Source organism: Vigna unguiculata, chromosome 2 (genome assembly GCF_004118075.2).
Source record: "Vigna unguiculata cultivar IT97K-499-35 chromosome 2, ASM411807v1, whole genome shotgun sequence".
NCBI classification, from domain to species: domain Eukaryota; kingdom Viridiplantae; phylum Streptophyta; class Magnoliopsida; order Fabales; family Fabaceae; genus Vigna; species Vigna unguiculata.
The window spans coordinates 465194-537282 of record NC_040280.1 but is presented as its reverse complement, the minus strand read 5'-3'; the positions used below and the strand labels follow the sequence as shown (position 1 = coordinate 537282).

Genomic DNA, 72089 nt, shown 5'->3' with positions numbered 1-72089 from the left:
AATAGGTGGGTCATACTAATGAACTGTCGAGTGCCATACTCCTAATATAAACAGGATATTTAGCGATATGTATGAAAAAGAAATAAGCCAAAGGATTCTTTACTTTGAAGTTTGCAGCGGCAAAAACCACCAGAAAGCAATAAAGGGAAAACAAAATCCTCATTTTCATCTGAACTTTCAGAAAACCTTACTAGTTTCTTCTGTCACCATGGATTATGAGTTGCCTAAGATATTAGCCCTTACCATACCCTTTATTCTGTTCATGATTTTGGCACTCAAAATAGGGACCAATCTCAAGAAAACTGAGTCATCTCAAAAAATACCACCAGGACCATGGAAGCTACCTGTCATAGGAAACATACACAATCTTCTTTCATCTGCACCACACAGAAAATTAAGAGACTTGGCCAAAATATATGGTCCCTTGATGCATCTTCTGTTAAATTATATATTAATTTAATATTTGGTTCATGTAATTTAAAGAATAATTTTAATGTAAAGATTCTAATGTGATGATTATTAGAATATAAATTATTAAAGTTATGGGGATTATTTTAGATTTATTAAATTAATTCCCTCACTTCTCACTTCATAGGGGTATTATAGTATTTTATTAAAGTTTTAAAATACTAAAAGAATAAAATGACAGTTGCTCCTAAAAAAAGCGGTAGAGTTTTACGTTTCAAGAGAACATAAGGAAAGGTGACTTTGACAGGAGAAGACTTCGTACTTGGTAATTCTATATCATCAAGAAGCCATTAAAGAGAAGTAAGAGAAGGGAAAACATTGATCAAGAGAACTTTGCAATGGATCCAGGTAAGTTCTTAAACTCTTCTAATAACATAATTGTGAGAATCATAATTTCTAAACGTTCCTCATGTATGATAGAGTAGTTTCTTATACTGATTAGAAAATGGAAACTATATAGATTAAATTTTACATTGGTATTAGAGCCAGGTTTAGGAATTTATGATTCTCCATAAAAGTATTTCCCAAATCATAAAACCCTAATTTGAAATTATGGAATTTAGGGTTTTTTGTTTAATTGGTTTTCATTGCACCATTTAGATTGCAATATGCATTATTTAATAGTATATAAGGATGTCATGAAATATTGGAAGCCGCGAATTTATGTTTGGTTGTTGAAATGCAAATGTGAAATTGAAATGCTTTCACTGTTACGAGCATACACATTGGTTTCTTATTGCAAAATTTTTAAGTATGCGTCACTGTTATGGAATGGAATATTACTAGTTATTGCTTTGGATGAAGTGAAAGCTATATTAATTGGTAAGTTGCAATTTTAATAGAAATTTATTTGGAAGTTGAATTACAAATTAAAGTTTTGAATTATGATTAAAAATGTTGACTGTTACGTAATTGTGACATGATATTTAATTTAGGAATTAATTGTATGGTAAATTTGTAATCACCAAAGTGATCAAATTTTACGTTTTAATTAATTCTAAAGTAAAGTTGAATTATGGAATCACTCATGAAATGAAGGATACCAAATTATGGATATATTAATTGGTTTATGGATTTATTGAAAGTCATTGTTATAAGGCATATATGGATTACCCAAAGGTGAACCATTGCTTATAATGATATTAAAGTGAGACATACATTTCATATACTTAGTAAATATGTTTGCATATCCAAAGATAGCATACATGTAGACTTGAGTATGATTGATTGTATATTAAAGTACATCTATTTTATTTTTATTTTTTATTTTTATCATCTTAATTGTATGATATATGTCAGTTTAAGCATCACCCAAAGGTGAACTTAAATGAATGACTCGTATGGTATTTATCAGTTTAAGCGTCACCCAAAGGTGAACTTAAATGCATGACTAGTGTAGTTATTTGTCTGAATCCATTAAATTTATCAAAGCATTAATGTGTGTGAGTTTATATATATTTCTTTTTCTACAGCTTCCATGAATATGTGTGGTCTGGGCAGTGGTGTGATCAAGTTCAATGGCTTGAACTATGCTGATTGGTACGAACAAATCCAGTTTCAATTGGGTGTGTTCGATTTAGATTTGGCCATAGTTATGGATGAGATGCCCCCAGCCATTAATGAGACCAGTACAGCAGATGAAAAGACTCTTTATGAGGCTTGGCAAAGGTCTAATCGGCTGTCTTTGAACTTGATGCGCATGACCATGGCAGAGAATGTGAAGCCATCTATGCCCAAGACCGAAAATGCAAAGGAATTTATAAGGATGATCAAGGAGTATTCACAGTCGGACATTACTGATAAGTCCATTGTGGGAACTCTCATGAGTGAGTTGACAACAAAAAAGTTTGATTGGTCACAGCCCATTCATGATCATGTAACAGGGATGGCAAACATAGCTGCAAAGTTGAAGTCAATGGGAATGGAGGTGAATGAATCCTTTCTGGTACAGTTTATTATGAACTCTCTTCCTCCTGAATTTGGCCAGTTCCAAGTGAATTATAACACTATTAAAGATAAATGGAACTTTCAAGAAATAAAGGCCATGTTAGTTCAAGAGGAAGGAAGGCTTAAGAAACTGAAGGATCATTCAATTCATCTCATGACTCATGATGGTTCTACCTCCAGCAAAGCTAATCCAGGAAAGAAGAACAAGAAGGACAAAGCCCCAATGAAAGTTAATGAGGGTAGAATCAAGAAGGACCTTAAATGCTTCTTTTGCAAGAAGATGGGTCACTTCAAGAAAGATTGTCCGAAAAGGAAATCCTGGTTTGAAAAGAAAGGTACATTTTATGTTTCTGTAAATTTTGAAACAAATATTGTTGAAGTGCCTAATAATACTTGGTGGTTAGATTCTGGAGCTACCACTCATGTTTCTAATATTATGCAGGGATTTCTTTCAATCCAGCCCATAAAAGGAACTGAAAAGTATTTATACATGGGAAACAAAATGAAGGCACGAATAGAAGGAATAGGGACTTACATATTGATTCTAGACACTGGTTATTGTCTAGATCTTGAAAAGTGTCTCTATGTTCCTGGTTGTGCTAGAAACTTGATTTCTGTTGCAAAGTTGGATTGTTTAGGTTTTAATTTTAAGATTGAAAATGGTGTTTTTCATTTGTATAGACATACGTACTATTATGGTTCTAGTACTTTATGTGATGGATTATATCGTTTGAATCTTAACTTTAATTTTACTAATTCCCTGTTTAATGTTGAACATGTTTCTAGTAGTCAGTGCAATGTACAGAATGAAAATTCTGCTTTCTTATGGCATCAAAGATTGGGTCATATATCCAAAGAAAGGATTATGAGGTTGGTGAAAAATGAAATCTTACCTCAATTGGATTTTGGTGACTGGGATGTATGTGTTGATTGTATTAAAGGTAAACAAACTAAACACATATCAAAGAATTCTGCCACAAGAAGTAATGAACTTCTTGAATTAATACACACAGATATTTGTGGTCCATTTGACATTCCATCTTGGAGTGGTGAAAAGTATTTTATCACCTTTATAGATGATTTTTCACGTTATTGTTATTTATATCTTTTGCATGAAAAGTCTCAATCAGTGGACATCCTAAAGGTGTTTATTGATGAGGTAGAAAGGCAATTAGATAGAAAAGTAAAGGTTGTGAGATCTGATAGAGGTGGTGAATTTTATGGAAAATCCACTGAAAGTGGACAATGCCCAGGTCCATTTGCAAAGTTTCTCAAAAGTCAGGGTATTTGTGCACAATACACAATGCCCGGTACACCACAACAAAATGGTGTAGCAGAAAGGCGAAATCGTACTCTCATGGATATGGTTAGGAGTATGTTGAGTCATAACAATGTTCCTAAATCTTTGTGGATGTATTCATTAAAGACTGTTGTCTATCTTCTTAACAGGGTTCCTAGTAAAGCAGTTCCTAAGACTCCTTTTGAACTATGGACTGGAAGGAAACCTAGTTTAAGACATCTTCATGTTTGGGGATGTCCGGCAGAAGTAAGGATATATAATCCACATGAAAAGAAGCTTGATGCAAGAACCATTAGTGGTTACTTCATCGGCTATCCTGAAAAGTCAAAAGGATATAGGTTCTATTGTCCTAACCATAGTACAAGAATAGTTGAGTCTGGTAATGCTAGGTTCATTGAGAATGGCCAGTTCAGTGGGAGTGATAAATCACGTATAGTGGACATTCAAGAGACTAACAGTAATGTTTCTACACATGTCTCTTCTCAAGTTGTTATCCCTCTTGTTGTATCACAGTCACACAACATGCAGAGACAACAAGTTGATGTTCCAATACCACAAAATGAACATATAGATAATGAACCAAGTGACAATGTACAAGTCATTAATGAGGAAATGGTAGAGGAACCACAAGAAGAAATATTAAGAAGGTCTGTAAGGCAAAAGAGACCAGCTATTTCAGATGACTATGTGGTTTACTCTATTGAACATGAATGTGACTTAAGCATTGATGAGGATCCAATCTCAGTTAAACAAGCCATGGAAAATGATAATTCTGAAAAGTGGTTCAATGCAATGAAAGAAGAGTTAAAGTCAATGGATGACAATCAAGTTTGGGATCTAGTAGAATTCCCTGAAAGTTATAAACAAGTGGGTTGTAAATGGGTCTTTAAGACCAAACGTGACTCAAAAGGCAATATTGAAAGATATAAGGCCAGACTTGTTGCCAAAGGTTTTACTCAAAAGGATGGCATTGATTACAAAGAGACCTTCTCTCCTGTTTCTAAAAAGGACTCTTTGAGAATTATTTTGGCTTTGGTGGCTCATTATGATTTAGAGCTTCACCAGATGGATGTAAAGACCGCCTTTCTAAATGGTGACTTAGAGGAAGAAATATATATGGATCAACCTGAAGGTTTTGTCTCCGCAGGAAAGGAAAATATGGTGTGTAAATTAAAGAAGTCAATATATGGACTAAAACAAGCTTCTAGACAATGGTATCTCAAGTTTAATGATACCATCACATCATATGGTTTTGTAGAAAACACTGTTTATCGGTGTATCTACATGAAGGTTAGTGGGAGCATGTTTGTAATTTTAGTCCTATATGTTGATGATATTCTGCTTGCTACTAATAATGTTGCCATGTTACATGATGTAAAGAAGTTTCTCTCTAATAACTTTGAAATGAAAGATATGGGTGAGGCATCCTATGTGATAGGAATAGAAATATTTCGTGATAAATCACAAGGATTGTTGGGATTGTCTCAAAAATCATATATTAACGTATTAGAGAGATTCAGAATGGATAAATGCTCTGCTGGAATAGTTCCAATTCAGAAAGGGGATAAATTTAGTCAAATGCAATGTCCTAAGAATGATTTGGAACGAAAGGCCATGGAGTCAATTCCTTACGCATCAGTGGTTGGGAGTTTGATGTATGCTCAAACTTGTACTCGACCGGATATCAGTTTTGCTGTTGGTATGTTGGGTCGATATCAAAGTAATCCCGGTATGGACCACTGGAAGGCTGCAAAGAAAGTTCTTAGGTACTTACAAGGCACCAAGAACTATATGCTCACCTACAAGAAGTCAGATAATCTTGAAGTGATTGGTTACTCGGATTCAGACTATGCAGGATGTGTGGATTCAAGAAAATCCACATTTGGATATGTTTATCTATTGGCTGGAGGAGCAATTTCTTGGAAAAGTGCAAAGCAATCAGTTATTGCTACTTCCACCATGGAGGCTGAATTTGTAGCATGCTTTGAGGCTACTGTTCATGCTTTGTGGTTGCGGAATTTTGTCTCAAGGCTTGGCATTGTTGACAGTATTGCTAGACCATTAAGGATTTATTGTGACAATTCTGCAGCTGTTTTCTTCTCTAAGAATGATAAGTACTCGAAAGGTGCAAAACATATGGATTTGAAGTACTTAGCGGTCAAAGAAGAAGTGCAGAAACGTAGAGTGTTAATTGAGCATATTGGTACAGATTTAATGATAGCGGATCCATTAACTAAAGGCTTACCACCCAAAACATTTATTGGTCATGTTGAAAGGATGGGTGTTATGAACAAGTCCTTGTTATGAATGTAATCTGGTATATATACATTATTGCAATAATGCTCTCTTTGTTTAACACTTGTGAATTCAATTATAGTTATGTTTCTGTTCATTTATTTGTCATTCACAATTAAAAGTATACATTATTGTTTAGTTTATGGAATGACAGGATGTATCTTTGAAAAGGAAAATAAAGATACATGTTATAGTATAATTAAAGTGAAATTGAGTTAGATGATTTGTGATACATGGAAGGAACCATGTTGTTGAATAGCTTGCAACCGCCATGATCCATCATTGAATTCAATTATTAAAGAAAGTTGACTTGATAATTCCAATGAATGGTGCGCACTTAAAGTTTAATATTGGATCTTCAAGTCATCACATGAACCAAGTGGGAGAATGTTAAATTATATATTAATTTAATATTTGGTTCATGTAATTTAAAGAATAACTTTAATGTAAAGATTCTAATGTGATGATTATTAGAATATAAGTTATTAAAGTTATGGGGATTATTTTAGACTTATTAAATTAATTCCCTCACTTCTCACTTCATAGGGGTATTATAGTATTTTATTAAAGTTTTAAAATACTAAAAGAATAAAATGACAGTTGCTCCTAAAAAAAGCGGTAGAGTTTTACGTTTCAAGAGAACGTAAGGAAAGGTGACTTTGACAAGAGAAGACTTCGTACTTGGTAATTCTATATCATCAAGAAGCCATTAAAGAGAAGTAAGAGAAGGGAAAACATTGATCAAGAGAACTTTGCAATGGATCCAGGTAAGTTCTTAAACTCTTCTAATAACATAATTGTGAGAATCATAATTTCTAAACGTTCCTCCTGTATGATAGAGTAGTTTCTTATTCTGATTAGAAAATGGAAACTATATAGATTAAATTTTACATCTTCAACTTGGGGAGGTCTTCACATTTGGTTTGGTAAATGTTGAAGTGGCACTTGCATATTTGTTGTATCACTTTGATTGGAAGCTTCCAAATGAAATGAAAAGTAAGGAGTTGGACATGACTGAGGAATTTGGAGTGACTGTTAGAAGAAAAAATGACCTATGCTTGATACCAGTCACTTATAGCTATGTAATAAAGTTATGATCAACTTTAGCTTCATCATTACCCTATTGCTTCAGAAAGAAACATTGTAGATTTTATTAGATCTCATAGTTTTGTAATGCATCCAAAATCTGCGACAATTATGTTAAGAAGCAGCATTCATAAATTTCTTGCTATCTTCCACTCAACTAAAATGGGGAGCCAACTAGTTCGTGATATTTATTATATCAGTTTAAAGAAGACATATACTAGTATTCATTTTATTCTTTTATATCTGCATAATTGACTGGTTTAGTTTCTCTAATGAAAATCTTACAAAATGACATAATTACACTAAAAAAAATATAAATAATAATCATTTTTAATAATAAAAAATAATTAAATACTACAAAAATTATTTAAGTACTAATTTATAAATTAAAAATTATTAATAACTATAATAATTTTTATTATAAAAAATTATTATAATTAATTTTGATAATTAAAATAATTTTTATTATAACTTAATTTTAAATTAACCATTAACATTAACTTATATTAATTTTTAAATTAATAACATTTTATTTATAATAAAAATTATTTTAATTATAATAACTTTTAGTTTATAAATTAATATTTAGTTATTATAATAAGGCTTAAATATACATTTGGTTTCTATTTTTGTTTTTTTATTCAATTTGGTCCCCATTTTCGTTGTGTTCAATTAGGTCCTCATTTTTGTCAAATTTTAGCAATTTGGTCATTTTCAGTAATGCTATTTAAATAGTTAACATTTTTGAACAGTACATCTCACGTGTCAGCTCCTGATTTTTTTAATTTTTTTAATTTTTTTTATTTTTTTTATTTTTTCAATTTCAAAAAAATTGTCCACGTGTCAATGCTACTGCCACATGTCTGTTTGTGGTAGTATTTTTTTGTTCAATTTAGTCCCTATATTCGTTATTTTTGTTCAATTTAGTCCCAATTTTTGTTTAAATAAATCAATTTTGTCCATTCCAAATTGACACTAAATTTAATATCTTTTATACAAATTATATTAATATTTTTTCTAAATTTGACATTTGAATTTATAATTTTTTAAATTCAATTATAAATTATTAAATTTAATTATAAATTGAATAAAATTCATATTTAATTGCTAAATAGAATATAATTATTTAACATATAAGAATATAATTATTAAATGTTTTTTCTAATATTTATATTCAAAAATATTTTTAAAATTGATATTTAAAAATATTTTAAATATTCAAAATATTTTAGAAAAGTAAACTAATATATGTAAAATTAACATTTAAATATAAAATATTTTAGATTTTAATATCTAAAATGCAATAAAAATATTAAATATTTTAGATTTAAATGTCAATTTTACGAATGTTAATATATATTTTTAAAATTTTAATAATTATATTTTAATAATATTTAAATAATTATACTCTATTTAACAATTGAATCTAAGAATTATATTCAATTTATAATTAAGTATAATAATTCATAATTGAATTTCAAAAATAACTAATAATAATGTCAATTTTAAAAATTAAATTGTTCCATTTTAACAAAATTTGGGACTAAATTAAAAAAAAAAACGTATATAGGAACTGAATTGAACAAAAATAACAAATATCGAGACTAAATTGAACAAAAAGAAATAATACAACCAATAACTGACACGTGACACTAGCATTGACATGTGACACAATTGTGACTTGACACGTGAACAATTTTTTTTAAATTAAAAAATTTTTAAAAAGTTTAAAATTTTTTAAAACAATTAAAAAAACCAAGAGTTGACACTTGGCATGCACTATTCAAAAACGTTAACTATTTAAATATGGTTTGTGAAAAGGACCAAATTCACCAAAATTTGACGAAAATGAGGACCTAATTGAACACAAATTGAAAATGAGCACCAAATTGAATAAAAACAACAAAAATAGGGACCAAATATATATTTAAGCCTTATAATAATCAATTTTTTTTGTCTTAAATTTTGTTTTGTTAGTGATAACTTTAATATTGAGCTGTTAGAAGACGTATTTTGTTAGGACAGTCAGAGGACATGATACCAATGTAATATGCATGTGTCATGTCATCATTTAAAAATATGATCTGAACTAAAACAATAATATTTTATAGCATAAAGATTAAGAGAAACAATGCTTAAGAATGATCAAGACCAGTTCCAAATGATTATACAAACATGCTCAATGCTGCAGATGCTATGAAAACATGCAAGAACATGAAAAAGATTATTAAAGCACAAGTTCTTGAAACTTTAAAATGAAAATGCAAGAGAAAGGTTAAAGAAGAGAGGACACCACGAGATTTTATATTGGTTCACTCAAACCTAAGCTACATCCAGTTTGTCAAGGCAACCTTAGCTTGACTTTGCACTATTTCAAAAGTTTTACAAAGTATCCACCCTTACACTTCCAAAATATGCAAGAACACCACAAAAGACTCTTGAATCACATAAGAATCACACCAGCACAGCAAGAACCCTCTTGCAGACCTGGAAAACCACCAGGCACACACACAAAGCTTGAGAAAGATCAAACCTTAGTGGTAGCACAACCTTGCCTACCACAAACCACTTTCTCCAAGCTTCAAACTAAGGCAAAAGCTCCAAGAATTGATCCAAGATCAATCTTCAACAGCTGCAACACCAATGATCATGAAGGAGAGAGTTTCCACAAGTTTCCAAAACCAAATCGTGCTCTAAAATGATCAACTTACCTCTTTCGAAAATCACAGCTTAAATAGTCAAACTGTTACAAAATTCAACAGGTTGATTTTCAAATCAATCGGTTGATTTCACTTGACTTAAGTGAAATCAGTCGATTAAAAACTAAATCAACTGATTGAATTTGTTGCAGTTTAAGACTATTGCAGCCAACCTTTTAACCTGTTGAAAAACCATTCAATAGACTAAAAGAGACATTTTAACCTGTTGAAAAACCATTCAACAGATTAAAAAATTAATAAAGACCAAACTACATCTAATTAATGCTTTAAGGTCTACAACATGAATTACAAGCTACAAATATACTTTCTTAATGATGTAACAACATGGAGAGCACACATTCCAGCCTTGATCACCATGGATATCATCAAATCTCCTTTCCTTCATCAATGTAGCCTTCATTCCAATGGTAATGGCTTCAAGATAGTTCAAAAGAGCTTTATTCAATCTTCATCAAATCTTCAAGAGGCAAACCACCTTGGCTTCTCATGTCAACAATCTCCCCCTGATTTGATGAAGCCAACCTCTATTCCATCTATCTTCTTCTATCTTCCATTGCAAAATGCTTCCATTTGTTGGATACCAATTGATGAAGTAAAACCTTAGCTTGAAGCTTGTGAACCTGAAAAACATTTTATAGCAGCAATACACACAAGCTAACAAGTATACAAATGTGATCATGCTCCCCCTATCAATAATATGAGTTCAAATTCAGATTTGATTATTGATTACAATTTTAATGCTTAGTTTAATGTGATCAATTATCCATTTTCCAATTTTTCCAAATTTTCTCCCCCTTTGGATTCATCAAACAAAACAAATGCATAAAGATAACAAGCATTACATATCATTTGATTAATACTGGAAGGGAATACAGCCAACAGAAATTGAAAACAGAAAACAGATGCATAAAGCAGATAGAATCAACCGACTGAAATGAAAAACAACCAACTGAAACAAACAGAACTCAAACTGAAAAATCACAAACACAAGGATGCAATGCATGATCCTAAACAACCACCACACTCAGTCATCCTGAGGATCATTTCTGGTCTAGAATGAGTGGAGCATATCATGGATATCATGGATTTGGCCATCCAATGCATTGAACCTCTCATTACAATAGTTGTGATGTTCATGTTGAGACACATTGAGCTCATGCAGCTGGTTCAGCACCATCCTCTCAAAATGTGAGTACACAGGGCCTTTATCCTGTGGAGGGTTGTAGGGAATCAAGTTCATAGGTCCAGCAGTTGGTTCTTCCTCTTGATTTGCACCACTTGGACCAGCTTCATGGTCATGTGCACCACCAACAACAGCTCCAGTAGTTGTCCATCCATTTCCCACCTTGATAAAGCCTTTTTTGTGCAGATTTTGGTTGGAGGTATGGTTCAATAGTCTAGTTGACTCCTCTAGCTCATCCTATACATCAATACCAAAGTATTCAATGAATTTAGACACCAAAACCACATATGGAAGCCTAAAATCCGTGAGCCTCTCGGCCTTGAGCATGTGATCACGAAACACATATATCCAATCCACTTGAATGTTGTGTTGAATGCAGTAAATGAGTATCAAATCTCCCTCATTCAATGTTGAATGGTTGCTACCACGTGGAACAAGGACTTTTGTGACAATCATACCAAGTAACCTTTGATCCACCTTGAGACCACCAACATGGAAGTGTTTGATTTCAGCAATAGGATTTCTCAAGCATTGGCCATAGTATTGCATCTTGTTGAATTCTGGAACAGCCCCAGTTTCACCTTTTCTCACTTGCACACCCCTTGGTTTGAGTCCAACCACATCTTTCCAAGCTCTTTTGTTGATCTCCATTTGAACACCCTAGATGCTGGACAGTAGGACATCATTTTTGAACTCCTAGTGAAAAACACCTTCACCAAGTCTGGATAGATTTTCCCTGAAAGTTCAAGGAAGGATTTCAACTTTTGATGCTTTAGATGTTGGAATAGGCTCTTAAAGCCTTTAGCCCTTAGCCATGAGAACCTCAGCACCTTAGGAATGGCTGTTGGTATGGCTGTTTCTAAGAGATGTATGATGCAAATGTAGCAATACAAGTGCAGTATTTATAATTCAACAAACTGATTTTCAGAAACAGTTGATTAAATGGTGCAAATTTTTCTAATTAATTCATTTTATGTTACGCAAATCAATTTAATGCAGTCCAAAATAGTATCTTGTGCATTCATAATGTTTTCAATGTGTTTTTATGAGAGAATCAATCAGTTCAGATCATGTGAGCTGCATGCACATTGGAATTGTACACTAGAATGCTTTTTGGTCAAACAAATCAATAAAAGTAACACATGGCTGATGAAATGAGCAGTTAAAAGCAGATAGTACCTGACAAAAAGATGCTTTCTTTGACTGAGTCAGCTTAACAATTCAATTCGTGAGTAAAAGCACTTTTTAAGTAAAATCAACACGTTGAAAAACAGAATCAGTCGACTAAAATAGCATCAGAGCATTAGAGATTAAAAACAGCTGACTGATTTTGAAAATCAATCGATTGAAAATCGTGGAATTGAACTTCATTTTTCCAGATTTAGTTTTAATGAAATCAACATACTGAATTATGAAACCAGCAAATTAAGAATCATAGCAGATCAATTTTTCATCATCTAGTTGCAGTTTAAGTGAAATAAACATGTTGAAATACAGAAACAACATGTTGACAGATCATGAATTATGCAAACAGAGGCAGATTTAAGTGAAATCAACACGTTGAAATGAAAAATCAGCAGGTTTACTATGACAATTTTTAACTTTTGCATACAACAGCAGATTTTTATGAAACCAATGCATGAGTACATAAAATTAACATGCCACAAACACATCAGACCACATTCTTGATGTCTAAAATGCCTAGTTCAGTTCTTAGCTTGTTAAACCTATCTCTAGCCAATGGTTTTGTAAACAAATCCGCCAATTGATTTTCAGTTTTAACAAATTTGATTTCACAATCTCCCTTTTGAACATGATCACGAATGAAATGATGCCTAGTCTCTATATGCTTGGTTTTAGAATGTTGTATTGGATTCTTGGTTAAGTTGATTGCACTAGTATTATCACAATACAAAGGTACCTTGCTTAGCCTTACACCATAGTCCAAAAGTTGATGTTTCAACCATATGATATGTGCACAACCATGTCCAGCAGCAATATATTCAGCTTCAGCTGAGGAAAGTGCCACACAAGCTTGCTTTTTGCTATTCCATGAGATTAGACTTGATCCAAGCAAATGGCAAGTACCACTTGTGCTTTTCCTATCCAATTTGCACCCTGCATAGTTTGAATCTGAAAATAGACTAAGAGATATGTTAGAATCACATGGATACCATAAACCAACATTTGTTGTTCCTTTGAGGTATTTTAGAATCCTTTTTGCAGCCTTAAAGTGTGATTCCTTTGGATTTTCTTGAAATCTAGCACATAAGCATACTCCAAACTGAATATTTGGCCTACTTGCTGTAAGATAGAGCAAAGACCCAATGAACCCTCTATATTTGGTTGAATCCACTAGTTTCCAGCCTCATCTGCATCCATAAGACAATTTGTTGCAATTGGAGTGGCAGCTTCCTTGCAATCCTCCATTTTGAACTTTTTCAACAAGTCAAAACAGTATTTTGATTGATTTAAAAATGTTCCATGCTTGAGTTGCTTGACTTACAGCCCTAGAAAGTAGGCAAGCTCACCCATCATGGACATCTCAAATTCCCCCTGCATAGTTGCAACAAACTCTTCACACAATGTGTTATTATTTGAACCAGAGATGATATCATCAACATACACTTGAACAAGTATAACATCATTATCATGTTTTCTAATGAAAAGTGTTTTATCCACTGCACCTCTAGCATAACCTTTTGATAAGAGAAAATTGCTTAGCCTTTCTGATGTGACCCCAACAAGCCCAAGCTCAAGTGCATCAACAAGCCCAAGCCCATATCAAGGCCCAATCACTAGAAGCATGATGAGAAAGATTCACATGGGCCTCTCACAAGATGATCAAGTCAATCATGGGCTTTTTACATTATTTACATGGGCTAAAGAAATCTCTAAAATATGAGATGATGCATGAAGGAAGTAGTCTAGATTTAAATTGGGCCATTGTTTAGGCTTTGCTTTCAATAAAAGCTAGAACACTTGTTGGGATCATTTGGGCCGAGCCCAATGTGCCACCTTTGGCCAAGAGTTACTAGAGTGGCTCTCCTTTTGGATGCAAGCAAAGCATGAACTAAGCAAGGAGCATGTGATGGAAGCATGGTGTGTGTGACTTGGGCAAGGAGAGTATGATACGCCACTTGGCACCATCTAGACTCATCTACTACATCACATGGTCTACAATCAAGCTTCTTCTCCAAGCTACATTTGCATTTCATCTTTGTTGCATTTTCTCTTTATTTGGCCGGCCATGTGCCTATAAATAGAGCCACTCAAATATTGTAATGGTTACTCTTGAATTGCTAATAGATGCTAGTGTTTGAGATCACTCCACACTTCTATTAATTTGAGAGCACACATGGCTAACCTTCTCCTTCATCTCCTCTAGCCACCTTCCATACCATAGCTCCACTTCTACTCTTCATCTTCACCAAATTCTCCATTTCCGAGAGCAACCTTTCTCTAATTCTCCAAATTCCGCTGCACTTCATCTTCTCCTCAACATTCTCCATGGATTTCCTCCCTCTCCTACTCCAAGGACGTCCATCAATTGGTATCTAGAGCCATCCAAGCCTTTGGTGCATCCATCCTCTTGGTTTGGGTAAGGTTCTTGGTCCATACTTGTCTCCTCTTTCATTTTCCGTTTTGTCTCTCTTCTCCACTGTTTTCTTCACTTTTGCTGCTGTTTTTTTCATGTTTTTAATGTTCTCCACCGTTTGACATTGAGGCTACATGAATCTCCATTGATTCCCCTTGTAGTACTCCTTGCTTCATTGGTGCAAATCTGTTTTTAGGTTCCATTTTCGTTTTTCCAGCACTTGTTCTTTGGTTCTTGAGTTTTCTGCATTTTTATTCGGTGAATTCAGTCCTTCTTTGCATTTTATCATTTCAGTTATGTTTAAGTCATGTTCTATGCTTTGTTTGTGCTTTAATTCATCTTTTCCACCGTTTAATTGCATTGCTTACTGAATTGATTGAGTTTCCGCGCCACATCTCACAGCCAAAACACTATGATCCTTCAAGGAAGTGTGTGGATGTTTAAGGCCTGAATCCTCACTGTTTTTCATCCATTTCACCGATTGGATTGTGCTTTTGTGTGTCTAAGATGTTCTTCTATGATTCATGCTTGATTTCAATTCATAATCAAGTTCTTTAGCTATGCTTTCCATAGAACATCTCCTACAATTTCAGAGAGCAAATCTGCTCCAGTTTTCTTCTATTTTCTACCAAATCACTGCACGCACAGTCTCTGTTTTTAATTTTTTGTGAGTAACTCAGTGCACCAAAATTCAATCTGATTTTTGCCTCATTTATTTAACATCCAGACGAAAAATACAAAAAAAGAATCATTCAAAAATGTTGAGTACAAAAAAAATGAAAAATCACACAAGTTGAGGCTTATATTTCCGTTTTCTGGCACTGCAGTTTCCGAAAACTCACTGTTTCATTGCTGTTTTGTGCGTGTTTGTGTGTTTTTAGTGCTCGTTTTCACATGAATTTTGGCTTGAGTTTGTACTCTATATTGCTTCATTATTGATTTGCTTTGGAAGTCAATTCATCACTTCATTTGCTACTGCTTTGCAATGAGTACTTCAGCCATATGATTGAGCACTATTGTCTTGCTGTTTTTGCTGTTTTCATCTATTATAGTGCATTTCTAGGTTCCTTTTGTGGTGCTTGCTTTTATTTTCCAGCCTTTAATTTCTTGCTTGTCACTTATTGAACCTCCTTCTAGTCATGTTTCATTTCAATTCTCTTTTGGTTTAACATTTCTAATTAGCTTTTCTTGCTTTCTCCTTTGTTTGGGTTCATCTACTTGTCTCTCGGTTTTGGTTGATTAATGATGCTATGGAGTTTAGAATGGTTTATATGATATGGTAGCATCTTAGGTGGTGGATATTGAAGTAGAATTTTAGCTTGTGTGTTTTCTATATGCTTGCCTTCTCCTCACCTTTGAGAGTTTGAGAGTTTTGAGCCTATTCATTTGAGAGAGTGTGTGCTAACTAGTTTGCTTGCCATAGTTTGTTTTGTTTCTTTCTTTCACTCTTTTGCAGATTTGGTTGCTGTTTTTGGATGCTGTAGTAGTGTGGTGCTGTCAAGGACACTTTTCCACATTTTGGTGCTTGAATTTGGTCATATACAAAGGCTCCCAAAGCCTCTTTTGCTCTCGGGATTTTTCAACGGCTGTGATCTTGGAGAGTTTGTTTTGGTGCTATTTTGGAGTCTTTGGCTGCACATTTTGGACCTCATTTTAGCAACACCTTTTAGTTCTTTAATTGTGTATAATTTGGACACCTCTTTTTGGTACAATTGAAGCATTCTAAGGCATTTTATTGGTTCTCCAAAAAGCCTTAAAATCTTGTTTTCTAGCATCCAATTTGCTCTCGGTTTGCTTCACTTTGTACCAAAACTTGTGCATCAATTTCTTTTGCTTTGAACATTCCATTGTATCCATGGCCTAATTAGGTGTCTTGGGGAACCAAAGGTGTTCAATCCCATCTCCTAAGTAGAACCTTTTTCATATTCTAGTGCAACGTTTTAGTAAGTGAGTGTGTTGAAAGTTCTAAGTGCTTTCTCACCTTGCTTTTAGGCCGCATAGTTAGACGCTTAGTGGTTTAAATTTGTGAGACCAAAGTCTCTAAAATTTTTGCCATTTAGGGGTCCGTTTTTAGTGTTAGTCTTTTCTTTTCTTTGAGTCTTGTTTGTGTTTGTTAGTGCTTAGTGTCTCAAGTGATTCTATTTACTTAGCCTTAAACAATTGTGTGATCTTTGAAACCTTTTGCAAAGTACATCTTGGCAAGGATTGGCCTTGGTACTTAAGAAGTCTTTTAGACTCACCTCACCTAACCTGGAGGTCTACTTGTGCTTGGTTTCTTCTTTCACTATTTTGTTAAAGTTCTAAGTTCTTTCAATCACCATGAGCACTAGAAGGGCTACTCGTGCTAGTACCCAACATCAATAACATGATGAAAACAACCTCCACACAAGTGGTGATGAGGAGGTTGAGGTTGATCCTAGAGTCCTAAATAATCTCTCTCAAGAGGTTAGGGACCTTAAAATTCAAATGGCTTCCATACAAGCCAATCTTCAATTAATTGCCAATCAACTTACCCCTCCCAACCACAATACCCGTGCCTCTCTTAGGCCTTCTCGTGCCCCTTCAAGGCATGAGTATGATTTTGAAGAGGAGGAAGATGAGCGCATTAACCTTAGACAATCGCCTCGTGTAAGAAGGCAAAGGCGCATACCTCCTCACCCAAAGGAAGTCAAAATTGATTTGCCTCATTTCTATGGGAAGGATAATGTTGAGGTTTTTCTTGATTGGGTTGCCAAAGTAGAACAATTGTTTGAGAGTCATGTTGTGGAGGAAGAGAGGCGTGTGTCTCTAGCTACTCTTAGCTTTCAAGGGCATGCTCTTAATTGGTGGACTTCCTTAGTCCTCCAAAGAAGGCGAAAAGGGCTACATGATATTGAGTATTGGAATGATCTTAAGGAAGCCCTTCATGCCCGCCATGTTCCCTCCTACTACAAAAGAGAGCTCTTGGACAAGCTCCAAAGGCTCCAACAAAGATCTATGTCTATAGAAGAGTATAGACAAAAGATGGAGCTCTACATCATGAGAGCTGGAATTGAAGAAGAAGAGGAACTTACCATTGCTAGGTTCTTAAGTGGACTCAATTACAACATAAGAGATAAAGTTGAGTTGCTCCCCTACCGCAATTTTAATGATCTTGTTCAAATGAACATCAAGGTGGAGCAACAACTTTTGAGACGTCCTTCTCGCAAGGATTCTCCCTCTTTTTCTAAAAGTGATTTTCCAAAGAAAGATTTTTCAAAAGAAAAAGAGTCCACTCTTAAGAGCCTTACAAAGGTAAGTGACAAGGGTTAATCCTCCACCAACAAAAGAGGTAGTGACATCAAATGTTTCAAGTGTCTAGGTAGAGGTCATGTGGCCGCTCAATGCCCTACCAAATGCACCATTGTGCTTAAGGGCAAAGACCTCTACACTAGCCAAGAGGAGTCATCTTCAAGTGACTCCGACACTTCTCATTCTAGTGATTCTCAAGAACATTCATATCCAAATGAAGGGAAACTTTTGATGATTAGGAGGCTTCTCAATAACCAACCTAGCATTCCTCTCAATGATCAAAGAGAAAATATTTTCCACACAAGATGTGAGGTTTTGAAAAACACTTGTTCTTTGATCATTGATAGTGGATCTTGTTGCAATTGTTGTAGCACAAGATTGGTTGAGAAGTTGAATTTGACTTTGTTACCCCATCCCAAACCTTACAAACTTCATTGGCTTAATGAAGATGGGGATTTCAAAGTTGAACATCAAGTGAAAGTCAAGTTCTCCATTGGGAAATTTAAAGATAAAGTTTTATGTGATGTAATTCCAATGGAAGCTTGCCATATTCTCTTGGGGAGGCCTTGACAATTTGATCATAAAACTTTACACAATGGCCACACCAATGAGATCACCCTCCAACATCATTCAAAAACTTTTGTGTTGCATCCCCTCACTCCTAGCCAAGTTGCTAGTGATCAAGTTCAAATGCAAGCTAGGAGAGAGGAAGAGAGTTCCAAGAACTCTAATGCTTCTAAAGATTCTATGGACAAGACAAAAGTAGAGGAAGTTTCTTCTTCTAAGGATGTTGCTCATGAAGTTCTTTTAACTCGTAAAACTCTTTTGCACACTCTTCATAATGAGCAACCTCCCTTCCTCTTACTTTGTCAAGCAATCCTTACTTGTCTTGAACATCCTTCTCTTAAGGATCTACCTCCTTCCATTCGTGCTCTCCTTCATGAATTTCAAGATATTTTTCCAAAGGATGGCCCTCATGGTCTCCCACCTTTTAGAGGGATTGAGCACCAAATTGATTTTGTCCCAGGGGCAAGTCTTCCTAATAGACCTGCCTATAGGACAAACCCAATTGAGACCAAGGAGATAGAAACTCAAGTGAATGAGTTGCTAGACAAGGGATGGGTTCAAAAAAGTTTAAGTCTTTGTGTTGTGCCTGTGTTGTTGGTACCCAAGAAAGATGGAAAGTGGCGTATGTGCTGTGATTGTAGGGCTATCAACAACATCACCATAAAATATATGATGAGGCCATTGGTGCCGTTGATTGGCGGAAAATAGACTCCGTTCAATAGAGTCGGCCTCCGGCAGCCGTTCGTTCGGTGGAAACGACTGGAAAACGCAGCGGAAGATCGGATTGGAAGTTAACGCTCGATTCTCTCAAGCTTCTCACTAGAATGGTATACCCGATGAGGTGAAACCTAATCTAGGGTTTAGGGTTTGAGCAGAGATGAAAGGTGGGAGTACTCTCAACCAATATTCTCATTCATCAAAGCTACTTTACAAAGAAATGGTCTGACCTTTTATAGAATCAAAGGCAACCGGAAAGAAAGTAACAGAAGTCTAACGGCAAAGCTGCCGTGAACATCATGAACAAGTGAGCAAGGGAGCTAACAGAAACTAGGATGGGTAAGGATGGCCATCTAACAAATCATAACGACAAAGGGTTGTTGAAGAAACGTGAAACCCTAACAGCGTACTCCTCGCGTGAGTGAATCAGAAGTGGAAAACTTAATTGAAATGTTGGCTGCAGATAGGGCACGAGAAGGTGGAGAGAAGCTGGTTGGAGGAATTGGGCTGGAAGAAGGTTGGGCGAACAAGAACCCTAGCCGCACCTATCTTCACTCTGGATGCACATTGGAGAATTGAATGGAAGCGGTGAGTGTTTGATCCGTTGATGCAGATTGGGCTTAAGCCCAATATCATTGATTCATGAGCAACGGCTAGTGTGATAAAGGAAGCCCATCAACGCTGATTGAAGACGACACATGAAGGTGTGAACCCAAATAAAGGATTTGTTCTGCTGACGCGTGGAGGTGTGAAGATGAAGAAGCAAGCCGCGCTTGAAGGTTTTAAGGATGCATGCTGTTTGAAAGAATTGAGCTCGGGCCCAATTAAGTTGATGGTTCTTGGATCGATTGCTATTTGCAAACCCAAACAATTGTACATGGAGAAAATGTAGTATTTGATGTAGACGAGAGTTGGGCCGCAGGCCCAATGCCAATTCTTCAATTGGCAGCATAGAAAATAGGCTGCATTTAGCAAACAAACCCAAATTAGACACATTTATTAATTAAAATAAAAGAAAATTAAAAAAATTAAAATGAATAGGCCTGGGCGTTGGCCCAATGCTATAAGCCTTATTGGGATCACATCATCCCCTCCCCCTTGAAGAGGATCTGTCCTCAGATCTAGAGGGTTATTAAAGGCTCACAGCAACGAAAATAATGGTACCACCAGGATCAAAAACAAATCTGTAATAGTCATCAAATAAAATAGAATTAAAATCATAAAGACCATGCAGTAAAATTGGATGGAAAATTTGTGAAAATGGGCCTTTGAAGATTGAAAAAGATGGTATTAAGCCCACTTCACAGAAGAAATGTTTCACACTTTGACTAAGATGATTTTTGAAAAGAATTTTAATATCAAAGTGTGTTTTGGCAAAACAAGTTGAGGAGGATGAAATAAAGAAATGAGATGGAGAACAAAATTTTTGAAAAGAAAACAAAACAAAAGATTTAATGGAAAAGTGAGTAGATGTTAAAGATGGGAAAACGCCCTTTGAAAATGGGATCTTCATGTAAGGAATTGGTGAAGAATTGATCACCAAATCCCTAACACAGAGTTCTGTTCGCTCTTTTGAAATACACTTTAACTCTACCACTTGTGATTGTTTTGCAAGATTGCTCTCTTGTTTTATTTTCTCTCTTTCCGCTAATTCTTTTCTCTTATTCTCTTCTTTTGCTTTTCTTAGACTCTCCTCTTTAGTCTTTTTTTCTTCCTCTCTTTTTTTCTTCTCATTTATCTCTCTTTTCTCTTGTTCTCTTTTAGCACAAAGCTTCTCGAGCGCTTCTTTTTCTCTCTTCTTTTCAAATTCTCGAAGCTTTTGATGTTTAGCTTGCTCTCTCTTGTATTTTTCTCTCTTTCTTTGTTCACTCAAGAGCAAGTCTAAATTGTGCTTGAAATATTTTTCTAGTCTAGAAAACTTATCAATGTTTTGGATGAATGCATCCCCAATGTCAATAAAGTCTTCTATCCTAGCTTGTTGTGCTTTAGTGATCTTAAATGAAGGGGGTATGAAATGTTTCCACATGCATGTTTTTAATTCATAAAATGTATTGATGCATGATGTTCTCCCCTTTTTCACTAGATATTGCCTCTCTTGCCACCAATCAAATGCACGTTCTACAAATCTAGATGTAACATGCCTAAGAATGTCTATATGACTATATTTACTAAACATTGGTTGCACCAACTTCTCAGTATCCCACATCCAATCTTTAAATGATATTGGTCCTATATCTTCCCCAAAGAAAGGAATGTCACTATGAATGGTTTCATGCAACTCATGACTACCATTATGCCTACCTAATTGCACACTACTATGCCTACCTAAATGCACACGGCTAGAAGAAGAAAAACTCATTTTGAAACACTTTTGACGAAAACAATTTTTCACAATATTGATGAATTTCTAAAGAGAAAGTAGTGGAAAAGAGTTCTAAAGATACTCCCAGGAAAGGGAGGTGAGTCACATGGACAAGCTTAGGAACCAAGCCTTTCCTAGCCAGAGATCTCTAAAATGCTTTCACAAAATTTCTCAATAAAAATTACAAATGAAACAGATTGTATGAAAAACAAATTGACAAAGTGTGTGAAAAGAGTGAAAACTTAAAAGACCAAAAGAAGGTCAACTAGGTGTTAAACACATTGCACCTAGATATCACGGTGACCTAAAACATAAATGGCAAACACACAAAGCACACAAAACCTGGACATTAAAAGCATAAAACAGAAAACATAAAGGCGAAAAACATAAACTAGACGAAAATCCTAAGTGAAAATTCAAGTGGCCTTTGGAACCCCTTGAACCTCACACTAAACGCTTAAACTATTACAAACTTGCTAAGGATGGGATTACTCTAAAGCATTTTCCCACCTAAGCCAAATGAAAGGAAAACACTGAAAACTGAAAAAAATTTACACAAAATCCCATGACATCAAAACAGAAATGACAAAATAAAAGAAAGCTATGCTATGTCTCTCTCTTGGCCAGCCTCTAAATAAGTCTCCCTCAAATGTGTGTACTCCTCCTTGAAGGTCCCAACTCACACCTTTTTCCTCTCGGTGGCCACTCAAACTGTTTGTCCTTACCACAACTGCACTTTGCAGAAAAGGCATCACCTACAAGGCTACCAAAAACAGTGAGTGCAAGCCAAATGAACCAAGAACAAATGAGTAGTCAGCCACGTTTGAGAGTAAAAGCAGAAAACAATAAAAGTTCAAATAAGAGATAAGGACAACATCAAGTGATGGATATAATAGACAAACTCAAAGAATAGGCAATAAAGACAACCAAGAAAAAAAACAAGCTATTAAAGAAAGAAGGCACACAAAAGGAACCTAAAGAATAGGTCTAGAACATGAGTAACAAAACTAAAATCAAGAAGACACAAAACAAGTTGAATCAAGAATGATAACATATGCAAACATAGTTGAAAGGACAGTACAAATATGTTGTGGTGACTAGGCCACTTTTACTCAAACACTCACTGCAGTCCATAACATGTCATGGCAGATTCTTTGTTTTTTTTTTTCAGTGGTTCTGTTCGTTTCTTTCAACTCTCAAATTGGGTTTGACGAATTAATTTTTGAAGCCACAACTCACAGCAAATTCAATATTCCCATTCCAATTCAACTAGCAAGTGCATATATCAGAGTAGAAGCAATTAATTCAACTCAAAACAATTTGAAAGAAACACACAAGAAGAACAACGAAACAGGTCATGGCAATGCAGTAATCAACAAAACTGTTTAACACAAGCAAAACTGATGTGGTGAAGCACACAAAGGACACAGAGAGCGTGAATCAGGATTGAAACTGCAGTGCATTGATACAGATATGACCAAATCCAATGTTTCAAAGTGAATCAAATGTTCACTCCACAAGGACTAAAGCAAGGGATACTAAACCAGTACTGGAAAGGAAGAAACATAGAAGTACTGGTATTCAAAACAAATACACATGAATGCAGTTAGGAAATCAGACTCCAATGGCCAGAGACCAATCAATATGTTCAAAATTTGAATATGAGTTTCTCAAAGCAAATCTGAAAGGCAGAAAAAAAAATGAAACTCGTGAATGCGCAAATAGACTGATGCAGCTATCAAACTCAACAAATAGAGTAGGTCATCAAGAGCACCCAAAAAAAATATTATCAAGCAAGAACATGGACTCAATCAAAGAAGACAAAACTGCACCAGACAGATGCGAACACAACCTATGCAATCCTATGTCAAAGCATGAGTTTCCACTTATATATGCTGATACAAATCAGAGAACACAGTGGAGGCTTTACTCAATAGGTGCTTCGATCAGGAGCAATCCTTGGCCAGCAGATTCAAAGTGCAGTAGAATAACACAAATCAAAAGCACAGATAGCCAGTGATCATCAAAAATTATTGCGAAATCAACAAGCAATGAAAACTTGGACAAATACAAACTCAGCATGAGTGAAACACGAAACAGTGAAAACTGAAACACTACAGAATATTACTATTGATCTAGTAGCAATATGTGAACTCCACAATACACTAGAATAGAAACGAAGCATGTGATAGACCAAACAAGGACTGAAACCGAGATAAAACAGGGACAATACGCAAATTAGGCAATATCTATGGAATCAGCAACAGAAAAAAAACTACACAAAACCTAAGACAAAACTAAGATTTGAAAACAGTAAAGCTAGGTAAAAAAAATTGAAATAAGACTAACTGTGACATACATCGAATGGCAGAATCAGAGAGCTTATGACAGTGCATTAATCAGTATTGATCCAAGGCAATCAGAACAAGTATTTTGAATCAATTTCAGCATGAAAAAATTTTAGCACAGATTTCACACAGTGAATCAAAGACGCAACCAGTACATGAACAAGACGGGAATCAAACATAGAAGAAGAAATAACAGAGATAAGGTACGAATACTTATCTTGCGATACTCCGAGAAACGAGTGGCTCTGAATACCACTTGATGAGGCCATTAGTGCCATTGATTGGCAGAAAATAGACTCCGTTCAATAGAGTCGGCCTCCGGCAGCCGTTCGTTCGGTGGAAACGACTGGAAAATGTAGCGGAAGATCGGATTGGAAGTTAACGCTCGATTCTCTCAAGCTTCTCACTGGAATGGTATACCCGATGAGGTGAAACCTAATCTAGGGTTTAGGGTTTGAGCAGAGATGAAAGGTGGGAGTACTCTCAACCAATATTCTCATTCATCAAAGCTACTTTACAAAGAAATGGTCTGCCCTTTTATAGAATCAAAGGCAACCGGAAAGAAAGTAACAGAAGTCTAACGGCAAAGCTGTCGTGAACATCATGAACAAGTGAGCAAGGGAGCTAACAGAAACTAGGATGGGTAAGGATGGCCATCTAACAAATCATAACGACAAAGGGTTGTTGAAGAAACGTGAAACCCTAACAGCGTACTCCCCGCGTGAGTGAATCAGAAGTGGAAAACTTAATTGAAATGTTGGTTGCAGATAGGGCACGAGAAGGTGGAGAGAAGCTGGTTGGAGGAATTGGGCTGGAAGAAGGTTGGGCGAACAAGAACCCTAGCCGCACCTATCTTCACTCTGGATGCACATTGGAGAATTGAATAGAAGCGGTGAGTGTTTGATCCATTGATGCAGATTGGGCTTAAGCCCAATATCATTGATTCATGAGCAACGGCTAGTGTGATAAAGGAAGCCCATCAACGCTGATTGAAGACGACACATGAAGGTGCGAACCCAAATAGAGGATTTGTTTTGCTGACGCGTGGAGGTGTGAAGATGAAGAAGCAAGCCGCGCTTGAAGGTTTTAAGGACGCAGGCTGTTTGAAAGAATTGAGCTCGGGCCCAATTAAGTTGATGGTTCTTGGATCGATTGCTATTTGCAAACCCAAACATGGAGAAAATGTAGTATTTGATGTAGACGAGAGTTGGGCCGCAGGCCCAATGCCAATTCTTCAATTGGCAGCATAGAAAATAGGCTGCATTTAGCAAACAAACCCAAATTAGACACATTTATTAATTAAAATAAAAGAAAATTAAAAAAATTAAAATGAATAGGCCTGGGCGTTGGCCCAATGCTATAAGCCTTATTGGGATCACATCAATATAGGCATCCAATCCCAAGACTAGATGATATGTTGGATGAGTTACACGGAGCACAAATATTTTCAAAAATAGACCTCAAAAGTGGTTATCACCAAATTCGTATTCAAAAAGGTGATGAGTGGAAAACTGCTTTCAAAACAAAATTTGGTCTATATGAATGGTTAGTCATGCCCTTTGGTCTAACCAATGCTCCTAGTACATTCATGCGCCTAATGAATCATGTCTTGCGAGATTGTATAGGCAAGTTTGTTGTTGTCTATTTTGATGATATCTTGGTGTATAGTACAAGCTCTAAACTTCAGGTGGGTCATCTTAGAGTTGTGTTATCTCTTCTCCGAGACCACCAACTCTATGCTAACATTGACAAGTGCACTTTCTGTGTAGAGAGTGTCATTTTTTTGGGATTTGTGGTCAATAAGAGTGGGGTGCATGTTGACCCTGCAAAAATCAAGGCCATCCAAGAATGGCCTGTGCCAAAGAATGTTGGGGACATTAGAAGTTTTCATGGATTAGCAAGTTTTTATAGAAGATTTGTCCCCAACTTCTCCACCATTGCTTCACCCCTCAATGAACTTGTTAAGAAAGACATATCTTTTGAGTGGGGTGAAAGACAACAAAAGGCTTTTGATGATATCAAGACTAGGCTCACCCAAGCTCCCATTCTTGCTCTTCCAAATTTTGAGAAAACTTTTGAGCTAGAATGGGATGCTTCTGGGGTGGGAATAGGTGCGGTTTTGTTACAAGAAGGCCATCCAATTGCCTATTTTAGTGAAAAACTAAATGGTCCTTCTCGTAACTATCCCACCTATGACAAAGAGCTATATGCTCTTGTGCGAGCTCTTCATACTTGGGAACATTATCTTGTAACAAAAGAGTTTATTATCCATAGTGATCATGAAACTCTCAAGTATTTGAAGAGCCAACACAAATTGAATAAAAGGCATGCAAAGTGGGTTGAGTACTTAGAACAATTCCCTTATGTTATCAAGTATAAGAAAGGGAAAGCTAATGTTGTGGCTGATGCACTATCAAGGAGATATACTCTCTTAGCCAAGCTTGGATCCCAAATTCTTGGATTTGACAACATATGTGAATTGTATATTCATGATCCCTTCTTTGCTACCATTTATCATGATTGTCTCACTAAGTCCCAAGGCGGCTTTTATCTCTCAAGTGGATATCTTTTCAAAGAAGGCCGCCTATGTATTCCTCTAGGTTCTCATAGAAAACTTTTGATCAAAGAAATGCATGAGGGGGGACTTATGGGTCACTTTGGGGTCGCCAAAACTTTGGCCATGCTTAAAGAGAAATTCTTTTGGCCCCATATGAAAAGGGAAATACAAAACTATTGCGCTAGTTGTTTGAATTGTTTGCATGCTAAGTCTAGCGCAATGCCTGCAGGGATGTATACTCCTTTGCCTGTTGCTTCCACCCCTTGGGAGGATATAAGTATGGATTTTGTCCTAGGGCTTCCAAGGACTTCTAGGGGTGTTGACTCTATATTTGTGGTAGTGGACCGTTTTTCTAAAATGGCACATTTTATACCATGCCACAAAGTAGATGATGCTAGCAACATAGCAAAGTTGTTCTTTAGAGAAGTGGTTCGCCTTCATGGATTACCCAAAACAATTGTGTCTGATAGGGATGCTAAATTCCTAAGCCATTTTTGGAGGACCTTGTGGTCTAGGCTAGGAACAAAACTTTCTTTCTCTACCTCTTGTCACCCACAAATTGATGGGCAAACTGAGGTAGTCAATAGATCCCTTTCCACATTGCTTAGGGTTTTGCTTAAGGGGAATCATAAATCTTGGGATGAGTATCTTCCCCACATTGAATTTGCTTACAATAGAGTGGTCCATAACACCACCAAACTCTCACCCTTTGAGGTAGTTTATGGTTTTAACCCTCTCACACCATTGGACTTATTACCTCTTCCAACTTCTTTTGATTTTGTTCATAAAGAAGGGGTTTCTAAGTCCAAGTTCATAAAAGAATTTCATGAGAAGGTTAAACACCAAATTCAAGCCCATGTTGAAAAGATTGCTCATTCTAAAAACAAGGGAAAGAGAGTTCGGTCTTTTAATGAAGGAGATTTAGTTTGGTTGCACTTAAGGAAGGAAAGATTTCCTAATATAAGAAAATCCAAACTTAGTCCCCGAGGTGATGGTCCATTCCAAATCATCAAGAAGATCAATAATAATGCTTATCAATTGGATCTTCCTCCGGACTATGGTGTGCATCCTACTTTCAACATTACTGATTTGGTTCCTTTTGTAGGTATTTTTGATGAAGAGGGTGACCACCAAGATTTGAGGGCAAATCCTCTTCAAGGGGGAGGGGATGATGTGACCCCAACAAGCCCAAGCTCAAGTGCATCAACAAGCCCAAGCCCATATCAAGGCCCAATCACTAGAAGCATGATGAGAAAGATTCACATGGGCCTCTCACAAGATGATCAAGTCAATCATGGGCTTTTTACATTATTTACATGGGCTAAAGAAATCTCTAAAATATGAGATGATGCATGAAGGAAGTAGTCTAGATTTAAATTGGGCCATTGTTTAGGCTTTGCTTTCAATAAAAGCTAGAACACTTGTTGGGATCATTTGGGCCGAGCCCAATGTGCCACCTTTGGCCAAGAGTTACTAGAGTGGCTCTCCTTTTGGATGCAAGCAAAGCATGAACTAAGCAAGGAGCATGTGATGGAAGCATGGTGTGTGTGACTTGGGCAAGGAGAGTATGATACGCCACTTGGCACCATCTAGACTCATCTACTACATCACATGGTCTACAATCAAGCTTCTTCTCCAAGCTACATTTGCATTTCATATTTGTTGCATTTTCTCTTTATTTGGCCGGCCATGTGCCTATAAATAGAGCCACTCAAATATTGTAATGGTTACTCTTGAATTGCTAATAGATGCTAGTGTTTGAGATCACTCCACACTTCTATTAATTTGAGAGCACACATGGCTAACCTTCTCCTTCATCTCCTCTAGCCACCTTCCATACCATAGCTCCACTTCTACTCTTCATCTTCACCAAATTCTCCATTTCCGAGAGCATTCTCCATGGATTTCCTCCCTCTCCTACTCCAAGGACGTCCATCACTTTCATACCATTACCTTGGTGCTTGTTTCAAACCATATAAGGCCTTTTTCAATTTGAAAACATGGTTAGGATAGAGATGATCCTCAAATCCAAGAGGTTGTGATACATACACTTCTTCATTTAGAAAACCATTCAAGAATGCACTTTTCACATCCATTTGATGCAATTTAAAGTTACACATGCAAGCATATGCTAAGAGTAATCTCACAGCTTCTAGCTAGCTACAGGTGCATAAGTTTCATCAAAATCAATGCCTTTTTCTTGATTATAACCTTTAGCAACTAGTCTAGCTTTGTTTCTTACAATATTACCATCTTCATCCATTTTGTTTCTAAAAACCCATTTGGTTCCAATTATATCCATATCATTAGTTTTAGGCACTAGAAACCACACATCATTTCTTGTGAATTGATTGAGTTCTTCTTGCATAGCCACAATCCAATTACTATCATTCAAAGCATCATTCACATTCTTAGGTTCAATTTGAGATACAAATGCAACATGTTCACAAAATACAATCCTACGTCTAGTAGATACTCCCTGTTTGATATCACCTATGATGTTGTCCTTTGATAAACCTCTAGGCTGGATCCAATCCTTGGGCAATTTGTTGTCTGCAACTTTTTCAGTCGACTGTTTTTCCTTTTCAGCCAACTGATTTCCTGCAGCAGTGGACTTTTCTGCAGCAGAAATCTGCTCCTGCAGTAGATCTTCCTCATCTGCATTCTTTGACACTTGATCTTGCAATTTTGGGTTAGTTTCATCAAATACAACATGTATAGACTCTTCAACAATCATCAATCTCTTATTATAGACTCTATATGCATGACTTTGTGTAGCATAGCCTAGAAAAACACCTTCATCCGCTTTTGCTTCAAATTTGCCAAGACTTTCTTTGCCATTATTTAAGATGAAGCACTTACATCCAAATACTTTTAGGTGACTTAAAACAGGCCTCCTCCCTTTGAAAAGCTCATAAAGGGTTTTCTTCAAAATTGGCTTAATCAACACTCTATTTAAAACATAGCAAGCAGTGTTGACTGCATCAGCCCAAAAGTACTTAGGTAGTGAGTTTTCATTTAACATAGTTCTAGCTAGTTCCTTAAGTGACCTGTTTTTCCTTTCAACAACACCATTTTGTTTTCCTTTTTGACATGCTTCACACACTCTATCCTTCTCAAACTTGAGTTTTGGTAGTTCTTCAACCAGCTGTTTTCTATTCAGCCGATTGAAATGTTGCATGTGTATGTGACAAAGTCTTCTATGCCATAACCAAATATAATCCTCTTTTGTAAGCAAACAATGGATGTTAAATGATGCATGATGCAGGTCAAGTAGATATATATTATTGACTCTTTTGCCTATCAAAACAATACTACCATTTGCATCATATATCAAACAACTATTTGGTTCAAACATGACTTTAAAGCCTTTATCACATAGTTGACTTATACTTATCAATATTGTATTTTAGGAATTCAAGTATAAATGAAGTAAATAAATTGTAATATATAAATATATAAATTTTGTTTTTTATTTCATAGGCAATAATCCTACTTGCATATAGAAAATGATGGATATTTCTAAGGTGATAGACCGAAAAGGAGATTTACTTAATAATGAGATGAGTTAAATTTACATAGGTTAAAAATCACTTTCAAATTAAAGACAACTTTTAAGTTTTTTTTCCAACCTCAATTTCTCAATTTTTTCATTTCTACACGTAGTAAAACATTAAATCACATATGGACTCCCAGTAGAAAAGAAATTCACCTTTCCTACAAGGAGGACTCCGATGACACACAAGACACAAAAGAAATATATATCAAACGACAACCAAATAATTATATGTTAAAAATATTAGGTGTTGAGTTGGAAGTCCTAAAAATAAGTAGATGAACAATATTTAACTAAAATGATCTATAAATTTTATTATCAAATTTTAGACTCAAATGGGTTATCTGGTCTATAAATTTTTCTGTGGTTTATAGTAGTATTAACTCAAATGAGTATAATATAAAGTAGACTGAGAATATAAAGTTTAAAGTTCCCTTGTAAGCATAACAAATTTATTCTAAAGTGTTTCCATAGAAAAAAAAAGTCCTAGAACATAAGAGTGGACATATAGGATTAGGAGGTGCGAGAATCATAAGTAGAGTTGTCAAAATGGGTTATCTGGTCCTATCCATCCCAGCTCACCACCGGTTGGCCATTTAGTGAGCCAACCCAACCCGCCTCACTTATTAGCAAGCCAAAAAAAAATTGAATCTGATTCGGTCTACCACGAGTTGGTGGGCTAAACGGATTGGCTCACTAACTACTTAATTAAGAAAAATATAATTTTTTTGTCCCAAAAAAAACTAAATTTTAATTATGATTAAAGTTTATATAAACTTCGATACAATCCAAAATAATGTTCAACCCCGAATATAAACCAAAATCACAAAATATTATGTTTGTATTTGCAAACCCAATATGTTGGCTAAAAAAAACCCCAGCCCAACCCAATCCAAATACAAAAAAATTGTGTGATCATTTATCTGTAGGTGGGTTTGTGAGCCAATCTGACTCACTACGGGATCAACCCGAGTGAGCCGAATTCTTGGTGGGTCAGGTTGGCCCACGGGTTTTGACCCATCACAACTCTAATCACAAGGCTCTAGAGATGTCAAAATGGGTTCTAACTTGTAATCTAACCCGGCTCACCACAAGTTCAAGCTGGGTTGGGTTGAAGAAACTTCATTATTTTCAAAAGTGGTTTGAACTGAATTCGGTTGACTTAGAGTCGGGTTAAAGGTGAGTTAACCCACTTAACCACTAACATTTTTTTACAACGTTTTTAAAATTATTTTGTTACAATTATTTATTACTTCTAATTATTAAGGTTCACAATTTCATATTTTTAAATGTTAGAGTGTTGCTCAATAATATTTGAATAGTTTGAATATTTAATTAATTTTTTTGTTAAGTTTATATACATCGATACTTTAATCTTTAATTGTTATCTTTATAATAATATTTCAAAAATTAGGTGAACACTTTGATTTCACTATTATACAAAATAAATTTAGTCAATTCACTCTCACTATAATACAATAAATATATAAAATAAATTAAAAAAATAATATTCGTAAGTGAGTCAATCCACTGATCCACCAATCCCTAGTAAATTAGACTGGATCGTAAAAAAAATTTTAAATTACTTTTTTGGTCCTTTTATTTGTCAAGTAATATTAGTTTGGTCATCAAGTTTTTTTTTGTCTCAATTTGGTCCTCATTTTCTTAAAAATGATTCAATTTAGTTCTTACCGTTAGTTTGACCATACGTTGTTAAAGCCAACGTACGTGTTAATTTCTAGTTTTTTTCAATTTTTTTAATTTTTTTAATTTTTTAACTTTTTTTTAATTTTTTATATTTTTACACGTGTCACTTCACAGTTGTTCCACGTGTCAAAATGATTCAATTTGATTCCTATATTTGTTTTTAGTTTCAATTTAGTCCTAATTTTTGTTAAAATGAAGCAATATTGTCCCTCCTTAAATTAATACTCAATTTACTTTTCTATAAATCTTATGGTGATATTTTTACTAAAATTAACGTTTTTATTAAATATTTATAGAAATATTTTAAATTAACTATAAATTTTATACAAAACATTAAACTTTAGTTTTGTTTTAAACTTGAAATTTAGTTTCTAAACTTATGTGTGACAAGTTATTTGATTTTTAATCTTCACTAAATTTGTATAATATGATACACTTGATGTCTTTATATATGATGACAAAATTGTTAATTGTTGAAATTAAGTTTGGGGTTTAACTTTGTTTAATAATAAAACTAAAAAAAAAGCTTGTTTAAAAATATTTCTACAAATATTTAATAAAAATGTCAATTTTAGTAAAAATATCGTCATAAGATTTATACAAAAACTAAATTTAGTGTCAATTTAAGGAGGGACAATATTGCTTTGATTTTACAAAAATTAGGACTAAATTGAAACTAAAAACAAATATAGGGACCAAATTGAATCATTTTGACACGTGGCACAACTGTGGAGTGACACGTGTAAAAAAAATTCAAAAATTCAAAAAATACAAGAAATTGACACGTGTCATTAACTTTAACATTATTTGGTCAAAATTAACGGCAAGTACGAAATAGAATATTTTTAAGAAAATAAGAATTAAATTGAGACAAAATTTTTTTAATTTAACCTAACAGATATTACTTAATAAATAGAATGACTAAAAAAATAATTTAACCTAAAATTTTTTACTCACACAAAATAAACAAAATAAAACTAACCTTTTTTTAGCTCCATATATAGTAAGCAAACCCGTATGCCAACCGGCTTGACACCCGTACATAAGGCACTACAATGTTTTAGACGTGTTAGCGGAACATAAGCGTTCAGAAGAAAACGACAAAAAGCATTTGGAGATTGCACGGAAACTTTAAATGAAACAACACTATTTCTCAAGCACGGTACCATATTTTAGAAGTTGTGGTCATCGTGAAGATGTATTTACAACGAAATTTTCAGCAGTTCTAGAAAGCAGACACAACAAGAGACAAAGTCAACCAAATCCTCATCTTATTATCAAGTCTCTCAGTTCCCTCACCACTCTCTTCTGTCACCATGGAGTCTCAACCACTTCACATGTTTGGTCTTGCAATATCCTTTTTCCTCTTCATTATTTTGGCACTCAAAATAGGGACCAATCTCAAGAAAACTGAGTCATCTCAAAAAATACCACCAGGACCATGGAAGCTACCTGTCATAGGAAACATACACAATCTTCTTTCATCTGCACCACACAGAAAATTAAGAGACTTGGCCAAAATATATGGTCCCTTGATGCATCTTCAACTTGGGGAGGTCTTCACAATCATTGTTTCCTCACCAGAATATGCCAAGGAGATCATGAAAACCCATGATCTCATCTTTGCATCAAGGCCTACAATTCTAGCTTCTGATATACTAACTTATGAGTCCACTGATATAATTTTTGCACCCTATGGAAACTATTGGAGACAGCTACGAAAAATCTGCACAGTGGAGCTTTTCACCCAAAAACGTGTGAGCTCATTCCAGCCAATAAGAGAAGAGGAACTCACCCATCTTGTCAAAATCATCGATTCACATAAAGGGTCTCTCTTCAACCTCACTGAAGCAGTGCTTTCATCGGTGTATAACATCATGTCAAGAGCTGCGTTTGGCATGAAATGCAAAGACCAAGAGGAATTCATATCAGTGGTGAAAGAAGCCGTGGTAAGTGGATCAGGTTTCAACATAGGAGATCTGTTTCCTTCAGCTGAGTGGCTTCAAACAGTTACTGGTTTGAGGCCTAAGCTCGAGAGACTGCACCGACAAACAGATAGGATATTAGGAGACATCATCAGTGAACACAAAGCAGCAAAGTCCAAAGGTGAAGCAGAGGAAGATTTGGTAGATGTTCTTCTGAAATTCCTTGATGGTAATGAAAGTAACCAGGATATTTGCTTAACTATTGACAATATCAAGGCTATAATCCTGGTGAGGATAATCTTAATCTTCAATCCTTGATACACTTTAACAACTTCATGGTTTGTTTGACAGGTTTACCTAGTTTATCACAATCTAAGCTACTTAAAACTACACCTTTAACATTGAAAAAGGTCAAATCCATGATAATTATACTTTGCAGGATGTGTTTGCTTCTGGAGGAGAGACATCAGCAACTACCATTATTTGGGCAATGGCAGAGATGATGAAGGATCCAAGAGTAATGAAGAAAGTACAAGTTGAGGTGAGAGAGGTATTCAATATGAAAGGAAGAGTTGATAAAGTTTGCATGGATGAACTCAAATATTTGAAGTTAGTTGTGAAAGAGACCCTAAGGTTACATCCACCAGCTCCTCTTTTACTTCCAAGAGAAAGTAGAGAAGCATGTGAGATTAGTGGGTATCATATTCCAGTCAAAAGCAAGGTGATTGTGAATGCTTGGGCAATTGGAAGAGATTCTAATCATTGGAGTGAAGCAGAAAGGTTTTATCCAGAGAGATTCATTGATAGCTCTGTTGACTACAAAGGAAACAATTTTGAGTACATTCCTTTTGGTGGTGGAAGAAGAATATGCCCAGGAAGCACATTTGGTCTGATCAGTGTTGAGCTCACACTTGCATTTTTGTTGTATCACTTTGATTGGAAGCTTCCCATGGGAATGAAAAATGAGGATTTGGACATGACCGAGCAGTTTGGAGTCACTGTTAGAAGAAAAGATGACGTATACTTGATACCTGTCACTTCTCCATCTTTTCTGGTAAGATAAACCATACCAGAAAGATATAATAAATAACTCTATAAATACATGTGGACCCCAGCCATTAAGAGGTACGCTTTCATTAATTCCCTAATTTGAGATTTGACTTTGGAAGAGCCTTTTTGTTGACTTGATTGTCGGAGCCCTCTCCGTAGGTAACCCCTAAGGATCCAGACCGCCTACGTTAGAAGATAACATGTACAAGTCAAGAAGGAACTAGCTCGACAGGTCAAGGATTGAGGTAAGGTACTATTTGTATTCTCTAATATCTCTTATTTGTTCTCCGTAGAAATATATATATATATATATATATATATATATATTCGCTTTTTTCTGTATTTTTTTTCAAATTTATTCTTTAATTAACCTTTATTTTAAATCAAAATAATTATATTTTCATTTTTATCCTTTAAATGACCATATCTAAATTTAATAATATTATAAATTAAAATAATTATTTTATCATGGACACAGGTGTGTTCTATCGGTAAGTATAAATAAACTTTAGGGGTTTTCTTCCTACACCCCCAATATTTCTTCTACACCTCTAAATCATTCTTAAAATTTAAAATTGCCCTTTGATCATTTTAAAATTTTAAATCAATCATTTCTCTCATTTCTCTCTTTTATTTAATGAAAATTACTTTTCACTCTTTTTTAACCTAAACCTAGTCGTCGTCCTCACCTCACCCCCCAAATTCTTTGCATCACTCTCCTCACTCTCTTCTAAGGTCGCCACTCAAGCCACACCCCTCTCTGTTTTTTTCTCTGGTCTTCCTCTTCCCTTCACCATTCCTCTACATTAATAGGTAATCATATCCCTCTTCTTAATCTATTAAATTTTATTTCCGAATGTCCACTTCTGTAATTGCGAAAAATTAACTTTTTTAAAGATCGGAAGTCCACTTCTGTAAGACTAAAAAAAAACTTCACTTTCGTACCGGAAGTCCACTTCCGTTTTACACATACACTTTCGGATGTCCACTTTCGGAAATTGGAATTTTTTCATTGTGTTCCAGAAGTCGACTTCCGTATATGGAAAAGAATAACTTCACTTCCATAAAGGAAGTCCACTTCTGTTTTACACAAGACACTTCCGGATGTCCACTTCAAGAAGTAGGATTTTTTTATTGTCTTCTAGAAGTCGACTTTCGTATATGGCTAATGGATGAAAAATGACTTCTGTAACATGCGTAGAACATTAAAAACCCAGCTCAGTTTTTTTTTTTTTTTCACCTAACATTTACCTCAAACATAAACTTATCAAATATAAACTTATCTTGTAATGCGTACCTTTTTTCTGAGAAGAAATGAAGCAAAGTGGTGAAATACCAGTGGACCCTGAACTGCAAAATTCACACTTCAGCCAACAACGAAAGTTATTTTACTGCAAGTGAAAGTGAAAGTGAAAGAAGAGGGGGTGTAGCGATACATGTACAAACACTACTGTCAATTAATTCAGGCAGCCAACTACCTCAGCCAACTACCTCTGCCACTTCATAATTGTTTAATTATTACGTTTACCTAATTAAAATTTTATTTATTTATTTAATTTTTCGATGACATAAATTGAAGAGTTTGAATATTTAGAGGTGCAGAAGAAATATTGGGAGTGCAGAAAGAAACCCCCAAATTTTATTAAGAAATATGAGCTTTTTATGTTGGGCTATTTCTTAGTACACCTCCATAAATTTCTTTTCTTGTTGGACCGGTTTCTTATTGCATCACCCCATATAAGAAATATTCATTTTTTATCCTTTTCAGAGTATAATCCATAAGTTATTTGTAAAAGTTACAAATGATTTTCAAATTATACAATCATGGAATAAAAAATAACTTTGAGATTGTATAATTTGAAAACATTTATTTCCTTAAAAAGACTTCCAATGTGCACAATTCAAAAACGGAAAAAGACTTTTATATGTGCAATACAGAAGCTAAATAACTTTCAAATTTTATAGTTTCAAAGTTATTTTTTCTTAACTCCGAAGTTCATTTTCAATTTTTAAATTATACAATCTGAAAGTCTTTTCTAAGAAAGAAAAATGGCTTCGAAATTCAGAAGTCACCTTTAACTTCTAGATTACACAATTTGAAAAGGGAAAAAAGTGAAATTTTCTTATATAGGGTTTTGGGTAGAATTTATAAAGGCATAAGATGAATTACCTACTATTTACACCGTTGGGCCCAAGTCCATTTCTACACAATTAACAATTAATTAGTGAGGTAAGTATGTTTCTCAACTCAGCAACTGTAAATGAAGTGATAAATTAATATTATTACTGTTATCGCATGTTATTTCTGAAGCTAATACTATATGTTGTGAATGAAGCAATGTGGCCGAAATTTTTATAACTTTTTAAGATATGAAATATATATGAAAAATATGAAATATATGAAATATACAGAAGATATATTGTATAAAAAATTTGTTATTAAATTTTTTAATATACTTTATATATAAAACAAAATATAACATAATATCAAATATAAAATATTTATAATATTTTAATCTTAATTTAAAATAATAACTAATTTATAAAACTAAAATATATTTCTAAAACTGAAATGTTTTAATTTATGTACAATTATTCAAATTTTTATAACTTATTTATTTATGTACAGTGGGAAACAAAGAAGAAAATGAATTTGAAAGAAGTTAATAGATATTATAGTTTCTTTTAAATAAAGATCTTTTTTTGTGTGTATTCTTTTGCAATACTCATATTTTTTTAGTCTTAATTAAATTTAAAGTTTATTATAAATTTACTTATCTGCAATTGAATTTGTGACATCCATTTAAATAGAGCAATCTATTAAACAAAACATCGCATAATATGGAACAACAGAGTTATCAGATGAAACAATACACATAATGAACTACCATTACAGTCATCCAAGAAGTTCTTAAAGGAAAGGAGGCATGTCTATCACACATGCCTCTAACAAAACATACATTACAGGGGTTCAGCAATACACAAAAGAAAAGCTCTAGAGCTCGGAAAACAAAAAAAACACTGATGCCTTAAAATGCTCTATTGAAAGCCAGAGGTGATAGGACCCTCTATGCCGCACCATTGTTACCATCAGGTCCACCTTCAGCGTGCTTCCCATCTACTCCCACCAAGAGGTGATCATCGCAAAAGAGATAGCCAAAACAAGAACACAGAGAACGAAAGGGGGTAAGCTAGTGAAAATAACATTTAACATATTATACAACATGTACAAGACCAGGCAGATTATCAACAATCGACTCATAAACATTTCAATCATAAGAGAGCAGACAAATGCAAGTTACTACGACTCGATATCCGGATCATACACTTGATATAGGATTCTAAAGGAAGTATGCGCCTGCGCCAGTTTCTAAACTCTGCAGAGTCTAGACGCAAGGGGTATTCACCCAACCACACACAGGGTTAATCCTCTATTGTCTTGGGCCCAAACCGTCCCAAGACTAGGACCTCCTGCCACTCTCACCACATTAACCATTCTGCTCTATGTGAGCGTGAACAATTATTAGAGTTCAGGATACCCTCCTTTATCTAGACATCTCCTATATCAAGGTATACACTAGGCATATATATATGTCACCAAGAGTTTCCCATGAAACTCCCTCCCCAACACATTCCACATGCCTTACAATCACCCAATTCTCATGAAATTTCACCAACAAATATATCATGTTTCTCATTTCATACTTATCACATGCATACCAGCATTCAATCCAACAAAATCATAGCTTATTACCTAACAGCTCTTTCATTCCAAACCCATTCAGGCATACACACCAAGCATGGCCAAATACTATGAGCAAAGAAAATAATTAACTCAAATGTAGAGTCACATCAACCAACACAGCAGTCCCTATCGCAACATCTCGCCCAAGTTAAAGGTCCTCGCCCAGGCGAAAGGGTTCCTTTTGCTAAGGCGACCCCTCCTCGCCTAGGCGAGAGCGCAACAGTGGCCACTACAAGGTTCCAGCGGGTTCTCGCTCAGGCGACAGCGTCTCGCCTAGGCAAGACTGCACCTCGCTCAATTTTAAAACCCGTCGCCTAGGCGACAACACGAACTGAAAACCAGGGGTGAGTCCCTGCTACTCTCGCTTAGGCGAAGGTCACTCTCCTGGGCGAGATTAGCAGGTTTCTCACTTGTTAGCACATGCAACTCCTCGCTCAACCAACATACTCACGCACCAAACATTCATACACAACCAACATACATCATTCCAGCATCACAGACCCAAAGACAGTCCAGAAATAAGCAAAAAAAAAAAAAATTAAAACACCAAGTTTCTAGCTTCCCTTACCTTTTTGGGTACTAACACAGAGAACAGCAACCCGAGCAAGAGTAAACGAGTTCCAGAGCAACTTACAGAACTGAAACCTACATAAAGGGTATTAGGGAAAACCTAAGACGAACCCAGAGTCTTTTAACTAGAAAGAGGAAGGATGAAGTCAAGGTTCAACTTACCCGAGAGTATTAAGTAGAGTAGCTAGTTGGAAGGAAAGGGAACTTATGCTCTAGCAGAGCCTTAACTGGAGTTCAAGGGTGAGTGAGGGGGAAGCCGTTTCTGCAAAAGGGACAAGTGAGAGTGAATGAGATGGTAGAGGGCAGGGGTTCCCTACAAGGCTGGCCTTGGGCCTACGAAAAGGCCAGGCCCAAAACTCACAAGCTGAAAGAAAATGGGCCTTACAGAATTGTTATAAAATTAAAGTTATATACAGAATACTTAAAATTTTTATATATTTTAATTAAGTATATATCATTTAATGGTGTGAGATAATTATTATCTTGTTTCATTACTGTAAAACTTCATATTTATTTAACATGAAGATAAAAAAATAAAATAATAATCACGTGACATAATCTATTATCTATTATATTAAGAAAAAAATACTAGCAAAATTATTATATTTTTCATTTTTTATTGACAATTGTCTTAAAAGTTAGTTGTTAGTTATTTAACGTTTTTAATTTCTTTTTTATTTATATTTATTTTTCTGCCACATGAACATATAATTTATATTAGTTTTTTATCCACTTATTTTATTTTTAAACTAATTTGTCTATACTATTTTTTATCCTAAATTTTATCCTTCTATAACTTTTAATTGGTCATTTTATACTATTTTTTAGGGATGACAAAGTGGGTCAATTCGGCGCGTTTTGGTCTGTAAAGTGCAGGTCGGGTTAGTCCGTCTCGTAGTTTAATATCGAGTTTACTTTTCTGGTCCACCCTGTCTCACAGGCTGTCTTGCATTTGTGATGAGTAAAATAATTTTTTTTTATGATGAAGCAAAATAAAAACTTTTTTATTTTTTCATAATAATTTATATTCATTTTTTATGGAAATAATTCTAATTAGTTTACCTAATCAAAGAAAAGAAACAATAGCAACGAAAATTATAGTTAAAGTACAATAGTAACATGTCACCTTACAAGACATGTACCTCTAAAAATGCATAAAAAGATATTTCATATTCAATAACTAAAATCATTATCTTACATACAATGATTATACATAAACATAATAATAATAAGGGTTAAATATGTTTTTGATCCTTTAGCTTTCAGTGAATTTTGGAATTAGTCCATTTAGAAATTTTGGACCAATTTAGTCATTCATTTTTCGAAATACGTGAATTTAGTCTTTTTAATCAAATTTTGTTAGTTTTATTTGATGTTTCGTACGCATTTGAAAATTTAGAAATATAAATGATTAATAAAAAATTTCTATGGAATTATGAAAGAACGAAAAATATATTTTTTTTATCGAATCATATCATTATATTGACAATTGCAAAAACATGTTCATACTATGAACGTAGTATAATGGCGGTCGGGCAAGTATGCCCCCATCGTCTAGTGGTTCATGACATCTCTCTTTCAAGGAGGCAGCGTGGATTCGACTTCCCCTGGGGGTAGGGTGTTACGAAAGGAAGTTGATCAAAAATTTTCAATAAAAACTGAAATGTATTCTTCCTATTGTGCTGGCTCGATGCCCGAGCAGTTAATGGGGACGGACTGTAAATTCGTTGGCAATATGTCTACGCTGGTTCAAATCCAGCTCGGCACAAGAATTTGCCGATCCACTATGAAATTCTATAACCCATTTATAGTTCTCTGGAAATGATTGATGTGCTATGATACGAAAGAATCAAAATATTAAACATATCTAAGGTTATTTCTTTTTTTTTTTCTGTATTCCATATTTCCTTCCCCAAATTCAAAATCTTGTTAATAATCGGTATTCATGTCAAGATCTGTAAATAGAAAATATAAGGAAAAATTGAAAAAAAAATATTTTTTTCATTGATTCAATTTTCAATCGATTTGTTAATAGAATAAGAATAAGAAACGGATTACGAGTAATTTGTGTCGATCTCACTAAAGTGGATATCGATATACATATCAATATATAAAAAAATGCGCTTTTTTCATTTACAACAAAAAGGTTCAAATCCGAAATAGAAAAAGAAAAGGTTTGACAGAAACGGTCCGTAAAAATATTTATACAGTACACCCCTTTCCCTGGGATTGTAGTTCAATTGGTCAGAGCACCGCCCTGTCAAGGCGGAAGCTGCGGGTTCGAGCCCCGTCAATCCCGTTGGATATAAATCCAAAAAAATAAAAAATAAATTCCTTTTTTGTGTATTTGTAGGGAATCAAATTGATAAACAAAATTTTATTTGGGGCTCCCCCCTGCTTTTTCATTTGTTTCGCCGAAAAAGGAAGGAAAGGGATTTTGGACTTTCATCAAGAATAAATGTTTTTTTGTTTTATTTAGTATGGATAAAAGATCTTCCTATGTTATACTATTTCATGAGTTGATTTAATAGCTCAGATTTTGTGATTCATGATATTGATCCGATTTGATATCATTGAAATCCAATTTATACCATTGTTGAAAGATTGAACATTTCTATGGGATTAAATCCCGAATTTTTTTTTTTTAGAAATTTAAGAGAAATAGAACATAATAAAGATTATGGAAGTAAATATTCTCGCATTTATTGCTACTGCACTGTTTATTCTAGTTTCGAAATACGTGAATTTATTCCTTTTAATCAAATTTTGTTAGTTTTATTTGATGTTTCGTACGCATTTGAGGATTGTATTTGAGTTATTTATACTGTTTGACACATTTTTGCTTTAATGTTAAGTCAAATACTATTATGAAATGCGCTTGAAATGTCAAATAAACTTAACAAAATTTGAGTAAAAGGACTAAATTCACGTATTTCGAAAGATGAATGACTAAATTGGTCCAAAGTTTCGAAATAGACTAATTCCAAAATTTAATGAAAGTTAAGGGGCCAAAAACATATTTAACCCTAATAATAATAATAATAACAAAAATAAAAACAACTTATATAAACAATGTAATTAATGATGTGATAACTAAAAAATGAGAATATTTAATTTGGTAAGAGGACCTGCCCGCCCTGCCCCGCCTTTATCCTGTATGGGCTGCGGGTCTATGCAAGACAAGTCATTGTGGACCAGTAGGTTCAATATCCCAACCTGTCTCACGTTTTTTTATGTGGACCTACGGACCAGTCTGCCTGGCCCACTCTGAATTGTCATCCCTACTATTTTTATATTATTTTTTTCATTTTTCATTTTATCTTTTTATGGTTTACACTTTCATCTGAAAAATCTTCTCAAAAAAATTACATTACTCTTTTATGCATTTGATTTTGTTTTTAAATTGATTTACGCTAAAAATAGCAATATATTTCAACTCATTCATTTAATATCTAATAAATTATTATTTTTACTCTTAAATAGAACTATTAGTTTCTCAAATTTAAAATTATTATTTTAGATCTTAAACAATATTATTATTTTCATTTTTTATTTTATCCTTTTATAATTTTTAATTACTTGATAATTTAATAAAACTAAATTTAAATAAATATATTTTATTATTATTTTTTAAATAAAATTATTTAAAAAATAAGTATATATTTATTAACAATACAAATTGTTTATATTGTTAACTTTTTTTTATGTTGACAATATATATTAAACAATAATATAAATATTCTTATCATTAAATAGTCTTCTTCATTTTAGTATATAAAAATTAAATTAATTTAATCTAATAAAAAATAACATGAATGATATGTGCCAAAAAATTCATATAATAAGATTTTAAATAATTATATTTATAGCATAATAAATTAAAATATTGCATTTAATAATTCATTTCAAAGGTTTAAAATATATATATTTGTAACAACAAAAAGTTACACTACTTAATATTATAGTTTTTGTTTTACTTAATTGTTCACTTCAAAGGTCTAAAAAATATATTTGTAATAAAAAAAACATATTTCTTAATATTATAATATTGAAGTAGGAATGTCTCAACCGGTATAAACAATTGAAATGCTAGCATGAAATCGTTTAACATGTCAAAAATAGTTGACGTAATTGAGTTAAAATAATTATATTCATTCATGTTTAAAGTTTGAGGACAAAAATGTATAAATGTTTCAGACAAGGACGAATCCCAAATTCACGTCAAAGTTCAAGGATTACAAATGTTCTTGGTAAGATTGGGACAAAAGGTAAAAGCTAAAAACCTAATGGTCTTAAAATATACTACTAATGTATTTATATTGTCATTAAAATAGTCTAAAATCATACATTAAACGTACATTGATTAAATGAGTCTAAAAATGCACCCTTGATGAGTATAAAAAAAATAGATGAGTTTAATAATATACATTGGATAGTTCCCTCCATACACTGATTAGATGAGTATAGAAAAAAAAAAATTAGACAGATCTAATAATATACATTAGACAAGTATATCTATATATTAATTAGACAAGTATGCAAAAAAATCATTACACAACCCATTTCGTTCATTAATTGAATGAATATAATAAAAATTATTAAACAGGTATTGCAGTACATGTTAGACCAACCTGTCTATACACTAATTAGATTAGCATAACAAAAAATATTAGACAAGTCTAACAATATACATTAGACGAGTCTTTCCATATACTAATTAGATGAATATAACAAAAAACATTAGATGAGCCATTTTATTCATTGATTAAACAAATATAGTAAAAAACATTGAATGAGTCTATCGATTCATTGATTAAACAAGTCTAAAAATACACATTAAATGAGTTTGTCCATACAATTAATATGCAAGTATAGCAAAAAAATAACATTAAACGTGACATTTCATACATTCATTACACGAGTCTAGGAATACTCATCAAAGGAGTCTATCCAAACATCGATTGGACAAGTTTTCCAACAACATATATTGATAAGATGATCTTATCAATATACATTAGATAAATTTATTTGTACACAAATTAGACAAGTCTATTAATACAATACAAGTTTTCTCATTCACTAACTAGACGAATCTTAAAATACACTTTAGACAAGTTTGAACAAACACTAATTAGATAACTTTGTTCATACCCTAATTAAACGAGTTTAGCAAAAATCATTAGATGATTCATTCCATACATTAATTAGACGAGTCTAAGAATACTCATTAGACAAGTTTGTTCATACACTACTTAGATGTGTTTATCAACAAACACTAGACTAGTTTGTCCATACACTAATAAGATGAGTTTAGCAAAATACATTAGATAATTTTTTTTCATACACATATTAGATAAGTATATTAATACACATTAGACAAGTTTGTCCACTCAATGATTAGACGAGTCTTGCAATACGCATTGGACGGATTTAAACATACACTGATTAGACAAGTCTAACAATACACATTATATAAGTGTGTCTATATACTTATGAGACAAGTCTAGCAATACATATTGGAAGAGTTTGTCGATGCATTGATTAAAAGAGTCTAGGAATACCACATCAGACAAGTCTTTCCATATACTTATTAAATGAGTATAGCAAAAAATATTACACAAGTCTAACAATACACATTAGATAAGACTATGGATACATTAATTAGAAGAGTATAACAGAAAAATATTAGATGAATCATTCCATACGTTGATTATATGAGTTTACAAATACTTGATTAAATGAGTTGTTGATGAATTGATTAGACCAGTCTAGCAATATACATTAGACAAGTAATTCATAAGATGACCAATTTTTTTTTTTGGATGTTACAATTATTTTCTATATTATACTTATAAAATTTTAACACATAATTTTACAATAACATATAACATACTTAAAATATTCACATATACATATATTTATATATTTTACACTACTTTATGCATATTATATTTACATCATTTGGTACATATTATATTTTCTACACTAGAAGAGGAAGGAATATTATTTATTTATAGTTCCCCCTCGTATATTAGCCTTTAAACATGTGAAGGAAAAATGTTAGGATAGGATTCACTTGGACTATTGGGAGTAAATAAAAAGTAACTACATTATGTCTTTCAAGGATAACTGATGCATTTGGTTTATTTACAATTTCCCCATCGTATGTTAGCCTTTAAACATGTGGAGGAAAAATGTTATGGATAGGATTCATTTGAACTATTGGGAATAAATAAAAAGTGACCACAATCTCTCCTTCAAGGACAACCGGTGCATTTGGAGCATTTAGGAAGGTGATGGTAGAATTTCTTGTTCCCTGAAATGTCATAGAATTATTTACTGCATTTGTTTGTCGGGCATTTCTCGGAAAGACCGCCACAATGTCGGCGAAGAAAGGGTCAGGCATGTTAGGGGCAACCATCTACAATGAGATTATAAGATTTTGTTTTTCATGCATAAAATAGGAAAGTGAGACATTATCACATAAAAATATAACATATCTTAATAAAATAAAATAAAATGAAAACTCTTTTCAAATCCATAAAACTTGGATCATGACCAACAAAGTAACTCAAGAACATCTCATATTGAGTACTAACTACTCATTTAAATCCCCAAGGTTATACCTCCAACTACAAAAACCAAATCTTTATTTATCATAAGTTTTATTTTGATATAAAATCATGTAATTGTATAAATAAATATATAGGATCAGTGCATAACTAAAAATAAATATATAATAAACAAAGAGAACTAGTGCATGACTGAAGATAATATAAATAAATAAATGAAAGTAAATATAAATTAAATAAATAGAACCAGTGCACAACTAGATATGAATATAAATAAATAAATAAGAACGAGAACTAAATATAAATTAGAATGAGGTTAGGGACACCTCACTTAAATTAAATATAAAAATAAAAATAATTATGAAGAGATAAAAAGATAATAAAAGTAAAAAGAAAAAATGATAAATGTCTTCTCCCCTTACTATAGTTATTGTGGAAGATATACCAAGGTTGTATTGAGATTTTGATGATTTTTTTTTCTTCGTTGCACTCACACCAACTATCCTTTATCTTTCTTTCTTATACCGAAATGAACTTGATGAACTTACAACATTAAATCTCTCTTTGCCTTTTTCTCTTTTCATGTTCTACCTCTTTTCACATTTTTATTCCATTCATCTCTCTCACCCCTATTGATAAGAATTAAAGTAATAATTACTTTTAGTTTAAATTTAACTATATTTCGTTAACACTATTCCTTTAGATTTGTTTCTAACATTTGGTTCCAGATTTTTTCATTAATGATCATTAGGGGAGATAACGTTTGCAGTTCCCGTATGCAACCTTATCACTTCCTTTTTCTTTTATCAATTATATAAACTAATAATTATGTTAAAAATAAATTTATAGTATATATACAATGTTATTAATTTATATTTCTTATACATTAAATTCTTTTATAACAATTCCAACTACATGTGATTATTTGAAGTTGTTAGCATTTAATTTGAAATATATTACTTTTATAATACCAATATTGAAATAACTTATACATATATAACTAAACGTGTACTGTAAACCCATTATGATATGATCGTATCCAGAAAAGAGTATGGTCGTTTCTGAATTTGAATCCTCAAGAGACACGACACGAATAAATCAAAGAAAAACGCGGAATAAGACAGAGATGGATGATGCCACAATCTAGCAAATTGATAAGTCAAGTGAAGATTCGCCAGAAAGATGTTAATCTTTGATAAGATTCGGAGGCCTAAGCCAAGAACAAAGAGAATCCCCTCTTTAATGAAATCAAATTTAATATATTACTAAAAGTGTCCACACCAGTTTTTGGTACCTCTATTTATAGGCACATAAGTTTAAGTAAACCTCAAAACTCTACAAAAAGACCCAAGCCCAAAACATAAAAGCATAAACTAATTTGTAAAAGAAAGCTCAAAGCCCAAAAACATATAACATAACTAATTTCTAAAAGAAAACTCAAAGGTTCATCTTCAAGTTCTTCTTGTATGGAATCTTGGAATATTCCTCTATCATTCCCTCCTTCTTGAAGAGAATTTGTCCTCAAATTCGTACAACTTGAACTTTAGGAGATAGACTTCTATCATACCCTCCTTCTTAAAGAGAATTTGTCCTCAAATTCATATCACATGAAATTTTTTTATCACATTATTAGTTAATTAGTCATCTATATTTATAATTTTCATATTTATATGTTTACAAATTATTATTATTATATTGTTATTTATAATAATAATAATTTTTCTATTTTTAAATAATATATATATTATTTTTATTATTTTTTTTGATGCTACAATTCATATGTTGATTAGACAAGTCTAACAATATACATTAGACAAACTTTTTAATACACAAATTAGATGAGTATATTAATACACATTAGACAAGCATCGGCGGATGATTATGGGTGCAGGGAGGGGCCTTGCCCCCCCCAAAATTTTGAAATTTTTTTTACAATAGATATTTTAATTTTTTTTATTATAAATATTAGGTATTTTGATTTTATTTTGTTATAAATATTAAATCAAATATTTTATTTCTTTTATAAACATAATAATTAATACTAATAAATAATAAAATATAAAATCAAATATAATAAAGAATAAAGATTAAAAGATTTATCAAGATATTTTTTATTATTTGTTTTCATTATAGATTGTGTTTTTCATAAATTGTTCTCATATTTAATTCTCATATGTTTTCTTTTGTTTCTGAAAAGAAAAAGATCTATTATTTTTTCTCTTATCTCTCATTTATTCTCTTCCATTCTTGAGGAAGAAAAGAAGAAGATAATTCTTTCGTCTCACTTGATAGTGAAATATTAATTCAATAATTTATTTAATGAGCCTCTTTTATATGTCTATGCCTTGAATTTCTTACAAATGGTTCTCATTTTCCATTCTTACCTATTTTCTTTTCTTTCGAAAGAGAAAAGATCAATTATTTTTGCTTTCATCTCTCAATTGTTCTCTTTCATCCTCGAAGAAATAAAGAAGAAGGTAATTCTCTTTTGCCTCACTTGATAGTGAAATATTAGTTTAATAATTTATTTAATGAGCCTCTTTTATATTAATTTTTTATTTTATCAACATAGAAGAAAAATGATTGTACTATGTGTTTTTTATAATTGAATTTTAAGTGTGGTTTGATTATCATCGAATTTTCTTATGTCTCTCAATTTTTTATTAGATTATGATAAATCATATTTTAGTATTTTTTTAAAAAATAGGTATATTGATGAAGAATAAAAGAATAGATTATTTAAATAGGTATATTGATAAATCATTTTTGGTATTTATGTCTCTCAATTTTCTTCTTATACTTCATTTTTTATTGTGTTAGTGACAATAATAAAATGTATAAATTTTGGATGTATTATTTGGGCACCCCCAACAATGTTGGTCAAGATCCGCCATTGTAGACAAGTATAATCATTCATTCATTAGATGAATCTTGCAACATACATTAGATGAGTCTCTACATACACTAATTAGAGAGTTTATGTTAGCAATACACATTAGACGGGTTTCAACATACACAAATTAGACGAATCTAATAATGCACATTATACGAGTGTGTCCATATACTTATGAGACCAGTCTAGCAATACATATTACAAGATTTTGTCGATGCATTGATTAGATGAGTCTAGAAATACACATCAGACAACATGCACTTATTAGATGAGTCTAAGAATACGCATTAGGTGAGTCCATTCAGACACTAATTAAACAAGTCTTGCAACACAAATTAGATGAGTTTTTCCATACATTGATTAAATGAGTCTAACAATATACATTAGACGCATTTATTTATACACATATTATACGAGTCTATTGATACACATTAGACAACTTTATCCATTCTCTAATTTGACATGTCCTACAATACGCATTAGATGAATTTGTCCATACACATTAGATGAGTGTGTCCATATACTAATTAGATGAGTCTAAGATGAATTTGTTGATGCATTTGTTCATGCAAATCTAATACACATTAGACCAATATGTCCATACGCTAATTTTATTTATAACGAATATATCCTACATATTTTTGCATAATCTATCATTTGTATTTTAATAGAGTTTACTCTTTATTTTTTAACCTATTATACTCTTTATTTTTTAACCTATTATATTCTTTGCATTTTTACAAGATCTTCTCTTTACACACACACACACACACACACGCACACACACGCACGCACACACACACACACACACACGCACACGCACGCACGCACACACACGCACACGCACACACGCACACGCACGCACACACACGCACACGCACGCACGCACGCGCACACGCACGCACACGCGCATACGCACACGCACACACACACACACACACACACACGCGCGCACACACACACACACATATATAAACCTTTTACACTTATGAATAATTTTCCCATTAATTCTATTCAAAATTTAATTATAAACTTTAAATATTATTATTTTTTTCTAAATATATTTTAATATAATATATATTTAAATATTCTTTAATATAATATATATTTACTAACATAAAAAACACACAAAAAAAAATCGACCAACCCGTGCGTATATGCACATATTTAAAACTAGTTTATATATAAAAGATTGTGTAACTATCGTTTGCGTTTTTTTTTTGTTTCAAATGAAACCAAAAATATAGATGTTTAATCATGTCTTTGGTTCCTATTTTTGAGTCAAAATCTCAACTTGGTATCCAAATTTTTAAAAGTCTCAAAATAGTCCCCTTTTTTGTTAAAACATCTCAAGTTTACCCTTTTTGTTAAGTATGGGTTGACGCCATTAAATGGGGTGCCACGTGTCAGTTCCTCGATTTTTTTATTTTTTATTTTTGAATTTTTTTTATTTATTTTTGAATTTTTTTAGAAAAATAAAATATTTTGCCACGTGTCAAGCTGTCGTCATGCCATGTGGTAGTGACAGAGTGATGTGGCAATAATAATGCCACATGTCACTTATGTCATTTCTAAAATCTTAATTTGGTCCCTTTATTTTAATTTTTGCCTCAATTTAGTCCCAATTTTTGTAACAGTTTGCAATTTTGTCCCTCTCCAAATTGAAATCAAATTTAATTTCTATATAAACTTACAAAAATATTTCTATCAAAACTTATATTTCAAGTAAATATTTTTAACCAAATTAAGTTTATTTAATTAATATTTTACATTGAACTTTATTTAAAATTGTTTTAAAGTTGTTAATAGAAAAAAAATTTCATAAATTAACTAGTTCATGTTACAATAAAAAACATATAAATTTAAAATTTGAAAACAATTTTAAGTAAAGTTGAATGTGAAATACGATTTTAAATAAACTTAGTTATGTTAAAAATATATATTAAAAATATCAATTTGAATAAAAATATCAAATTTAATAGGAAATGACATCTGACATAATACTGACATCTAGCATAATACTGACACTTGACATTATCACTACCACATCACTTTGTCACTGTTATGTGGCATGATGATAGCTTGACACATGACAATTTTTTTTAAATTTTAAAAAAAATTCAAAAAAAAATTCAAAAATCAAAAAATCGATGAATTGACATGTGGTACCCCATTTAACGGCGTCAACCCAAACTTAACAGAAATGACAAACTTGAGACGTTTTAACAAAAAAAAGGACTATTTTGAGACTTTTAAAAATTTGGGTACGAAGTTGAGATTTTGACTCCAAAATAGGGACCAAAGGCATAATTAAACCATTTTTGTTAACTCAAATTTTTTTATTCCTCAATATTTTTAACATGAATGATCTACCTCTTAATTTTTTTTTGTGTGTTAGTAATATTGTATCTCTTAGATTTATTATGATTAATCTTGATTCAAATTAATATTTTTTTTATAAAATTTAAATAATATATCTAATTCATTCCTTAATTTTAAGACCTTACATATTAATATGTTGAATCCTTTAGGCCTCAGACTAAGATTAAATCCTTATATTAGACAGGCTTTTTGGAGTGGATCTATCTCTATGTATATAATATTTGTTCCAGTTTAAAGTTATGTTAAAATAGAAGAACCAAAATTTAGAATAAGTGTTATTTTGGTTAATGTGATTAAAAAATATAGATTTCAAAGATATGGACATGCATATTTTTCTTTAATATTATTAAGTTATAGGAAATTGTGTTTAACATTTTATTTTAATCTAATTAGAACCATATAGGTATTTAGGTCCACATATCTAGTATAAAATTTTCTCATGTTTTAATTGAAGTTATATTTTCAAACTTTAAGATTGGCCCTACACAATCTCCCATCTTGAACCTATTGAGGCTGTAAAGACCGGATAGTCCGTTTAGAATTTTTATATTCTTTTTAAATTATCTTGTTATAAAAACAATAATATTGTATTTATAAAATAGTATTATTTATTGGTTTTCTTATAAGTTTCTTCTAATAAATTTTCTTTTATATTACTACTATTATAATTATTACTAAGTTAGAAATACTAATAACATTATTATTATTAGGTTATAAATAACTGTAGTTGCTATTAAATTATTTTATTAATATTTTTATATTGGTTTCAAAAATAAATATTATTTATTAGGAATTCTTCGCAGTCAAATTATACATTTGAACTGACAAATTAAATTTTTTTAACAAATATTTTATTTTTTACCATTAGTTTTTTTTTTCTTTGTTTTTTCTTTTCATTGTATATCTTTAACATTTATTGGGTACCTGTCTAAAATACTCCGATGCTTAAGTTAGAAGGGACCGATCAGTGTGTCAGATTACCCGTCGTAATAAATGCGCAATTAAGATCCTTACCAACTTACCTTTGGGTCCTATTTATAGCTTTTGGCATGGGCTTGTAATTAGGGTTTCTTAATCACGGCCCAATGATCCCTTAATGACGATTAATGACTCGTTTAACCCATAATCGTTGGCTTAAGTTATATGACCGTACGACCGATGGTCGCTTGACTGGGTTAAATGACGATGTTCTCGACAAGCTAGTAATGTGTTTTACCGATCGCCCGTCAGGTGTTTTTATGAGGTCCGTCGCTGTTGTTTTACCGGTGAACCGATGGACTCTAAAGGTCAGAGGGTCTATCGTCGCTGTTGTACCGATGGACCGATGGACCCTTGAGACAAGAAGGTCCGCTGCTGTTAATTTACCGATGGACCGATAGGCGCTCAAGGCTGGAGGGTCCATCGCTACTGTTCTACCGATGAACCGATGGTCTCTAGAGGTCAGAGGGTCCATCGTTGCTGTTCTACCGATGGACCGATAGGCGCTCAAGGCTGGAGGGTCCATCGCTACTGTTCTACCGATGAACCGATGGTCTCTAGAGGTCAGAGGGTCCATCGTTGCTGTTCTACCGATGGACCGATAGGCGCTCAAGGCTGGAGGGTCCATCGCTACTGTTCTACCGATGAACCGATGGTCTCTAGAGGTCAGAGGGTCCATCGTTGCTGTTCTACCGATGAACCGATGGTCCTTTAATGGTGCTACACGGTTGTTCGCTTACCCGTGAGATCGATGGTCCCCTGGGGTCAGGAATGGCCGATTGACCGATTGGACATACTGTACACAAGCTCCCCCAGCCTCGAGCGATAGGGATGAAGCAAAGAGGTTTCTCAGACCGTGGTGCCGATAGACCGCTGGCGTTTCTCAACGGTTACATTGCCTCGTGGAACGTGCCTGGCAGTTATGATCTGAAGCGTCGCGAAGCTGGGACCGTCGATCCGAATGTGATCGTAGGGTCCTGGGGCTGCCACGTGTCACATGGACCCCCCTATAAATAGGTTTGTGTGGCTGTCGTTATTTTCACGCTTTCCTTTCTCTTTCTAGCCGAGCTTCCGATCGTTTTTCTCTATCTGCAGGTAAAAATGTCTTCAAGCGCATCGGATTCAGATGGTCTGTCGGGTGGAGCGGTCAGGTATTCTGGGGGCGCTGGGTCGGTTTCCGCCCTGTTTGAGTCGTCTGAGTCGGGAACTTCGCTCGGGGGAGTGTCGAGCGGCGCGAGTTCCCTAATTCTCCTAAGTGGCAGTTCTGAGGCCGATCCACCGGTCGCAGAGGCGGCGGAGCAGGTCGCTGCTTCTGATGAAAGCGGGGACATCATCGGGATTGACGTTGGCGACGAAGGGGACGAAGTCAATCTGCTGGAAATATCGGGATATGATTGGGCCCCCTATGAGCCGCGTACGCTCGTGACAAGGTTTCGCTGGGGGAACGACCTGGGGGATCTGGTCGAGCGGACCAGAATATTCAGCGAGGAGGTAGAGGATGGACACCTTCGGGTCAAGATATGCGCCAGCAACGAGAGAGTGTGTCACGGGAAGAGAGAGGCGAAGCTAGACTTCTTCTACGTGTACGCCTGCCTTTTCCATGATCTAGGTTTGAACGTGCCGTTTGCCGATTGGCAGATGGCAGTCCTCCGCCAGATCCAGTGTGCACCGACGCAAATTCACCCGAACGCATGGGCGTCTATGCAGGCGTTCGACGTCCTTTGTCGGGCGGCCGGCCTGACGCCCACCATGCCTTTGTTCCTTCATTTCTATAAGACGCGGCCGACGGCGTCTAAGGGTTGGGTTTCGTTCCTCGGGGCGAACAAGAGCTTGTTCACCCTCTATCTTGCCTCCTATAAGGGTTTCAAGACCGGATTTTTTAAGGTCGCGATTCCCCGCAAGGGAAGGAGATATATCTTTGACGAGTAGGATCGTCCTAAGTTTCCGCTTTATTGGACGGCGTTCCCACCTCCCACGGATGCTTGGGCTGAAGAACAGTTGACACCGGCCGAGCGGGCTGACCTGGCCGTCCTCAAGACCCTGCCCGACAAGATCCACCCGCGGCCGCTGATCCAATGCATCCGCTCCCCGGACTTATCGAGGGTGGTTTATGGTTAGTTGTTCTGATATTATCGATCGTCGATCTTGGTCGCAGTTTAACTTATTTGCTTTGCTGTTTTACAGATATAATGGCTCGGACGACCGCTGCTAACGCCGAGTTCGTGGCTCGTGCTAAGGCTCGACGGAGGGGGGAGGATACTGCTGAGGAGGTGGTGCCGATAACGACCGTCCCTGCAGCCCCTCAGGCCGATCGAGCTCCTCCTTCCACCGCCCCTGCCGGGACTTCAGGCGCCGTCTCGCGGCCTCGCCTGATTGTGAAGCGGCCCGGTTCAGGTGTTGGCGCCACTGCTGCTGGGGACAAAGGCAAAAAGTCTAAGAAAGATGACACCCCGTCCGACCGACCTCTCAAAAAACAAAAGAAAGGGGAGGCGTCTGGATCCCTGGCCGACGCTTTCCTCGGCGGCGGCGTGCGCCTTGATGACGAGGTTTTTCTTCAGTTGGGACCTCGAATGACCGAGGCGCTGAAGGACGTGTCTGAAGAGGATGCCCTTCGGACCGCCAGGGAGCTCACTCTCAGGCTAGCTGCCCTGTACACCAAGTTTCCTCGCCCCGAGCGGAGCAGAATAGAGGATTTGGAGAAGGAGCTTGCAGCGGCCAAGGCTGAGCTCAACGAAGTGAAAGCGTCGGCGGCTGACCTGAAGACCTAGTTTGATCGGCTCAACGGTATTAAAGCCGAGCACGCCAAGTGCGCCGGCCTATTGAAGGCTGGAGACGATCGAGCGAAGGCGGAGCAGGCGAAAGCAGGTGAAGCCGCTGATGACCTGCGCAAGCTTCAGCGACGCTTCGATGATCTTACTCTAGAGCACATGGCCGCCGCTGGTTCAGCTGCCGACTGGCAGAAGAAGGCGAAGGACTTGGAGGCCGAACTAGGAGTGGCCGATGAGCAAGTATTTGCTCAATATGAAGCGGGCTTCCAGAATGTCGTCGACCTTGCTGTCTTTTACTACAACTGCTCTCCCGATCGGTTCGATGTTCATATGGGGGTGGTTGATGGGAGGGTTACGAGGGTCTTCGACCGGTTGGACGAGGTCAATGACCCACCTGTATAAGACTTGTAATTCGTATATTTTGATATAACCGATCGAACCCGATCGACCGTTCGATTGATCGCGTTCGCTCGGTTATTAGGTTACTTTTTGACAAACACTTATGTAAATTTTTAGCCCCTTATTTATTTCATCGATTGACCTGCTTTCATTCGTTTATTGCTTCACGCTGGCGACCGGCCGTACTTCTGTTGTTTACTAGCGTTGGCGATCGGCCGTCTTAATTGTTTATCCTGTCAATTTGGGTTGCACTTAGATTTGGGCTGACTGGACGACCGATGGATCTCTTGTAAAACTAGCATGATTATTTGTTCTGTATGGTTGTCGTTTGTGCGCTCAATTTTAGTTTTTTAGATCGTTGGTGCGGTACCCTCGATCGGTTAGGACAGCTCGTGTCACTCGTTTACCCGTAGGGTGATTAGATCGCTGGGATCGGTGCTGACAGAGCGGGTCTTCCTCTTGGAAGTCCCCGTCTCGATCGGTCAGGCTTTGCTCGGGTCCTGTGGGGAGCCCCATCGGTCATATTGTTAGAAGAAGTATGAAACGCTCATTTTATTCATGATTAACTGTAATACATTTTGATGTGTGACGCGTTCCATGTGTTGGGTATTTCTTTGCCGCTCAAGTGCTCCAGCCGATAGGCTCCGTTCTGGAGGCTCTCGGTCACGCGGAACGGGCCCTCCCAATTTGGTGCCAGCTTTCCCTGTGTTGACTTCTTTCGTGCGTCGTTGGTTTTTCTCCAAACTAAATCTCCCTTGACGAAACTTCTTGGTTTGACCTTCGCATTATACCTTCTTGCCACCATTCTCTTGCACGCTACAGCTCGCACGGCCGCCCGTTCTCTTCGTTCGGTTTTCCAATCTAGCTCCTCGCGCATTCGTCCACAATTCACCTCCAAGTCTTGCATTTCCCGCCGAAGGGTCGGTTCCCCAACCTCGACCGGCAGCATGGCGTCTGTACCATATGTCAGGTTGAAAGGAGATTCCCCGGTCGTCCCGTGTGGCGTGCATCGGTAGGCCCAAAGGACTTGTGGCAGCTCGTCAACCCATGCTCCCTTGGCCTCTCCCAATCTTTTTTTTAACTCAGCCACTATAACTTTGTTCATGGCTTCAGCTTGACCGTTGGTTTGGGGATGCTCGACCGAGCTGGTAACATGTCTTATCCCTACCTGCTTATAGAAGTCCTTCAGCTTTTTGTCAATGAACTGACGACCGTTGTCAGTGATGATCGTGTGGGGAAGGCCGAAGCGACATATAATGTTGCGCCAGACGAAGGAGTGAACCTGCCGAGCGGTGATATTAGCCAAAGCCTCCGCTTCGACCCATTTAGTGAAGTAGTCGACTGCTACGAGTATGAATTTCTTCTGCGCTCGACCGATTGGGAAAGGTCCGACGGTGTCCATGCCCCATTGAGCGAACGGCCACGGGGCTGTCAAACTGTGTAGCTCGGTCGGAGCCCTCTTCATATCATTTCCGTGGGCTTGACATCCTGCGCACTTGCGTATCATGGCTTCGCAATCTTCTTCCATGGTCGGCCAAAAATATCCCGCTCGGAGTATCCTTGCTTTCATCGTTCTCCGACCGGTATGCATCCCGCAGATGCCATTGTGGACCTCGTTCATGACGTATTCCGCTTCGTCTGCTGATAGGCACTTCAAGAGTGGCGTTGTGAAGCCTCTCTTGTATAGATCTTCTCCGATGATCACAAACCGGAGCGCTCGTCTCCTCTCCGTCGGCCTGACCTCTTCTCCTGCCTCGCACTTCTTTAAGAGTTCTCGCACCTCGCTGGTCCAATCAACCGATCGACCTGCTACGGCGCATTCTCCTGCTGAAGGTCTCATCAGGGTTTGCCTGATAATTGTCTTTAATTGGCCCTTCTCTTTTCCTTCCGCTAACTTCGATAGCCTGTCGGCGCGGGCGTTCTCCGCTCGGGGTATGTGATGGACGGTCACCTCCTCGAATTCCTTCATGGCTTCAACAGTCTTGTGATAGTACTGGAGTAATAAGTCGTCCTTAACCTGATATTCTCCTTGCACTTGTCCGACCACAAGCTTAGAGTCGGTGTTACATCTCAACTTTGTTGCGCCCAGGTCTTTCGCTAGCCTTAACCCGACGATCAGTGCTTCATACTCCGCCTGGTTATTTGAGGCTTTAAACTGGAACTGCAAGGAGTGCTCCACTGTGAAGCCGTTCGGTCCTTCAATGACGATTCCCATTCCGGCACTTCGTTTGTCCGACGACCCGTCGACGAACAGAATCCATGTTTGCTCGGACGAAGAGATCAGTCCATGGAGTTCGGCTACAAAGTCGGCCAAATGCTGCCCTTTGATAGATCCTCTAGGTTCGTACTTGAGATCGAACTCGGATAACTCAACTGACCATGTGATCATTCGACCGGCCAAGTCGGGCTTCCGGAGTATCTTGGCTATAGGGTGATCGGTTCGGACGACCACCTGGTGACTCTGGAAGTACTGGCGCAACCGACGTGAGGCCGTTAATAACGCCAAGGCTATCTTCTCTATCAACTGATACCTCGTTTCTGCGTTCTGTAGAACTCGGCTGATGAAATAAACAGGCCGCTGCTCCGGGGCTTCTTGTATCAATGCCGCGCTGATCGTGTCGTTAGATACCGACAGGTATAACTGCAGGGGCAACCCTTCTACCGGTCGGCTCATGATTGGTGGACTGGTGATCATCTCCTTTATTTGTTGAAATGCCGCCTCGCACTGGTCATCCCACTTCTCTGCGGTCTGCCTCTTCATGATCTTCAGGATCGGCCTAACCTTCTCCGTCAGCCTGGGCAAAAAACGTGCCAGAGAAGTCAGCCGCCCCATTAACCGTTGAACCTCCTTCAGGTTTTTAGGGCTCCTCATCTTCACGATAGCAGTGCACTTGTATGGATTCGCCTCTATGCATCGGGCGGTCAGCATGAAACCTAGAAATTTCCCCGCCGGCACCCCAAAGACACACTTCTCTGGGTTGAGACGCATGTTATACTTGCGTACCTGGCGGAAGACCTCGCCGAGGTCGCGTACATGGTCTTCGGCAGTCTGCGATTTCACGACCATGTCGTCCACATAGACTTCCATGGACCGACCGATCTGCCCGCGGAAGACCCGGTCCATCAACCTCTGATACGTAGCCCCTGCGTTCTTCAGACCGAACGGCATGACTTCGTAGCAGAAGTTTGCTCGATCTGTGATGAACGCCGTTTTAGACCTGTCCGGGCCATACATAGGGATTTGGTTATACCCTGAGTATGCATCCAGAAAGCTCAGGAAGTTGTGCCCCGAGGCCCTGTCTACCAGCCGATCGATGCTGGGCAGGGGATATGCGTCCTTTGGGCAAGCTTTGTTCAGATCAGTGAAGTCAGTACACATCCTCCACTTCCCGCTCGGCTTTTTTACCATGACCACGTTAGCCAGCCATGTCGTGTACTTGATTTCCCTGATAAAACCAGCTCCTTCTAGTTTTCTCACCTCCTCCTCGACCGCCTGCCGTCTTTCTTCTCCCATCTTTCTTTTCTTCTGAGCGACCGGCCGGGCTTCTCGGAAAATGGCTAGCTTGTGGGACATCACCTCCGGGTGGACGCTTGGCATGTCGGCGCTCGACCACGCGAATAGATCTTTATTTTCCAGGATCACGGCGCCGATGATCTCTTCCTCTTCCGCGCTCAGGGCTCCCCCAATCTTCGTGAGTTGTCCAGGTTGGCTCCCGATGAAGATCTCCTTGGTCTCTCCTTCTGGTTGCAGCCTATCCTCTGTGTTCGTTCGGGGATCTAGGTCCGTCATCGCTACCTCCGATCGGTGTTGTTTACGCGGTCGGCTGTGAGGCCTGATCCTCAATCCTGCAGCATAGCACTGCCTGGCGACCTGTTGATCTGCATGCACCGTGCATATCGTCCCCTTGTCCGATAGGAACTTCATGGCCAGGTGCAGGGTAGACACAATCGCTCCGAAGGCGTTCAAACAGGGTCTCCCTAGCAACACATTGTATGAAGTGTTAGCTTCAACAAGAAGGAATCTAACTCTTACCTCTCAGCCATCCTTCCTCGAGCCGATCCTCGTGCGAAGATCTACGTATCCCCTCGTGTCCACCCGTTCGCCCGAGAAACCTACTATCTGCTCGTTGTACGGCACGATCAGGTCCTCGGAAAGGTTCATCCTTTGGAAAGTTTTCCAGTATAGGATGTTGACAGAGCTTCCCTGGTCGACCAACACCTTCCCGATCCCATATTCAGCCACTTCTATCGAGATGACCATCGGGTCGTCATGATCAGGATCGGGCGCCTTGAAGTCGTCGTTTGTGAATGTGATGGGAGGCATCGATCGGATCTTCTTCTCGACCAGATGGACCGACTTCAGCGCCCGAACGTGCCTCTTTCGGGCTGCGGAGCTTGACCCTCCTCCGGCGAACCCCCCGGAGATGGTGTTGATATAACCCCTCAGGGGTCTTTCCTGGCTACGACTGCGGCTCCTTCTCGGACTCCGTTGTGACCGAGACGGTCCTCTCCTACGCTTCTCGCGCTCGGGTTCCCTTTTCTTCTCCGATCGGGTTAGGGGGACTCTTCTCCTCGGGCTCTGGTTCCTCACCGGACTCCGCTGGGGACGATCTTGCCGAATGTATTTCTTCAAGTGTCCTTGTCGAATGAGCTCTTCTATCTTGTCGCGGAGCGTGTGGCATTCTTCGGTAGTATGCCCGATAGTCCGATGGTACTGGCAATGCTTGCTCCCGTCTGCATCGGGCGGCGGAGGCTTCTTCCTAATCGTTGGGAGCGAATCGGCGCTGAAGGCCTCCTGCAGGATCCTAGCTCGGGGAACAGCCAGGGGGGTGTAGGTTGTGAACTTCGGTGGCTTCCTCTCGGTAGGTCGGGCTACCGGTTTGCTCGATCTGGGAGCTATCGGCTTTGGGAGTGCAGCATCCTCTTTCTCCCTCTTCTTCACCCTGAACTCCTGCATGTCTTCCATTTGTATGAATTTGGCTGCGCGTTCCCTCATTTCTTCCATCGTTTGCGGCTTCTTACGGCTTATCTTGTCCGCAAAAACTCCTGGCTGGAGTCCGTAAGAGAAGTGATGCCGCGCGATCTCGTCACTGAGACCTTTTATCTTGACCGACATTCGGTTATACCGATCAAGGTAACTCCTCAGTGATTCCCCATCCTCCTGTCGGATGTTCACCAGATTGTCGACCGTCAAAATGGCCGGTTTCAGGGGCGCGAACTGTGTGCTGAACCTCGCCTTCAGAGTAGCAAATGAGTCGATACAACCGGTCGGTAGCTCAGAGAACCACTCCAGCGCCTCCCCAGTGAGTGAGGTTGAGAAGACTCGGCACCAGATGGGATCGCTGACAGCATGAAACATCATCTGGTGCATGAAGACCCGCATGTGGTTGTCTGGATCGGTCGTGCCGTCGTACTTGTCAAACGTCGGCATTTTCCATTTCTCCGGTAGCGGCGTTTCTAAGATGTACGAGGTGAAGGGGGAGGACCCCGACGCGGGGATCGGCTGTCGTGACGGGCGACCCCCGTTGTTCGCTCCTGAACTCTCCGCCACCGTGTGTGACGGGTTTCCTCTTAAGGCCTGCGTCCTATCAACCCGAGCTGGCTGTGATTGTTCATGTCCCGTAGGTGGAAGACGGCTCTCCACCCACTCAGCATCTCGATGCTGTTGTACTCGACTTAGCCTGTTCGGGTCGGGTATGGTCGGGGTCGAAGGGATTCCGTCCTCCTTCTGGCTTAAGATGGCATTCTCCTCACGTAAAATCTGCATCTGCGCTTCATAGTTCCTCTGCATCTCGTCCATTCTCTGCTGCATCAATCGTATCATCTCCCTAGTATCCGCTTGATCATCTGCTAACCTCCCTCCGTCCATGTTGCTGTTTCGGTTCCTTGTGGTCACCATATGGGTATATTCTCAAAGGAGACTGCTCGGCCCCACGGTGGGCGCCAAAATGTTTCGGGGTAGGGACCAAGAGCCCACTAAAAGAACTCCACTTCGCGATATCTTCCTCCTCTCCAACGACTTCAGCAAAGTCCACTCCTTAGCTCGATCGGTTGGGATGGCGATCGGGGTACCTGTCTAAAATACTCCGATGCTTAAGTTAGAAGGGACCGATCGGTGTGTCAGATTACCCGTCGTAATAAATGCGCAATTAAGATCCTTACCAACTTACCTTTGGGTCCTATTTATAGCTTTTGGCATGGGCCTGTAATTAGGGTTTCTTAATCACGGCCCAATGATCCCTTAATGACGATTAATGACTCGTTTAACCCATAATCGTTGGCTTAAGTTATATGACCGTACGACCGATGGTCGCTTGACTGGGTTAAATGACGATGTTCTCGACAAGCTAGTAATGTGTTTTACCGATCGCCCGTCAGGTGTTTTTATGAGGTCCGTCGTTGTTGTTTTACCGGTGAACCGATGGACTCTAAAGGTCAGAGGGTCTATCGTCGCTGTTGTACCGATGGACCGATGGACCCTTGAGACAAGAAGGTCCGCTGCTGTTAATTTACCGATGGACCGATAGGCGCTCAAGGCTGGAGGGTCCATCGCTACTGTTCTACCGATGAACCGATGGTCTCTAGAGGTCAGAGGGTCCATCGTTGCTGTTCTACCGATGGACCGATAGGCGCTCAAGGTTGGAGGGTCCATCGCTACTGTTCTACCGATGAACCGATGGTCTCTAGAGGTCAGAGGGTCCATCGTTGCTGTTCTACCGATGAACCGATGGTCCTTTAATGGTGCTACACGGTTGTTCGCTTACCCGTGAGATCGATGGTCCCCTGGGGGTCAGGAATGACCGATTGACCGATTGGACATACTGTACAACCTTCAATGTAAGTCGTGTATTCCATGCACAATTTATCAAAAAAAAATTAATCCTTTTGCAAAAAACTCTTAAGGTTTTCATTTTTGTCGATGCACAATATTTTTCTTCTTCTATTTTTTAACTACAGGAAAACAAAGTATTTTTGAACGATGATCGATTACTATTTTTTTCTAAACAATATTTTAATGAGTATCATGATTTTTTTTATTATTCAAATTAATTTATTTTAAAAATATAATTAATGATAGTTTTCGTAAAAAATATATAATTAAAAAATACTGAATTTTATTATAAATGCTTAATGACATCTAACGTTGGTTATTATTATCATCTATGATTTTAGATATTTAATAATATATGATTTATTGTATTTTTTTAAACCATTTCAAATTATAAAAATATTTTACATAAATTTTAATACTTATATATTTTTAAAACTGTGACTTTCTTGTCATTATTTGTTTTTCTTCTAGAGAATGGAATTTTTTTTTTCTTCAGTTTAATTTCTTTGGGCTGCGAAGATTCTAATTAGACTGATTTCTGAAAACATTTTTGTCAATATTATTATTATAGTAAGTCTTGCAAATAGTTGAAAAGAAATGTTAGAATAAAAAAGAAACCATAAAGTCAACGTTGCAAAGTGCAAAGTCTTGTTTGTTTAGCTATTAAAATAAAATAAAATGGAAGTTAGAGAAAGTGAAAACATTGGAAACATATATATAATAAACTTTGTTGTTCTAGATGCTTTGACCATTGAAATGATTTGAAAATGAGAGATTGAACAGAAAATTTTCTTTCTCTGGTTTAAGAAAGGAGAAGATGAAATTGTTGTCCTCTTTCAGAACTCCAAGAACTCCAAAATGCATGTCAATGTATAAAGTGGTCAAAAAAAGCACGTTTATGACTTTACCATGGACTACAAACTCAAACATATAACTCGAATTATAGAAGCTGTTAAGTAACGGTTTAAGTGAAATATAACATAAAAGGAAATTATAAAATATATAGTTTAAATTAGTTGGTAAAATGTAAGTAATTTATTAAGGAGAAAATATCATTTTATCTTTTTAAAATATTCTTCCGATTTAAGATCAAATGAGTAATTAAACTTAATTACAATATAAATATATAAATATATATATATATATATATATTAAAATAATTTTTTTATAATTTGTACATCAAATCACTTAATCTAACAACTCAAATTATTTTATTTTTTACACTCCACCTAAATACTCAATTTTTTTTGTATTTAGATGGAGTGATTTTATGTATAAGTTCTACAAAAATATTTTAACATGTATACATAATTTGTAATTGAGCTTAATTACTAATTTGGTCTCAAATCATGAAGGACAAAATTAAATCGTTTAAAAAAGGACTAAATTTAATAAAAAATAATAAGAGGACCAAAAATTAAATATTTTTAAAAAATTGAAGAACTAAATTGAATATAAAAATAATAAGGAGACCAAAATAAATCAAACTAACAAATTAAAGGATTAAATCACTAATTAAACCTATATAATTTGGAAGGTTGAATTAGTATTTTTTGTCTTATATTAAAGACAAATATTTAATTGTTTTAAAATATTTTTGTATTAAATTGAGTCATAATTTTGTTTCAAATGTCCTTTAACACTATTTGATGAGTATTATGAATCAATATTTTTATATTTTATATTTTTTTTTGTTTTCTTTCTTTTAGTTTTGTTTCATCGTTTTATTTTTTTTATCTTTTTCCACACACTACCCTTTTATTTCCTTCCTCTCCTCCTTCCTCTTACCACCACTCAATATTTTTTCTCCTCCTCCCTCACACACCACCAATATCAATTATCCAACCCCAACCCAACTTTCAACCCAACTTTCACCCGCAAAGGAGTTGCATCTTTGCCCACAATTAGATTTGTTATGCCAAAATGGGAGCTCTTTAGGACTTTACATTTTTTTTTTCAGGACGATTAAATTGTGATGGTGTTTTGAAGATTCTAGTGTTAGGGTTGGTGGTGGTGTAGGGGGAGAAGAAAGAAGATAGAAAGGAAGAGGGGGAGGAGGATGAGGAGGAGGGGAAGAAGAAGGAGAAAAAGGAAGGAGATGAAGGGATGAAATTTAAAAAAAAATTAAAAGAAAAAACTAAAAAAATTAAAATTCAAGATAGTGGCAGTAGCACCCACCAAACGACATTAACAATAATTTAACAAAAGGGTTAAAATTGTGCAATTTTTAAATAAAATTGAAACTCATTTGTAACAAAAAAAACATTATGAAACAATTGTGTTTCGGGGTAGGGACCAAGAGCCCACTAAAAGAACTCCACTTCGCGATATCTTCCTCCTCTCCAACGACTTCAGCAAAGTCCACTCCTTAGCTCGATCGGTTGGGATGGCGATCGGGGTACCTGTCTAAAATACTCCGATGCTTAAGTTAGAAGGGACCGATCGGTGTGTCAGATTACCCGTCGTAATAAATGCGCAATTAAGATCCTTACCAACTTACCTTTGGGTCCTATTTATAGCTTTTGGCATGGGCCTGTAATTAGGGTTTCTTAATCACGGCCCAATGATCCCTTAATGACGATTAATGACTCGTTTAACCCATAATCGTTGGCTTAAGTTATATGACCGTACGACCGATGGTCGCTTGACTGGGTTAAATGACGATGTTCTCGACAAGCTAGTAATGTGTTTTACCGATCGCCCGTCAGGTGTTTTTATGAGGTCCGTCGCTGTTGTTTTACCGGTGAACCGATGGACTCTAAAGGTCAGAGGGTCTATCGTCGCTGTTGTACCGATGGACCGATGGACCCTTGAGACAAGAAGGTCCGCTGCTGTTAATTTACCGATGGACCGATAGGCGCTCAAGGCTGGAGGGTCCATCGCTACTGTTCTACCGATGAACCGATGGTCTCTAGAGGTCAGAGGGTCCATCGTTGCTGTTCTACCGATGGACCGATAGGCGCTCAAGGCTGGAGGGTCCATCGCTACTGTTCTACCGATGAACCGATGGTCTCTAGAGGTCAGAGGGTCCATCGTTGCTGTTCTACCGATGGACCGATGGTCCTTTAATGGTGCTACACGGTTGTTCGCTTACCCGTGAGATCGATGGTCCCTTGGGGGTCAGGAATGGCCGATTGACCGATTGGACATACTGTACACAAGCCCCCCCAGCCTCGAGCGATAGGGATGAAGCGAAGAGGTTTCTCAGACCGTGGTGCCGATTGACCGCTGGCGTTTCTCAACGGTTACATTGCCTCGTGGAACGTGCCTGGCAGTTATGATCTGAAGCGTCGCGAAGCTGGGACCGTCGATCCGAATGTGATCGTAGGGTCCTGGGGCTTCCACGTGTCACATGGTCCCCCCTATAAATAGGTTTGTGTGGCTGTCGTTATTTTCACGCTTTCCTTTCTCTTTCTAGCCGAGCTTCCGATCGTTTTTCTCTATCTGCAGGTAAAAATGTCTTCAAGCGCATCGAATTCAGATGGTCTATCGGGTGGAGCGGTCAGGTATTCTGGGGGCGCTGGGTCGGTTTCCGCCCTGTTTGAGTCGTCTGAGTCGGGAACTTCGCTCGGGGGAGTGTCGAGCGGCGCGAGTTCCCTAATTCTCCTAAGTGGCAGTTCTGAGGCCGATCCACCGGTCGCAGAGGCGGCGGAGCAGGTCGCTGCTTCTGATGAAAGCGGGGACATCATCGGGATTGACGTTGGCGACGAAGGGGACGAAGTCAATCTGCCGGAAATATCAGGATATGATTGGGCCCCCTATGAGCCGCGTACGCTCGTGACAAGGTTTCGCTGGGGGAACGACCTGGGGGATCTGGTCGAGCGGACCAGAATATTCAGCGAGGAGGTAGAGGATGGACACCTTCGGGTCAAGATATGCGCCGGCAACGAGACAGTGTGTCACGGGAAGAGAGAGGCGAAGCTAGACTTCTTCTACGTGTACGCCTGCCTTTTCCATGATCTAGGTTTGAACGTGCCGTTTGCCGATTGGCAGATGGCAATCCTCCGCCAGATCCAGTGTGCACCGACGCAAATTCACCCGAATGCATGGGCGTCTATGCAGGCGTTCGACGCCCTTTGTCGGGCGGCCGGCCTGACGCCCACCATGCCTTTGTTCCTTCATTTCTATAAGACGCGGCCGACGGCGTCTAAGGGTTGGGTTTCGTTCCTCGGGGCGAACAAGAGCTTGTTCACCCTTTATCTTGCCTCCTATAAGGGTTTCAAGACCGGATTTTTTAAGGTCGCGATTCCCCGCAAGGGAAGGAGATATATCTTTGACGAGCAGGATCGTCCTAAGTTTCCGCTTTATTGGACGGCGTTCCCACCTCCCACGGATGCTTGGGCTGAAGAACAGTTGACACCGGCCGAGCGGGCTGACCTGGCCGTCCTCAAGACCCTGCCCGACAAGATCCACCCGCGGCCGCTGATCTAATGCATCCGCTCCCCGGACTTATCGAGGGTGGTTTATGGTTAGTTGTTCTGATATTATCGATCGTCGATCTTGGTCGCAGTTTAACTTATTTGCTTTGCTGTTTTACAGATATAATGGCTCGGACGACCGCTGCTAACGCCGAGTTCGTGGCTCGTGCTAAGGCTCGACGGAGGGGGGAGGATACTGCTGAGGAGGTGGTGCCAATAACGACCGTCCCTGCAGCCCCTCAGGCCGATCGAGCTCCTCCTTCCACCGCCCCTGCCGGGACTTCGGGCGCCGTCTCGCGGCGTCGCCTGATTGTGAAGCGGCCCGGTTCAGGTGTTGGCGCCACTGCTGCTGGGGACAAAGGCAAAAAGTCTAAGAAAGATGACTCCCCGTCCGACCGACCTCTCAAAAAACAAAAGAAAGGGGAGGCGTCTGGATCCCTGGCCGACGCTTTCCTCGGCGGCGGCGTGCGCCTTGATGACGAGGTTTTTCTTCAGTTGGGACCTCGAATGACCGAGGCGCTGAAGGACGTGTCTGAAGAGGATGCGCTTCGGACCGCCGGGGAGCTCACTCTCAGGCTAGCTGCCCTGTACACCAAGTTTCCTCGCCCCGAGCGGAGCAGAATAGAGGATTTGGAGAAGGAGCTTGCAGCGGCCAAGGCTGAGCTCAACGAAGTGAAAGCGTCGGCGGCTGACCTGAAGACCCAGTTTGATCGGCTCAACGGTATTAAAGCCGAGCACGCCAAGTGCGCCGGCCTTTGAAGGCTGCAGACGATCGAGCGAAGGCGGAGCAGGCGAAAGCAGGTGAAGCCGTTGATGACCTGCGCAAGCTTCAGCGACGCTTCGATGATCTTACTCTAGAGCACATGGCCGCCGCTGGTTCAGTTGCCGACTGGCAGAAGAAGGCGAAGGACTTGGAGGCCGAACTAGGAGTGGCCGATGAGCAAGTATTTGCTCAATATGAAGCGGGCTTCCAGAATGCCGTCGACCTTGCTGTCTTTTACTACAACTGCTCTCCCGATCGGTTCGATGTTCATATGGGGGTGGTTGATGGGAGGGTTACGAGGGTCTTCGACCGGCTGGACGAGGTCAATGACCCACCTGTATAAGACTTGTAATTCGTATATTTTGATATAACCGATCGAACCCGATCGACCGTTCGATTGATCGCGTTCGCTCGGTTATTAGGTTACTTTTTGACAAACACTTATGTAAATTTTTAGCCCCTTATTTATTTCATCGATTGACCTGCTTTCATTCATTTATTGCTTCACGCTGGCGACCGGCCGTACTTCTGTTGTTTACTAGCGTTGGCGATCGGCCGTCTTAATTGTTTATCCTGTTAATTTGGGTTGCACTTAGATTTGGGCTGACTGGACGACCGATGGATCTCTTGTAAAACTAGCATGATTATCTGTTCTGTATGGTTGTCGTTTGTGCGCTCAATTTTAGTTTTTTAGATCGTTGGTGCGGTACCCTCGATCGGTTAGGACAGCTCGTGTCACTTGTTTACCCGTAGGGTGATTAGATCGCTGGGATCGGTGCTGACAGAGCGGGTCTTCCTCTTGGAAGTCCCCGTCTCGATCGGTCAGGCTTTGCTCGGGTCCCGTGGGGAGCCCCATCGGTCAGATTGTTAGATGAAGTATGAGACGCTCATTTTATTCATGATTAACTGTAATACATTTTGATGTGTGACGCGTTCCATGTGTTGGGTATTTCTTTGCCGCTCAAGTGCTCCAGCCGATAGGCTCCGTTCTGGAGGCTCTCGGTCACGCGGAACGGGCCCTCCCAATTTGGTGCCAGCTTTCCCTGTGTTGACTTCTTTCGTGCGTCGTTGGTTTTTCTCCAAACTAAATCTCCCTTGACGAAACTTCTTGGTTTGACCTTCGCATTATACCTTCTTGCCACCATTCTCTTGCACGCTACAGCTCGCACGGCCGCCCGTTCTCTTCGTTCGGTTTTCCAATCTAGCTCCTCGCGCATTCGTCCACAATTCACCTCCAAGTCTTGCATTTCCCGCCGAAGGGTCGGTTCCCCAACCTCGACCGGCAGCATGGCGTCTGTACCATATGTCAGGTTGAAAGGAGATTCCCCGGTCGTCCCGTGTGGCGTGCATCGGTAGGCCCAAAGGACTTGTGGCAGCTCGTCAACCCATGCTCCCTTGGCCTCTCCCAATCTTTTTTTTAACTCAGCCACTATAACTTTGTTCATGGCTTCAGCTTGACCATTGGTTTGGGGATGCTCGACTGAGCTGGTAACATGTCTTATCCCTACCTGCTTATAGAAGTCCTTCAGCTTTTTGTCAATGAACTGACGACCGTTGTCAGTGATGATCGTGTGGGGAAGGCCGAAGCGACATATAATGTTGCGCCAGACGAAGGAGTGAACCTGCCGAGCGGTGATATTAGCCAAAGCCTCCGCTTCGACCCATTTAGTGAAGTAGTCGACTGCTACGAGTATGAATTTCTTCTGCGCTCGACCGATTGGGAAAGGTCCGACGATGTCCATGCCCCATTGAGCGAACGGCCACGGGGCTGTCAAACTGTGTAGCTCGGTCGGAGCCCTCTTCATATCATTTCCGTGGGCTTGACATCCTGCGCACTTGCGTATCATGGCTTCACAATCTTCTTCCATGGTCGGCCAAAAATATCTCGCTCGGAGTATCCTTGCTTTCATCGTTCTCCGACCGGTATGCATCCCGCAGATGCCATTGTGGACCTCGTTCATGACGTATTCCGCTTCGTCTGCTGATAGGCACTTCAAGAGTGGCGTTGTGAAGCCTCTCTTGTATAGATCTTCTCCGATGATCACAAACCGGAGCGCTCGTCTCCTCTCCGTCGGCCTGACCTCTTCTCCTGCCTCGCACTTCTTTAAGAGTTCTCGCACCTCGCTGGTCCAATCAACCGATCGACCTGCTACGGCGCATTCTCCTGCTGAAGGTCTCATCAGGGTTTGCCTGATAATTGTCTTTAATTGGCCCTTCTCTTTTCCTTCCGCTAACTTCGATAGCCTGTCGGCGCGGGCGTTCTCCGCTCGGGGTATGTGATGGACGGTCACCTCCTCGAATTCCTTCATGGCTTCAACAGTCTTGTGATAGTACTGGAGTAATAAGTCGTCCTTAACCTGATATTCTCCTTGCACTTGTCCGACCACAAGCTTAGAGTCGGTGTTACATCTCAACTTTGTTGCGCCCAGGTCTTTCGCTAGCCTTAACCCGGCGATCAGCGCTTCATACTCCGCCTGGTTATTTGAGGCTTTAAACTGGAACTGCAAGGAGTGCTCCACTGTGAAGCCGTTCGGTCCTTCAATGACGATTACCGCTCCGGCACTTCGTTTGTCCGACGACCCGTCGACGAACAGAATCCATGTTTGCTCGGACGAAGAGATCGGTCCATGGAGTTCGGCTGCAAAGTCGGCCAAATGCTGCCCTTTGATAGATCCTCTAGGTTCGTACTTGAGACCGAACTCGGATAACTCAACTGACCATGTGATCATTCGACCGGCCAAGTCGGGCTTCCGGAGTATCTTGGCTATAGGGTGATCGGTTCGGACGACCACCTGGTGACTCTGGAAGTACTGGCGTAACCGACGTGAGGCCGTTAATAACGCCAAGGCTATCTTCTCTATCAACTGATACCTCGTTTCTGCATTCTGTAGAACTCGGCTGATGAAATAAACAGGCCGCTGCTCCGGGGCTTCTTGTATCAATGCCGCGCTGATCGTGTCGTTAGATACCGACAGGTATAACTGCAGGGGCAACCCTTCTACCGGTCGGCTCATGATTGGTGGACTGGTGATCATCTCCTTTATTTGTTGAAATGCCGCCTCGCACTGGTCATCCCACTTCTCTGCGGTCTGCCTCTTCATGATCTTCAGGATCGGCCTAACCTTCTCCGTCAGCCTGGGCAGAAAACGTGCCAGAGAAGTCAGCCGCCCCATTAACCGTTGAACCTCCTTCAGGTTTTTAGGGCTCCTCATCTCCACGATAGCAGTGCACTTGTCTGGATTCGCCTCTATGCCTCGGGCGGTCAGCATGAAACCTAGAAATTTCCCCGCCGGCACCCCAAAGACACACTTCTCTGGGTTGAGACGCATGTTATACTTGCGTACCTGGCGGAAGACCTCGCCGAGGTCGCGTACATGGTCTTCGGCAGTCTGCGATTTCACGACCATGTCGTCCACATAGACTTCCATGGACCGACCGATCTGCCCGCGGAAGACCCGGTCCATCAACCTCTGATAGGTAGCCCCTGCGTTCTTCAGACCGAACGGCATGACTTCGTAGCAGAAGTTTGCTCGATCTGTGATGAACGCCGTTTTAGACCTGTCCGGGCCATACATAGGGATTTGGTTATACCCTGAGTATGCATCCAGAAAGCTCAGGAAGTTGTGCCCCGAGGCCCCGTCTACCAGCCGATCGATGCTGGGCAGGGGATATGCGTCCTTTGGGCAAGCTTTGTTCAGATCAGTGAAGTCAGTACACATCCTCCACTTTCCGCTCGGCTTTTTTACCATGACTACGTTATCCAGCCATGTCGTGTACTTGATTTCCCTGATAAAACCAGCTCCTTCTAGTTTTCTCACCTCCTCCTCGACCGTCTGCCGTCTTTCTTCTCCCATCTTTCTTTTCTTCTGAGCGACCGGCCGGGCTTCTCGGAAAATGGCTAGCTTGTGGGACATCACGTCCGGGTGGACGCCTGGCATGTCGGCGCTTGACCACGCGAATAGATCTTTGTTTTCCAGGATCACGGCGCCGATGATCTCTTCCTCTTCCGCGCTCAGGGCTCCCCCAATCTTCGTGAGTTGTCCAGGTTGGCTCCCGATGAAGATCTCCTTGGTCTCTCCTTCTGGTTGCAGCCTATCCTCTGTGTTCGTTCGGGGATCTAGGTCCATCATCGCTACCTCCGATCGGTGTTGTTTACGCGGTCGGCTGTGAGGCCTGATCCTCAATCCTGCAGCATAGCACTGCCTGGCGACCTGTTGATCTGCATGCACCGTGCATATCGTCCCCTTGTCCGATGGGAACTTCATGGCCAGGTGCAGGGTAGACACAATCACTCCGAAGGCGTTCAAACAGGGTCTCCCTAGCAACACATTGTATGAAGTGTTAGCTTCAACAAGAAGGAATCTAACTCTTACCTCTCGGCCATCCTTCCTCGAGCCGATCCTCGTGCGAAGATCTACGTATCCCCTCGTGTCCACCCGTTCGCCCGAGAAACCTACTATCTGCTCGTTGTACGGCACGATCAGGTCCTCGGAAAGGTTCATCCTTTGGAAAGTTTTCCAGTATAGGATGTTGACAGAGCTTCCCTGGTCGACCAACACCTTCCCGATCCCATATTCGGCCACTTCTATCGAGATGACCATCGGGTCGTCATGATCAGGATCGGGCGCCTTGAAGTCGTCGTTTGTGAATGTGATGGGAGGCATCGATCGGATCTTCTTCTCGACCAGATGGACCGACTTCAGCGCCCGAACGTGCCTCTTTCGGGCTGCGGAGCTTGACCCTCCTCCGGCGAACCCCCCGGAGATGGTGTTGATATAACCCCTCAGGGGTCTTTCCTGGCTACGACTGCGGCTCCTTCTCGGACTCCGTTGTGACCGAGACGGTCCTCTCCTACGCTTCTCGCGCTCGGGTTCCCTTTTCTTCTCCGATCGGGTTGGGGGGACTCTTCTCCTCGGGCTCTGGTTCCTCACCGGACTCCGCTGGGGACGATCTTTCCGAATGTATTTCTTCAAGTGTCCCTGTCGAATGAGCTCTTCTATCTTGTCGCGGAGCGTGTGGCATTCTTCGGTAGTATGCCCGATAGTCCGATGGTACTGGCAATGCTTGCTCCCGTCTGCATCGGGCGGCGGAGGCTTCTTCCTAATCGCTGGGA

The 72089-nt window shown here is 37.9% G+C and overlaps 2 protein-coding genes and 1 non-coding gene across 5 annotated transcripts; 2 read left to right on the top strand and 1 right to left on the bottom strand.

Moving 5' to 3' along the window:
- The first annotated feature begins 32929 nt into the window (after positions 1–32929).
- On the top strand, positions 32930–39953 carry LOC114173300 (cytochrome P450 71D11-like). Of its 3 annotated transcripts, none has more exons than XM_028057594.1 (4): positions 32930–33894; positions 34046–34731; positions 34816–34906; positions 39800–39953. In XM_028057594.1, exons 1-2 carry the CDS (start codon positions 32998–33000, stop codon positions 34667–34669), a joined length of 1521 nt encoding a protein of 506 aa, XP_027913395.1. In that variant the 5' UTR covers positions 32930–32997; the 3' UTR covers positions 34670–34731; positions 34816–34906; positions 39800–39953. The 3 variants fall into 3 exon arrangements, with proteins under 3 accessions (XP_027913395.1, XP_027913393.1, XP_027913394.1); XM_028057592.1 differs by lacking the exon at positions 39800–39953 and adding an exon at positions 35969–36267 and having other exon boundaries at positions 34816–34901; XM_028057593.1 differs by lacking the exon at positions 39800–39953 and adding an exon at positions 35969–36267.
- Positions 39954–41196: 1243 nt separating this feature from the next.
- TRNAD-GUC lies at positions 41197–41270 on the top strand. The gene has a single exon. It is a non-coding gene; the product is annotated as a tRNA-Asp (tRNA).
- A 17729-nt stretch (positions 41271–58999) lies between these two features.
- On the bottom strand, positions 59000–60832 carry LOC114173551. Its single transcript, XM_028058021.1, has one exon. The coding sequence runs from the start codon at positions 60830–60832 to the stop codon at positions 59000–59002; it is 1833 nt and encodes a 610-aa protein (XP_027913822.1).
- Positions 60833–72089: the final 11257 nt, after the last annotated feature.

Bases quoted from the DNA above. Each gene is read 5' to 3' on its own strand.
- LOC114173300 (XM_028057594.1), top strand. From the start codon at position 32,998: ATGGAGTCTCAACCACTTCACATGTTTGGTCTTGCAATATCCTTTTTC. The intron at 33,895-34,045 runs GTGAGGATAATC...TATACTTTGCAG, and splicing joins ATATCAAGGCTATAATCCTG to GATGTGTTTGCTTCTGGAGG.
- LOC114173551 (XM_028058021.1), bottom strand. From the start codon at position 60,832: ATGGACGGAGGGAGGTTAGCAGATGATCAAGCGGATACTAGGGAGATG.